The sequence below is a fragment of the Acipenser ruthenus genome, chromosome 11 (genome assembly GCF_902713425.1).
Source record: "Acipenser ruthenus chromosome 11, fAciRut3.2 maternal haplotype, whole genome shotgun sequence".
Taxonomy (NCBI): domain Eukaryota; kingdom Metazoa; phylum Chordata; class Actinopteri; order Acipenseriformes; family Acipenseridae; genus Acipenser; species Acipenser ruthenus.
The window spans coordinates 42,277,946-42,350,034 of record NC_081199.1 but is presented as its reverse complement, the minus strand read 5'-3'; the positions used below and the strand labels follow the sequence as shown (position 1 = coordinate 42,350,034).

At 37.9% G+C, this 72,089-nt stretch overlaps 1 protein-coding gene across 6 annotated transcripts; it reads left to right on the top strand.

Annotated features, from left to right (window-relative positions):
• The first annotated feature begins 14,992 nt into the window (after positions 1-14,992).
• LOC117426342 (zinc finger protein Helios-like) lies at positions 14,993-61,623 on the top strand. Of its 6 annotated transcripts, none has more exons than XM_059034041.1 (8): positions 14,993-15,163; positions 26,666-26,714; positions 34,997-35,086; positions 41,336-41,605; positions 45,048-45,215; positions 52,611-52,748; positions 54,900-55,040; positions 58,280-61,623. In XM_059034041.1, exons 2-8 carry the CDS (start codon positions 26,681-26,683, stop codon positions 59,050-59,052), a joined length of 1,614 nt encoding a protein of 537 aa, XP_058890024.1. In that variant the 5' UTR covers positions 14,993-15,163; positions 26,666-26,680; the 3' UTR covers positions 59,053-61,623. The 6 variants fall into 6 exon arrangements, with proteins under 6 accessions (XP_058890024.1, XP_058890027.1, XP_058890025.1 ...); XM_059034044.1 differs by lacking the exon at positions 14,993-15,163 and adding an exon at positions 15,891-15,997; XM_059034040.1 differs by lacking the exon at positions 14,993-15,163 and adding an exon at positions 16,019-16,663.
• The last annotated feature ends 10,466 nt before the right edge of the window (positions 61,624-72,089 follow it).

Here is a 72,089-nt window from a genome sequence, read left to right as displayed (position 1 = left end):
AAAGAGAAGGAGATGTGATCCCTTTTATTGGACAAACTAAACAATAATTAATCGCAAGCTTTCAACACCTCAAACATCTCTTCTTCCTGTGAAACTAGGAAAGAGAGATTCGTGTTTACATTCAAAGGTGGCATCAGAGCTTTAAGAAAAATAACCCATTACGAATCAATACAATTCTAATGCAAGGGGGAAAAAAAACTGTTGGAAAAAAAAAAGAATTATTGTTTAGTTAGTCCAATAAAAGGTATCACATTTCCTTCTCTTTGTCTATCATCTCTGGACTGATACGGCTACCGTTTGATCTGTCAGAGAATAGTGTATGAAAAAAAAGGGTGTCACACAATGTAATTAACATTAGCGATGAAATCATGTAGATTGCAATATGTATCGTGGTTTAATATTGCAACACATGTTTGAATACTAAAGAAATGCAGACATAGTGGTGGAAGCAACAGCACGGTGTCTTCAGCTACTGTGCAGTACATCCCGCATCAGATAATATTAAACAACGCCACTGTAATGCACGGGATGGTAATCAGCAGACACCGTTTACCTAAACATTGGAAAGAAAGAAAAAAAAAAAAGCATTTGAGATGAATGATATTGTATAGACTACAGCAATGCAATATGTAGGAACAGACATAGCAATATGCATTTTATTATTTTAAGTATATGAAATGTTTTGTTTTTTTGAATGTAAAAAAAGGTTTAAATGATTAGAAAATCGTTTATATCTGTACGTTTCTCACAAAAGCCCGTCTTCAGCTATGTACAGGAAAGTATATTTATTTGATCTGGTATATGAGAACCAAATCTTGAATAATACAGCAGTATAATCCACTTTCCAGTATTTATGTCATATACAATACCAAAGCTTTCTTGGAATTTGACCAAAAGAATGTGTTTGGAAAATACCAAAACTTTGGAAGCGATCGTTCCTCCGTCAGTCAGCCTTGGGGAATTCCTCATGAAAACTTTTTTCCAGTGATGTACATTTTTAGATTTTCAGTTTCAGTTTTGAGCACACGGTGGCAGCGTGTGAACACAGTTCAACCAGTGAAAGGGATTAAACACACGATCACACACACACGTCAGTCACCTCGTGGGCATCTTATTTTATTCCAAAACTTAGTATGATTCTATTCAGTCAGTACCACCTGGAGCACCCTCAGAAAACAAGATGTTTAACCAAGGATCTCTTACTGCGTGTGAGAATCTAAATTATCACAAAAATACATACCGGTATATTAACAATCACCCAAACTAGCCAGAATATATATATATATATATATATATATATATATATATATATATATATATATATATATATATATATATATTTTTTCATTTAAAGCGAGGAGACGAGGCACCTTCAATTGCCAGATCTTAAGCTGCCACAAATGTTAATTTGCATTAGTGGCTAATTCAGGTTTCATTGTACAGCTGGCAAGGCACCTGCCCCACACTACTTAATGGGAGTTGATGCTTATTTAATGCCCAATCATAATGCAACCTCATTAAGGATTTATTTATACAAGTGTGCCTTAATGTGAACAGTTGAAGGCTTGTGCTGTTAGTAAATACGTGTTTCAGAAACGAGACGAGCACCAGTCATCTGAAAGCATTCAGCCTCAGCGACCTCAGGGCATGGTCCGTCAATATCTGCCAGTTAAGGACTGACATGATCTGCTTCAGCTCATCTGCGGGGCTGGTATTCTGCATTTCAATGGGGTTTTTTTGTGTACTGTGCTTTTTGCAATCACTGGATTGTATTTAAATCAGTTACATCTGTATGCCTACTTGTCTCTCTGGCATGGGAATCACAGCAGACATCCTTGCTAAGTGAATTTTGGTTTAAAAAAATCAGTTTCACTTCAGATGTGCCTATCCGGTATTGTACAGCTTCCCAATTGCATCCCATGATCTGCTGAATACCGTAGGATCAGTGGCGACTGGTGGCCAAAAAAACCAGGGAGGCCCTTAAGACCCCAACAGCAGTAGAATCTTGTTATTGTATTCTGACTGACAACACTTTTCATATTATTATTATTATTATTATTTGGCAGACACCTGTATCCAAGGTGACTTACAGGTGTTACAGGGCAGCACTGTACAGAGTTACAATGCAAGATTAATATTTACATACAGTATAGTTACAGTAAGTGCCAATAATACTACTAAAATACAATATGAGCTAGGATGCAACAAGTTAGGATTACAACAAGCTCTATCTACAGTGACACATTAGCAGTGCAATAGTGAAAGGACAGTGCATCAGCTGAGGATCCAGCAACATGGTACTTAGGTCAGTTAAGTCCAGTGCATCGGGATAGATGAAGAGATCTACAAGTGCAGTCTAAACAGGTTTTACTCCAATTCAGCTGTTAAATGCATTTTCCAACAAAGAAAAGAAAACAGTTACACACGCCAACGTGTGTTTAAAAAGGCACTGTATACAGCATGAATATATAGATTTCAAGACCACGTCACTAACCTACTTTGCATACAATACTTTCTAAACAAAGTTGTTAAGGCATGAGAAAGACAGAAAAAAAATCAAGCACATCCTATCGACTTAATTTGCTAAACTTAAATAAATGACCAACAAAATAATTATATACCGTACACATGAAAAGAGAGTGAACAAATACTGCAGGGGAAGGGCTAAAATAATATAAATACGACTTCCAACAAACACTAACAGAGAAAAAAAACTAAATCAACAACTAGATGTGTTCCCAGAGGAAGGAAGTGGCATCATAATATGAAACTTAGAAAATAGAGGCTATCTCACTTCACTGAAGCTACCGTTGTCACAGTGCGACGAGCATACAGGCGCGCAGTGTCTTCTGGGAATAATAGTTTATCTGGCACACGCTAAAAGGTGTTTCCAATCAGCAGAAATGCAGAGGAAAACTACAAGCGTTAGCAATAATAAGTATGTCTGCGAGCGTACAGTACGTGAATTCTTTTTTAAATCCCACAATATTGCGATATGGAAATTATTATCCATATCGAACGATATCGATATCATATCAAAATATCGATATTGGTGCCCATCACTAACATACATTATATTATTTTCTTTTTTTTCACTGAAATTTGAGGAGGCTCTGCCACCATTGCCTATTACCCATTAGTCTTGAGTTTGTAACTGAAATGGAAAAAAAGGAATTTCACAACAACTGTATAGCCAACCTTAGTCCCTGTCTGAGTTAGCTGCTACCCTGTCAGCCAACACTACCAGTGTGTGTTTGCCCCCCAAGTATGGAGTTCTGTACCTGCTGCTATCTCTTTGATTTAGCTTTAGTACAGAGCTGCTACATGGAGGCAAAGGACACTTGAAACAAAAAAGACAAATGTAGGTAACTTCAGCCTTTATAAATATAGGAAATAGATGCAAGGCTTTGTTTAGTGTACCAATGTATTCTTCCGAATAGTTCTGGCAGGAAACAGCCTTCTCCTGTGAAATGTTTCAGGTGATTTCCACCTTCAGAGCTTGCTTCCTGTCTGAAGAAGTTTGCACAGCTTTGAGGCTCGCTTGGGCTTTCATATTTCTCTATCCTTTAATCCACAACAGGAAGTTTCAATCATTTCCAGACCGATTCTTCGATGCACAGCCCCTGATTTTATTACACTTGCGTGGGTGTTTGAAGCGTTCATTTATTTTTGAGGTTTTTTTCTACCAAAACTAATGGCCTCACATAAGTTGTGCTTTTGTAAAAAAAAAAAACGACTGAAACAGAAGATAAGGACTTTGAGGGTTTGGGCTGTCGCTTGTCTGCTACTATGTTTTGTAACATTTAAGATGTATTTTAGGAGGAACATTTTAAACAGATTCTTGTATCAAAACTAAAGACTTGTCACTGTACGTTAGGTCCCAATTTGACAGCTGATGTTCATACATACATATAGAATTAAAAGTTATGTTTGATAACGGTTATGTTTTTTTTTTTAGTTAAAGGAAATACAAAAGGTGAGGAACCATGGCACACGTGACATGTTGTGTGTTTTTGCTTAATACACACGTGTACAGTCTTGCGTCTCTGAAGCATGCAGAATCCCCTGAGACTTTTATAACATTTTCAATGTATTGATGAACATTGTTTTTGTTATTGTTATCCACGTAGTATATCATTAATTAACCAAAATCATTAATTACTAGGGGGTGTAACAATACACTAATCACAATGTGATATGTATCACAATATGGTTATGCAGGGTTTCACCATTTGGAGAGCTACAATGAGCTATGCTGTGTTTTTAGTCTTATATCATGATACAGACGATACATACCTCTATTACGATATGATATATCATGCAAAGAAAGTGTCACGGTTGATGGATACATGATGAATTGTTACACCCCTATTGATTACAGGGTCATTAATCAAGAATTTAGAAATACTAAAAAAAATCTTAAATTCAATGACAAACGTTTAGTTTCTTTTTCAATGCCTTGTTTTTCCTTCAGTGCAAAGTTTGCCCCACTTTCCAAAGAGTGTAATGATCATGCAGTTTGTTTTGGAGTGTATAGTCATGGATCAAGTAATTTGGTTGAAGGGCCATAGGGCCAGCTGCTATATTTATGACCCTTCACCTTGGGCATTTTAATACACATAAAGCCAATAAAGCCCTTTTTATAGTCCTATTGCTAGTTTGTTTGTCTGTTTGTTTGAACAGTAATTGTGCAGAATTCCATACTGTAGAAGTTGTGTTTGAACTGATTCAAATTCCTTTACAATATTAACATTTCTACTGAGATATTAAGATGTTGAAATAGTCCTGCTCTGATTCCTTTGTACATTTAGAAATACTAAAGCGATATTACATTTTAGCATGACTGTCTTACACTAGACACAGCTTCTGTGGTACCACAAGAACAAACATCATAGGCACTGCATGGAAAAACTTACTTTTCAACGTCTTAAAACAAATGTGAAGAAAACCAGTAAAACAGAAACAGGGCAGGCTGTTTTTATCTTATTTATTTTTAGTGAAACTCAGCTGAGGTGTGACCTTTTCAACCTTGCAGGGATTCGAATTGGAATTGGAAAAATGTAAATAAAAAAGTGTCTGTTGATAATGCAATGTTTTTTTTGTTTTTTTTTAAAGTAATTATTCTGTTCTTGACAGCTTTATATCGACGGCACATCGGTCCTGACCTTTAAAACACAAAAGGTTACAAACAGAGCAATGCATGTGCTACTTTCATGGAAAATGCTTCTTTTAGTAGCTGCAAGACGTCTGTAGCGTGCACGTTTCAGCAATTCTACTTTCCACTATCGGATAACAAGGTGGTTGTGTCCAACTAATAAGTGTGAAATTTAACAGTGGTTTAACAGTTTAATTAGGACATGTGATGTGGAAAGTGTGTTGAATTTGGTACTGTTTGCGATTACTATACCTTTGAATCAATGAGGATTTTTAAATCAAACCTTGAAGAAGCCTGGTAATTGATCAATAACATTTAGTGCAAAAGTTAAAATAAATATGGGGGTACAGTACACACTGCACACTAGTAATGTGATGTCTGTCCACCCCAGTGTCAATCAGGTTGAAAGTTCCTCACGAGAAGAAAAGCCTACCCTTTTGAGCACCTCTGCAGTATTTTTGCAGATGTGCAGAATTCAAATATTTTTTACTGAAGCCAAATGCAGTAAATGCACAAGCCCTCTGTCGATGTAAAGGAATGGTTACTGTACATGTCTCTGCATTACAAACGCCACATAACACATGCTGAGCTATTCTGCTTTACTGAAATTGTGGGACAGGGCAGTGACACAGAGTTAATTTTTTTTGTTTTTCAAAGGGACATTCTCTCCATCCCATAGAATTGGGGGACTCTATAACACTGCTGGTAGACAGGGGGGCTATTCCCAAGATTGAGATGGAATGACATACTGCTGCCCCTTACATGCCTGGTGGCACCAATCACTATGTAGTCACTAAGTAATTATAAAATAGTTACCATGTAGTTAGTAAGTAATTACTATATAAGATGTACTGATATTGATAAAACTGCAACTTTTACAAATAAGGGAAAATAAAAAATAACAAAAATATGTTTTTTTGTTTATCCATCAATTAACATATGTTGACCCAAGTGATTATATAATATTACAACTTGATCCAGAGCTACTGAACCAGATGCAGGGTGATTTCAACATCCATCATTTCCGTTTGCAAATCTGTTACATACGTTTCATACACATTACTAATGGAAAGCACATTTGCTATCAAAGGACCTCTCTGAGACGCAGGGTAGGGGAGAGGCAGGCTTGCATCACAAAGTTAGGTTAACATGGCCTCTGCCCAGGTGGCTGCCTTTGTGTACAGCTGTATGGAAAAACCCTAAACAAATGAAACCACAGACACACACACACACTCGCAGAGATGTGCTCCCTATAGAGTGGTGGTGGTGGGGAGGGGGCTTATAACGGTTTTCCTCCAACATCAAACCCTCCACACCATGCAACTAGCAGCAGAGAGTGGAAACTTCTCAGCTTAAGAGTAAACCTTCTGCAAACGACAAGTTACAACAAGAGTTGCTGTGCACATCCAGAAGAATAGGCTTGAGAAGTGCTGCACATCCCATTGTCCTTTCGTAAGTACAGTGTAGGGCCCTCAGTTCAATGCTCCTAGCACAGGAGCCAGAAGTTTCAATCCCTGGTCAGCCGGCTGACATGTTATCTCGAGCACAGGGACTGAATAATATATAGCCTATAAAACTTCTGTCAAAGAAGGTTCTTTTAATATGGCTACATCTGTCATAGTTTGTCATGCTTTTCTCCATACGGCAGGCACCCTTAATAAAAGTTTACCACAATCAATTTGCAATGCAATTTCGCAGTTTTCTCATGCTTTTATCATAGTTTACCATGGTTTGCCATGTTTAAATTTTTCACATGCTTTACCTTGCCTCTATGGGATTTAAATGCTAACCTATGTTTTAGCGTGGTTTATGCTTTTTACTATGGTGAACTTTTATAGGGTACTATAGAGTTAATAATATAGCATGTTGAAATAATGGGATTTAATAAGTGATTGTTAAAACCAAAGCAGGATGAACAACTCAGACGGTTAAATTATTTGTAGTTTAAGTTGACATCCTGTTTTTATTTACGTATGTCTCACTCAGTTTCATTTCTTGATCTGATGATGTGTACTATGCATATCAGGGTTATGGCTGGATGCACACACGAGCAAACAAACAAACCAACAAGTAAAGCTGTATTAATGTGCCTCAGTGTTAATATGTTGATCAGAAGTTATACCTGCCCCTGAGCTGTAATGTTTGTAAGAAATAGCTGATAAAAAAAGAAAAGAAAAGATTTTTAACTTTCATTGAGCAGGGTACCGTTTCCTAATAAAAGCAGTACTGAATTAATTCCAGTAAGGTGCAGCTGCTCCTGACCTTCACATGCTATTGTCACTTGTATTTGTTTGGTTTTCAATGATCACTTAAGGGTGTGCAGTAAAAAAAGTTTTAAAAAGAGTTAAAGTCTCTCCTATAATGACAATAAGGCACTAATGGGTTTGCCGCCTCAGAGCACATTATTATTATTATTATTTATTTCTTAGCAGACGCCCTTATCCAGGGCGACTTACAATTGTTACAAGATATCACATTATACATTATTCAGATATCACATTATTTTTACATACAATTACCCATTTATACAGTTGGGTTTTTACTGGAGCAATCTAGGTCCAGAGCCCTAACCACTACTCCACACTGCTGCCCATATAGTGTGCACATCCTCAGTCTTCGCTTTCTCAACTGATCTTAATCCAGTTCCTAAAATGAAAATGCAAAAAGGTTTCGTGGTTAACCCAAAAAAAGAAAAGTGGAAATGGGACTTCAATTCTGGGATTGTTAATAGCTAGGAACATTGCCAAACAGACCGAGAATAAAGGCCTTGTGGCTGATTGAACAAACATATTTGAGATCCTCATGTATGGTACAGTGTAGAACTGTGGACAGTGTGGAAATATCTGTCTTGTCAATACTGCAGTCGTACAGCCATAGTCGTCTCACAGACAGAAAGAGATTGCTTTTATACAGAGGTGTCCATGAGTGGCTAAATGTTGAAATGTTTTTTAAAGGGCATCAGGCTTTTTTTTTTACATTTTTTACTTGTTATTGTAAATCTGTTACAACAGTTTTTAAGATTTCCTTTGTGGTATCTGAAACATAACTCTGTATTTATCTCAGCACAACCACAATACTACTGCAGGTCATGTTATAGGCCAATATGTACTCCTGTTTTGGGAGGTTGTGATGCAATTTATAAAACACATGCAAACATTTCCAGTAGGAATCTAGTTTATATTGTATATTACTTTCCTGGGATATTATGTTGACTTCCCAGGGAGGTACGGGAGCACAAAAGATTTGATTCAAGCTAATTGCAGAATGCAACAGACATTAAAAAAATAATATAATGTAATATACATTTACAGTATAGTTAGTCATCTGTGATTTATTTATCACTTAAATAATCCAATGAACTCTGGAACCCTGGTAGTGAAGAATGTAGTTTTCATAATCTTATTTATATCACTTGAACCAAAATGTTTTATATTGCTGTTAAATCTGAACATATTTCTGAAAATATAGGGACATGCTGTACGATAATAACATATTTATATTTACAAAATAATGTTTTTTTTTTTTGTTTTTTTTTATCGTAAACTCAGAAGAAGCTTGAGTAACAGAATGTTGTTGCATTTTTTTCACCCAGAGAAAGCATTAACACAAAGGATTATTGTCAATAGTCAAATTATTAAATGAAACACCAGCTGTGTTTTGCACTGTGAGTAATTATGCTTCCTTTTCTCTAACACTTAATCAAATCAATTTACCATTACCTGCATGCTTTTCTTGCTAAGTTAGGGGAAACTCATTGTGTAGCATTTGGGTATAGTTATAAATTGGAATAGTAAGAAAGTAAGCAATTTTAGCTTACTCTGAAACCATACTTCCTTTGATGTGACAAATGATGTACCGTAATTCACACCAAACATGTATTTTAATGTAGTGGCTAACCAAAGACTTGTTAGTCATTTTCACACAACTGATTATATTGTCCCAGAACAATGAATAGTTTGAAGCGCAATTTACATTCACCCGTTTATCCTTCTTAAACAGGCCAGATTCTAAACTCCTTGCTCACTGTTCTGGTCGATACAGTGTGCTCACACCCTGAATGCAGTGCTCGGGTTACTGTGAGCATTAACTGCAGATTCTAAACTCCTTGCTCACTGTTCTGGTCGATACAGCGTGCTCACACCCTGAATGCAGTGCTCGGGTTACTGTGAGCATTAACTGCAGATTCTAAACTCCTTGCTCACTGTTCTGGTCGATACAGTGTGCTCACACCTTGAATGCAGTGCTTGGGTTACTGTGAGCATTAACTGCAGATTCTAAACTCCTTGCTCACTGTTCTGGTCGATACAGTGTGCTCACACCCTGAATGCAGTGCTCGGGTTACTGTGAGCATTAACTGCAGATTCTAAACTCCTTGCTCACTGTTCTGGTCGATACAGTGTGCTCACACCCTGAATGCAGTGCTCGGGTTACTGTGAGCATTAACTGCAGATTCTAAACTCCTTGCTCACTGTTCTGGTCGATACAGTGTGCTCACACCCTGAATGCAGTGCTCGGGTTACTGTGAGCATTAACTGCAGATTCTAAACTCCTTGCTCACTGTTCTGGTCGATACAGCGTGCTCACATCCTTTACTGTATGGGAAAATATGCACAATACATAAATATAATTATGTAAAAAAAAAGTATATATTTGTTGGTGTGTAAAAAATGAAATCTTGGCTAATACTAGGTAAGGATTGAGGCTAGGGCTGGGGTAATAGAAATGAAATCATGCAAACTGACTTGGTAATGCTGTGTCTTAATAAAATGGCTGGTAATGCTGGTAATGGTTTCCTGGGTAATGCTTTAGTGATACAAAGTTCACGTGCAGACACACACACATACACTGCAACAGCTCAATGCTTCACTAATCTGGAGCTTTGTTTATTTGAACTCTTTCAGATCTGAAACACTACCCTTGTGTCCCAGAGGTACAAGACAGCATTCTGCCAGCATGTCACCAAAATATGCACCTGCTCTGTAAAACAAACTGATCTACACTCTGAAATTGTACAACATTGCATTGTTCAGAACCACAAAAACAAAACTAAAACAAGCGCTGTCCCTTTTTATACAACCAGTTAAGTAAAAGTGGAAAAAAAAAAAATCATGTTTCATAAATATTATTTAATTTCTTTTCCATGTAAATGTTCTTTAAGAAAACCTGGTTGTTGTGCATGTGGTGTATTGTTCAGTACCCTGCATTTTGTAGTCTCCATTTGAATTTTAATGAAGAGGTGTAATGAACAATTCTTATTTTCTTATTTTTTTTTCTCTTCAGGGGTGGCCACAGTTGGCTCTTCCACTCCTAGTTTTTGTTCCAACCCTATTCTAAATTTTTTAATTAAACCATTTAAACCTCAACCCAGACCCTGAAGTACTAGTTATAATTGTATCTGTTAAACCTGGAGTGGAGTCATCCTCTAGGCCTGGGACTGGACACCTGTGCATCATTTATCATATACTTTGCTTGTTTTTTTTCTTTCTTTATTTTTGCATATCTCCTAAGTAGTTTTTTTCTTTCTATACATTCTTTGAAAAAAAAAATTGCGTAGTGAAAGAACATTTTCCATTATATTGCTAGAATATTTCCATTTACATATATATGAAAACCTTTGAATGAACTTTAATCTTGCTCGCTGCATGTGATAAACATGTTTATCTATGTGGGAGTGGTTTATTTTTGTTCCGTTCAGACAATATGAATAGGTTTCTTTATAACTTTCATATAATATTACCTAAACTATTCTTATTATATACAGCAGCAAATAATTAAAAAAAACAGCGGCTCAGAAAATTCCAAAAGTTATCGGAACTTTCAATATAAATAGTACTAAACTTGACATCAAGGTTTGATTGTGTAAAAAGCACATATCCCAGTAAAGAGAAGTACAGTACCAAACCTTTATTCCTACAGTTCTGCTTTTAACCTGGTGCCATGACCCCTCATCCATTTCTGATTTACTTGCAACTTCATGAGGTTTCCATGCAAGTTTTTTTTTTAGCTCAAGACATTTACACAAGTGTCTTGTGTAAAATGTTTTTTTGTGTTTCCATTCGCTCAGTTTATTTTACTCGAGTAAACAGGGCTTTTCACCCGACGTCATGCAAATGAATGGGAAAGGTGGAGGTTGATATGTAAATTAACTATGCGTAAAGTACTCTTGCTGTTTTTGAAGATTACTAGTGAAATTTTGTGAAAATGTGGTTTCCATGCGCAGACAACTGGTACACGAGTGAATCTAAGCTGCTGTAATAAAGCAAGTTAGTACTCGTTAGTAGTGAATACTGTTTCAACTAATTTATCTTATGAGTCATTAATTAAAAATGAACTCAGAGGTATAAAATGAAACTGACCAACAGGTTTTGCAGATCACATTTATTTATAACTGATTTTAACAAAAACATCCAGTCTTTTAATAGTTAATATCACTAGAAGCAGTCATTGACAGACTGGTAATGTCCTACTTGATATGTTAAACCCCCTGGTCTTGCCTCAAGAAATTTAACTGCACAAGGTGACATTACCAGCATAACTAAGTAAGATAGGAACAACTTTTAGGTCAGCATTGCTAGAGGGATTGGCCAAAGCTGAATACAGCATACAATATGTGGGTTGGCTTTATTTTGTCAACAAGAGATTGGAACATTTCTTTAATATCATGCTAAAATCTTACAAAGTTATTGTAAACACCATTTTAAAAGTAATGTGCAATCCAGGCCCGGTATTTTTTCCAACCTTTTTCTTTTGTAATTGTTTAATTTAAACTCTATCCCACTCCTAAAGCAGTTAATGATCTCATTGTCCCTGATAAACCAGGAGTAGAATGGCCACCCAGGGCTGTAGTTGTCTTACCCCTGGCCTATGAGGATTAGTACCTGGGTCTCTTGCTGTTTCACCTCCACCAGGAATATGTAATCACAGGACAATAGCACTGTCATGATAGGAATCCCATGCTCACACTTTAACTCATGAGTTATTTCACAATTCAAACAGATCTTCAAGGAACTGAGGTTTCTTTAGCAGTTTTGGAATGAGTTCCATGGATATTAAACTTTATTGTCAAAGTCGTGAATAGTGTCCTAGATTGCATTGGATTCTTTAAATGTATCTTTACAGGGCAAGACCAAAGTATGGTGGGTGGGGGATATATACAATTGATTGAAACAAACTACCATTGTTCCTATTGGTCTTAACAACATTGCCATTTTTTAAATAATTAGCCTACATTAAGAACCTTCCTGAGTTTTACACATTACAGACAGAGATGCACTACAGAGACTCAAATACCTGATTGTATTTACTGTGCATCGATCTCTGTTTAGATTCAATTCAACAGACTTCCATACTATGCTTGCGATAACTTATTTGCATGGTGTCAGGATTAAACTGTAGTAGGATTATCGTGTTTGTAAATTAAACATCTAAACTAATAACAATTATGTTTCCAAAGCATGATGATCACACATCATTTAGGTAGTGTGAACAGGGTCCAAGAACAGGCATGTCCTCAAATGACTACCATTTCCATGCTTAGGACAAGGGTCTAGCACCACAGGACTTTATGTGCTGTAGTGTCCTGTGTCCCCTTAAAAAAAAAGAAAGTCTGGGAATTGGCATCTGTGTCCGGGTAGGAGGAATCAACAAGCCTGGAGGCTCTAATGAAATGCATAAGAAACACCAGCTCCTTTAATATTTTCTTTGACATACATTAGTTTCTTAAAGGATTTCCACTATCTTATTAGAAATGTACTGCTTAATACATTCTACTTTGTCCCCAGCATTTGAATAATGGGGGTAACGAACATATCCTCATGATGTAAACAATCCAATACAGTACTGAGCTGATGTGGGATTCAGGACTCGCAGGATTTTAGGTCTGAGGATCCTTTACCCTGAACTTGAAAATCAAAGTGAATATGGTGGTATCATGTCACCTCCTTACCAAATTTCACCGCCGCTGTAGTATTAAACAAGTAATGTGACAATTAAGTTTTGCGATTAAGAGTCAACAGAGTAAAAACAAAAACATATTTTTGCATTTTTTATTGGTATTTAATCTTAATGTTTATACTTGTATTGCTTTTGTTATTTATAATCTCTGGATACTTTACATTACATTGATCTGTGTGTGATTAAATACACAACCTTTACAGTAAATACAAAAATACATAATTACGATATATAATGGTAATTAAAGCATATCTATGCTTGTGTGTATGTATAATATGCTTTACATATTTAGCCGTAGCCATTTGTAACAATTAAAAACCCAAACCAAATCTGAGTACATGTTGACTCATGTTGTCTCTTTTTACCGACACTGCCTATACTGCATGATTATTGATTTGCACTGAGATCTGGTGGTATTGTGTTAAACTGTATTACAGTATACTGCAGTTCAGAATGATTACTGATTTGCACTGAGATCTGGTGGTATTGTGTTAAACTGTATTACAGTATACTGCAGTTCTGAATGATTATTGATTTGCACTGAGATCTGGTGGTATTGTGTTAAACTGTATTACAGTATACTGCAGTTCAGAATGATTACTGATTTGCACTGAGATCTGGTGGTATTGTGTTAAACTGTATTACAGTATACTGCAGTTCAGAATGATTACTGATTTGCACTGAGATCTGGTGGTATTGTGTTAAACTGTATTACAGTATACTGCAGTTCTGAATGATTACTGATTTGCACTGAGATCTGGTGGTATTGTGTTAAACTGTATTACAGTATACTGCAGTTCTGAATGATTATTGATTTGCACTGAGATCTGGTGGTATTGTGTTAAACTGTATTACAGTATACTGCAGTTCTGAATGATTATTGATTTGCACTGAGATCTGGTGGTATTGTGTTAAAATGTATTACAGTATACTGCAGTTCAGAATGATTACTGATTTGCACTGAGATCTGGTGGTATTGTGTTAAACTGTATTACAGTATACTGCAGTTCAGAATGATTATTGATTTGCACTGAGATCTGGTGGTATTGTGTTAAACTGTATTACAGTATACTGCAGTTCTGAATGATTATTGATTTGCACTGAGATCTGGTGGTATTGTGTTAAACTGTATTACAGTATACTGCAGTTTTGAATGATTACTGATTTGCACTGAGATCTGGTGGTATTGTGTTAAACTGTATTACAGTATACTGCAGTTCTGAATGATTATTGATTTGCACTGAGATCTGGTGGTATTGTGTTAAACTGTATTACAGTATACTGCAGTTCAGAATGATTACTGATTTGCACTGAGATCTGGTGGTATTGTGTTAAAATGTATTACAGTATACTGTAGTTCTGATAGACCTAGGCTGACTGAGAAAAATGTCTGGGTTTGGTCTGTGGAAAAGGTGACAACCCTATTGGTGATAAATTGACCCACTGTTAGCATTATGAATATTGCGGAGAATACCACAGCAGGAGTAGATTTTGCATAACAAACATCTGGGAAAAGGTTAACCTGCTAGTAAGGTATTTTCTTGTAATAATAATAATAATAATAATAATAATAATAATAATAATAAAGCCTGGTTAACACCTGCACTAAATAGTACGCACATTCAAAGCATAGGGGGCGTGCTTTCCCACAAACCATCCCGAATTTAATGCAAGAATGAAACCTTTGTTTGTTTGTTTGTTTTTGTGCAAGCTATATAGTACCTACCTAGAAATGTCACTGTACTGTGGTGGTCACTAGTATAGTACAATGCTGTACACTGGCTCTGAAATACTGTAATCGATTACCGAGTGTTTGAAGGTTGCTCACTGTGGTGGTCGATCCGTTTCTCTGAGTTTGACCAAGTTCCCAGACTAACCCCACTGCTTGCCTGTCTGCCTGCTTTGACGTCGAAGATGGAGGAAGTAAGAGCAGGATTAACTAAAGCAACACAAATTACCTTAAGAGTCCTTGTGTATATAAAATAAACTACCTTGCCGCAATGCATAAATTCAAAGAAAAGGCGATTGGACTGTTGTATCTCCTGCCTTGCTAAGGTAAAAGGATGTTTTCTGTTTTAACAATACTCAAGTCTAACGACATTACATAATTATATTACATTATATAATTATTAGGATGCTATCAGTCTGCTTCCCCTAAACGCATCACAAAGGGAGACGCGTGTTAATAAATGAAAGGTAGCACCTGTACAATACCGTACCTTTTATTGCGTTGTACCTGCCCAGCAGTACAGTGTGATTTTTGACATTCTTATTAAAAACTATTACATGCAACGACGTATTAGTAACTAGTATCATTATCAAACGAAGCATTGCGCGTGACTGGTGATACTATAGTGATGAATGGCAAGCCACTGTATAAGTAATTGAATAATAAATCAGTACTTTTGTACTGTAAATATATACTTGCACAGATGAATCCCAGCTACATAGTAGCTACATAGTTGTGGAGAGGTATTCTGAATCTTTTTTTTTTTTTTTTTTTTTTTTTAATGTTTTGCTTCAGGCCAAAACAATCCAAAGACGCTGGCTTCAGTTTGAAATGTGGATTGATTCATTTTTTTGTTTTAAATGTATTTTATTTTTCTTGCTCAGATTCCATAGGAACTGGTGGAGCAAGTTTTTTTTTTTTTTTTAAATTTTTTTTAAAAAATGTATTCTTTTTAGTTAATCGTCTTGTTCCTATAGCTGCCACTGACCTTCCGCTTCCCTCTACGTGACATTCCTTATTAGAACTTTATCCTTGTTTTTTTAACTACTTGATCTCTCTCTCTCTCTCTCTCTCTCTCTCTCTCTCTCTCTCTCTCTCTCTCTCTCTACCTCTCTACTGCGGTGTACCATAAGGTGCAAAATCAAAAAGAAAAATTTCATGTAGGTATTCATTTTTATCAATTATTCAAATTTGTGTGTACCTACATTACCTTTTTCTTTTTTATATATCTCGGATAAAGGAGACGCGAAATTTGCAGGTGTGCGACTAGTCCTGTGTCTGGCAAGTTACTAAAGGGGTGGTTAAGCTGAATGGAAATGTTGACAACCTTTAATTTATCTGATCAGAGGAAGTAACCAATACTTTCTGGAGAGGTATTTTCTCTCCGCTGTTAACCATTTAGCTGGTTGAAGAGCGCGTTTGTTCCTGTTCCTTCTGACGCACGCTTTAGCAGTTATTTTAAGATACTTTTTTTTGTTTGTTTGACAAAGTTTTTGAGGAAACAGAAAATGAAGAACAGACCAACTTTTAGAAGATAGCTTATGACAGTCTGCGCGTGATAGCGATCTTTCAAATTCATGTTTTGGTATTGTTGAGGGGGCGTTCTGTCATCGTTACATTTGGTGACTGTTCTACTAAAAAGCGCTTTGCTTTGGAATCACTTCGGATCCTGAAACCTGTTCGTTTATAAAGCTGGAAGGGAACCCGACCCGACTACTTTAAATAAACACAAAACGGGACACGTACAGTAAGAGGAAAAACTGAGAGAAAACTGTCGCTTTAACCAGGGAAGTGTTATTTCTGAATTGAAGAACTGAAGCTGTCTTGTAAGTAAAACCGAAATCGCTTTCTAGCTATTGAGTCAGGTGCAACACATTGTCAAGCACAAGTCAAAGCTGAATTGAGTTTGCTCGCTATAACAAAACTAAAATGTGCACAGTATATGTATCAATTGATAGATTTATATAAGTATATTGCTGTCACCAACGGTGGTCTATATATTTTTTATTATCAATATTTACTGTTTTTACGATTTTATTTATTTATTTATGTATTTATTTATTTATACTTTTTTAAGTAAAATGCCATTGCCATACATATTGTATTATGTATTTAATGACATTGAATACATGTTACAATAGTTTTTTTATTTTTTTATTTTTGTCATTCAATTAGCAATGATGTATTTCAACTATAAACTTTAAAAATGCAAGAATGGAGATGGTGACAACTATTGAGTCTTAAGTATGTATTTATGGAATGTCATTTTGACTTGAATATTTACAGTGGAGAACAGTACAGTAGTGTATGATAGTAAACACCACAGTGTATACAAGTAAACAGTATGTTGTAATATTTACATAGGAACCCCCCCCCCAAGTTAACAAACCAGAATTTCTGTTTTTAAGCCAGCACATGTAGGCTAGTTATAACAGATATTGGTCTTTTGCAAGGGGAAAAAACAAACCATGGTTTACCATCGATTGAGTTGTCTTTGGCAATTAATACTAGTGCATACTGTACAGGTATTGTGTGTGTTTGTAAAAACTGATGCCTAGTGACAAGTATGGCAGTGGCAACACCTCAACAGCAGCCCCCAACTAAAGTTCTTGACTTCTCCAAACTCAGTTATCCTGAGTTTTATGGGAATCCCCTCGTTTTCTGACCCGTGCCTGTGGAGTTTAGGGAACCCCCATGAAATTATTTTTCTCATACAAAGAAATAGATGAGTTCAACAACTCATCTAGGTTCAACAATCCTGTGCTACTCTTAGAAAAATCAGTTCTCCACAAAGTTGTGCACTTTTAAGTCTGATTTTATGGATTAAATAAAGTTTTGCATGTGTCATGACATTTTTCTACACATTTGTAAAATACTTTTTTTTTTTTTTTTTTTTTTGGTAGTTTTGTGAGTAGGGGACATCTTTCGAACTGGGCCCATCGTCCAGATTTTATTTATGAAAAGTTGTGTTTGTAAATTAGAGAGAAATGAAAAATGATTGCAGATTAACAGTGTGAATGTTGTGAAGCTGTATTTAATTGACGACTGGGTAATGTAATATTCTCATTCGATTGCATGGACTTGTTTACCATTGATTCATGTAGGCCCTTCTGTGACTCCTTTTTTAAAAATTCTGTTTTAAAGCTGCTTTGAGTTCTAATCAGATTGGTTTCCAGTATTATTTTGTTGCTTTGGCTTGTGTTACTGTATCTGACATGCTGTAGCCTACACGTTGATGCAACCATATTACTGTAGATGTCATATTGCAGTTGTAATACATTGATTCCGTTTGTCTGTTTGTCATTTTGTCTGTAAAACTAACACATTTCCTGTGTGCTTACTAAAGTTATTGGTATGAGACATGCATATTTTTAGCCACAGTTAGAATGACCTCAGTTGAGATGGACATTTTATGAGTTTTACATTTTGCTTTTATTTATTTATTAGTCATACATGTTTATTCATACAGTGGGGCTTTTGATTTTCAGTGTTTTACCCCAACTTTTATACCTCCTTTAGGAATTCAATTGATACCTGTTAAGCCATTCGTGTCTCTCAATCACAACTGAGAAGCATGGTCATAGAAAAATTGATTTAATTCATGTTTTTTATTTTTTTATTTATTTATTTTTTTTGCTGTGAAACAACTCAGTGGGCTTTTAAATTAACCAAGCCTTATTTTTTTCATTTGCAAGCAGAACATATGAACGAGATATGTTAATAAGCGACTAATATTTATTAAAGCTATAATGAAACATAAAGTATTTGATGTCGGACACACTTTATTACAATCGCTATGCGTAACTGAATTTACATTCATAAAGATGAGACTCTTCTGCTTTGAAATCAAAAAGTAAGACTTAAGATTTAAAAGCCAATTTAGTTGTTTCACAGAAAAAAAAGTAAATTAAATCAATTTTACTATTACCACGCTTCTCAGTTGTGATTGAGAGACACAAATGGCTAATAGGTATCAATTGAATTTTTAAGGAGAGTAGAAAAGTCGGGGTAAAGCACAGAAACTCAGAAGCCCCACTTATATAGTACCTCTTTTATATGGCTGTGTTGCAACTGCAGCGATATCACTTATTAATAAATGAAATTAGATTTCACATTACTGAGTGTTGGAAGTTGCATTAGAAAAGTTCAGTTCAGTTCAAATTACTCTTGAATTTGTGGCTTCATGAACTTGTATAGACATCCATGTGTCATCACCAGAAAAGAAACAGGCCTTCATAACGTAATTGTGTCCTGATCGAAGCAGACGTTCGTTTTTCATTGTTCAGAATGTGGTGATTTTACATGACGGGGGGGAAAGGGGGGGGTTTGGGAAGGGGGAAATGGGGTTTCTGGGCCTGGTTTTAAAAGCTTAAACTGACTTTGGGTATCTTTTGCCAAAACAAAAAGTATTGTAAAAATCTGATGTTTTACTTAACATTGAAACAACACATACCAAAATGATCCTCACTGTGGCATAAACTAATTTAAATCAAAAATCCCATCCGTCCCGTTAACAGTTGGATATTGACAACCAACCATTCTAGCCAGTTTCTGAAGGCGTCAAAAACACATTACGGTGATTAAGGGGAGTATTTGTCTTGTCTTTTGAATTGTCTGACATCTAGTAGTCTAACTAATATAAACGTATTGAACGCACGTCAATAAATGAATGAATGAATGAATGAATTACATTTTGATGTTTGTACGTCATATTTTTTAATGAAAAAGTTTAATTTAATTTGAAAAACAGTGATGCTTTCAAAATCCTTCTTTTTTCCCCTCTGTGCCGTTTGCATCTTGTTTATGATCAATGCAGTGGGATTATAGGAGTGATAACCAGGAGATAAGCTTGTGAGAACTTTTTGTACACTGCAATCATAACAACCCCCGACAATGATTGCGTGCAGCAATTTGTCTTGCCCAAGTTAGACTGTTAGCAAGCAGTATCTACCAAAAGCTTTCTACAATTATATTGTGTTATTTTTTAAACTACAACTATTAGATGCTTTGTAGTTCAATTCCATTCACACTACTGTAGCTATATTGAAAGGTTGATGGTAAAAGTCACATCAAGGGTTACATCCTGATATACTTGCACCATGTGCCTTTTTAATCACCCTATGTATGTGTGTGTATATATATATATATATATATATATATATATATATATATATATATATATATATATATATATATATATATATATATATATATTTATATATATATATATATACACTGTATATATATATATATATATATATATATATATATATATATATATAAATATGTTAATGCTGTGACAAATATCCGACTATTTGAACGAATATTTTTTGACATGTATTCGGATACAAAAATCAGATCATATTCGCTAGAAATGACAAAAATACCTTGCACTTATTTACCACCTCACCAGAAGTTGTGCGACAGTTTCAAAAATGGCAAATAAAAGAGCTTAATATATATAAAACCAAAAAAACCAGGATTAACACAGCAGCTCGAGTCTCTCTTTAGAAGTTTTAGACAGTAAAAAGTAAATAAACCAGATTATGCATGCGCATGCATAGTGATCTCTATGGAAGAACATCAGTGTCAAACACACATTGTGCTTCTAGAGCGACTCAGAATCTCATGGGACAGTTAGCCAAATAGCAGTTCAAGTTAAACATTGTTTTGTTTATTACCAAAATAAATAGTACATAAACTTGACACCACATTTTATTTATAAAAAAAAAAAAAAATGAATTCCTTGCCATTGCAGTTTCTTCACAGTAAATAGTGGCCATATACTTGCCAACATTTGGAAACTGTTCAGCGGGATGCTCATCTTCAGGGGGTGAGGGGTGTCATGCGCATCATACATATGGGAGGAGTCATACGCATCATACATATGGGAGGAGTCATACGCATCATACATATGGGAGGAGTCATACGCATCATACATATGGGAGGAGTCATACGCATCATACATATGGGAGGAGTCATACGCAACAAACACTCACTATCATGTAATAGACGTATCCACCCAACTCAACACCACACGACCATCATGACAGTAAAAATAGACTTAATGAAGCGTTCTTACCTTTGTATAAGTAGGTGATCAACAGATGTGTCAGCTGCATGAAGAGCACAGCATGTGGTTTTCACCAACTCTACCTTGCAGAATAAATTCATTTTTTTCTATGGGTAAATATCGGGACTTTCTTATGCATCGGGACGCGGGGCATTTGCTAGGAAATCAGGACTGTCCTGACCATATAGGAACTGTTGGCATGTATGATGTACACGTTTTCATAAAGTAATAACATGAGGTTTACTCGTGCCTTTTTGGAGCTGAACAAGCAAACAAAACCTGAAATTATAGTTTAAACACTTCAACTAAAACAAACGTGGAAATGGCGTGGTAAAATGAAGGCCGGAAAAAAACTCACCATTTTGGTTCTCGTTTATTACATTCCACTAGGGGTGAGACGATTCATCGTGTATTGCTGCATCGCGATACTTTACAACACAATACACCTTTGTGTATCGCGATACAAGCATGAAATGAGTAGCTAATATGCCACATTTATTAAACTGTATATCATGAAAGAAACGGTCTTGGTTGTTTGAATGTAAACTTTTTTTGATCCTCGACATATCCCATTGTGCAATGAGCCGGCCAGACGCTTCCGCTATTGGCGAGTTCTTCATTTTAATTTAATTTAATTTAATTTAATTTAATTTAATTTAGGGTTACAATCGTTAATGAAAACTGATACGTTCAAAAAACATGAAATAAATGACTTAACAAGAATAAAAAGTTAAACAAAATTTTGAGAAACAAATGAAACTTAGATAAAAAAAAAATTCATAATAATAATAATAATAATAATAATAATAATAATAATTATAGGCCCAAATAACAAGAATGTTTTTTTCTGTATTCCATTGCTAGCAAGCAGGGAAAACTGACACTACTAAAGGCTTCAGAACAGGCAGCAGAAACGCTGCTTGGCCAACGGGAGTTGAGACAGCGACCATTCACACTACAGTAGTGTGAATGGAATTGAACTACAAAGCATCTAATAGTTATAGTTTAAAAAATAACACAATATAATTGTAGAAAGCTTTTGGTAGATACTGCTTGCTAACAGTCTAACTTGGGCAAGACAAATTGCTGCACGCAATCATCGTCGGGGGTTATGATTGCAGTGTACAGAAAGTTCTCACAAGCTTGTCTCCTGGTTATCACTCCTATAATCCCACTGCATTGATCATAAACAAGATGCAAACGGCACAGAGGGGAAAAAAGAAGGATTTTGAAAGCATCACTGTTTTTCAAATTAAATTAAACTTTTTCATTAAAAATATGACGTACAAACTTCAAAATGTAATTCATTCATTCATTCATTCATTCATTCATTTATTGACGTGCGTTCAATACGTTTATATTAGTTAGACTACTAGATGTCAGACAATTCAAAAGACAAGACAAATACTCCCCTTAATCACCGTAATGTGTTTTTGACGCCTTCAGAAACTGGCTAGAATGGTTGGTTGTCAATATCCAACTGTTAACGTGATTTAAATTAGTTTATGCCACAGTGAGGATCATTTTGGTATGTGTTGTTTCAATGTTAAGTAAAACATCAGATTTTTACAATACTTTTTGTTTTGGCAAAAGATACCCAAAGTCAGTTTAAGCTTTTAAAACCAGTGGGAGTGTAGAAGAGGCGGAGACAGCCAGTTGACCAAACATATCGAATTTTCACATTTCTTATGAGTTTTATTTGATATTTGCTTACCTTTCAGTGCGCCCTAATAATGTTTTTATTTGGTTGAATAATCCTTACTTTCTTTAAAGAAATGTGTTAATCCTGATGAAAATTACTTATTTAATACTAAGTTGATCATGAATTTGAATGTAATAATTACAGCACAATGTAGAATAGTATACAACATAAAATAATATACCCAACCTTAAATTCATAAATGTAAATACTTAGTAATAATAATAATAATAATAATAATAATAATAATAATAATAATAATAATAATAAAGAAAAGTCTTATAATAATCTATTGAGTTAAAGTTATGTATGATGCAAGCAAAAACACTGATGTACTTTTTAAAAATATTTTAATTGTTATTGATTAGACAGCACAACTTAATGCTGAAAAACTTTAATGTGTGCTTTAATAGTTATCAAACACATTGCTTGGTATTTTATTCCTTTCTCAAAATGTGGTAAGGAGATTTGGTAAATTAAGTTAAATCCGATATCCCAGGAACTCTAGCTGACATACTGCAGTATGAAATAGTTTCAAGTCCGTCAAGCAGAGATGAGTTTTTCATAAGTATCGTGATACGAATTGTATCATGGATTGTGTATCGTGATTCATATCGTATTGTGACCTTGGTGTATCGTCTCACCCCTACGTTCCGAATGACAGAAAGTCCCAACAAAAAATATATAATATATAAAATCTATATAAAAATCACTACTTAACATTTCCAGCAAGTTGGGCACTGTTTAAGCGAGGCATTTCAGAATGACGTGCTTGCCTTTTTTCTGTCCCATGAGATTATGACTCGCTGTAAAGCAGCACAACGCATTTTTGTCCCAGATGGCCTTCCATAGAGACCACTAAGCGTGCGCACGCATAGTCTGGTTTATTTACTTTTTGCTATCAAAAACTTTTAAATAGAGGCTCCAAGAGCTGCTGTGTTGATCCTGTGTTTTTTTTATATATTAATGTGACATATCACACAGAGCTCTTTTTCATTTGCCATTTTTTTAAACTGTAGCGCAAATTCTGGTGAGACGGTAAGTTAAGTTCGATTTTTGTAACTCCAAAAACCAAATTAACATAATTAAGAAAAAAAAAAAAAAAAATACATGTGTTATTGGGACCAGGCGGTGTTCCATTTAACTTACTTATAGACTGGATAATCAGAAGTGAACTGTAATCGAAATGGAATCCTGCTTCCTACTCACCAAGTGAGGTGGCCAGGCGTGAAGTAAATATTGTTTTGTCTTCCGGTTTGGAAGTTGACGCACTAACGGAATATAAGCTTAACCTGTCTCTGACTTTAGGTGGAAACTGCCCACTAAACCTAGCAACTTGTGGAAAGAATGGTTTCTTTACCACTCAAAGCAGTGTTTTCGGAGCCTTTCGTTTGTGCAATATTTGTTTGTCTGTTGACATGCTTTTTCTTGCAGTGACACCATTTACTGTATGTTACTCAAAGGAAGCCTTGGAAATATATCATTTGTGCTGATATCATACTTTTGCTTCTTTCTGCAGTCTTTACACTTGCTGTAACCCTTATCCGGTCCACACTGTGTTAAATACAGCTGTATATGAAATGAAAGTATTTATATTTTAAAGAACATACATGGAGTCAGCCCCCTTGCAATTTCAACATTCACCAGCCATATCACACCTCACAACAAAATTCATTTTTTTAAAACTGGGATTGCCAACAAAAGCAGTGAGCCAGCAAGCAGACCCAACAATAAAGCTAAAACTAGATATACCAGTTTGAAACAGGGGTACTTGTTGTACGAATCTTATGTGCATTTTAACCCTTTATAAATATATGTATTTTAGACATCTTACAGTGTTTACAAGGAGCTGCTTTAGCTCAAACCGTACATTCCTTGATGAAAAATCTAGCGACTGCTGATAAGGAGCTAGGATTGTGAGCACCACATTTACCAGTTTCCCAGCTGCTGTATTTAACATCAGGACACGTTTATAGCAATTAGATACATATAGAAGTGTATACTGTACAGCTATCACTTGACATAAGCATTTTTCAATAGGGGGACATATATTTTTTTTTTAGTTTTTTTCTTGAACCAGCATAACTAGATCTTCAACAGCTATTACTCAACTTGCATGACCAGCTGATAACCAGACAACTACCAGATAAATCATGGCTGGAATTTCCAACAGCTTGGATATGTATGAGAAAAAGATAAACAAATTTCACCAGGTCACTGCATAAAAACACACATCAACTAGAGTGTCTTGGCAAATCTATGGATGTCAGGAATGCCAATAATAATAGTAAGGAAATGTATTAAAACAAACACTGGTTAATGATTGATTTTTGTAGCTGAGCAGATGCGAAAAGATGAAACCAAACTGTATTGCCTTTACAGTCTAATAGTGGTGATTGTTCTCTGCCCTCTGAGATGTATCAAGTTATGGATTATGTGAAATCTACTGTTGTAATCTCCAAAACTGCAAAAAAGACTTATTAACTGCCATTATCATTGGCTATGGATTTTTTTTGTTTTATCTGGCTTTTGCTACAGTGTATGTTTATCGTTATAAAGTGGCCACGCCCCGAGTACATGTAAAACTCATCTTGCATAACACCCTGTACTGTTCTGGTTCATAGAACGGGTCATTTGCAGACACAAAAGTCTAATACTACTTTTTTCCCCCCATTTTGCAGCCAATTAACAGTTCATTATGGCTTGTTAACATTGTGGGACACAGATTTTAAGCAGAACATGCTGTAAATAATTTAAAGTGTTTTTTAAGCATTGGGTCACAGGTGTGAAATGCAAAGTGTTCAAAGGTTTGCACTAGTTTTGTTATTTAAGCCACCTTGGAAACTGAGGATTTTAATACAAACCTGATTGAATTGATTAATCAATTGAAATTGGCAGCATGAGCTCACCAGAAATATGCCAGAATTCTGCTCTTTATATCTTTCTAAAGGAACCTATGAAATGTCATGCTCGAACATGTCTTCTTTCAGTCATTTATAGGGAATACGTTTGCTGCCAAGTGAGTTGTCTGACAGTAAGTGACAGGTTTGGATAGCAGTGACATCTCAGGTACAGTCTTACTGTCCCCTACTAGTACAGTAAGTGCTTTAATACTTCAACAACATGGCAAAGTTGTTAGTACAGACATCTTTTTTGCCTGCAGCCAACCTCCTTGAATTTGTATTCCATCGTGTATCAAGTAAAGAGTAAAGTGGAGTTATGTCAGTATTTTTCTGGGAAATGTACTTGGAAAGTAACTGTTGAATAAGGTGTTGGTTGGAATCAGAAGGCGCCACCATCTAAAGCAATGTGCAGCAAACACCACTTGAATTAGGTTAATATTACACGATTTGGCAATAACTGTACCAGCATTGCGTACAGGGTTCTATTGTGGTGAACTCTGTCGTCAGCAGCCTTTCACAGTGCCAGAAAAAAAGAAAAATAGCGTGCACATCTCGTTTGTGACGTGATTTGGGTGTTATGCATTTGTAGATGACGGTTATTTCTGAAATCATGAAAAGGTGAGAAGGACTGTGAGATTCTACTTGTGAGGGAGATGGTTGTCCTTGCAGGAAAACAGGATTTGGAAACCTAATGCAACTCCGTGAGGCAGTGGGTTCCATGTTTTTGATACTTCTCCTAAAGCAAAACAACATCAATACACTGCAGCAAGCTGCACAAGCACAGGCACATGTTTACAAGCATGGATTACATCAGCATGCAATTCTTTAACAATATTGGGAATAGATGTTGTTGAAATGCTTTGTAACTGTTCGGATCCCGTTTATGGAAATGGGCTGTAGTTTTTAAAGCATGTATGTCTTAAGGTGCTGTCTGAGATGCTCTCATGGCGCACTGGTTGGGAGACTCTTTCCTAGAGTTACTGTACAGTATGTCATTGGGGTACCATTATTAATACCAGTGTACATCCCTAATAAAACCATAGCAGAACTACTAACAAAGACCTCATCACCACTCAAATCAGCACAACTTTAGAATAGCAAGAAATGAAAAAAAAGAATTTACTAATCAGGTGTTTCGCTTTGATTTTTACAGCCCTGCCCCCTGACTATGGAAACAGAGGCTACAGATGGCTATCTTGCTAGTAAGTTTTAATTTTAAGAATGTATTACAGTAAAACCTTCTTACAAGCCAGTCAACCTTTTTCATTTTTTACTTAGTGAGATATGTATCGTGAAAAAGTTTAGCAACCAAATGTCCAATACCTTTGACTACCAGTTAATTCAGGTTGATCTGCATTATTATTATTATTATTATTATTATTATTATTATTATTATCATCTGTAGTAGTATTAGTCGTTTCTTATACAGTAGTTTCTCCTCACTTTTTTCCCCCCCAACACATTACTAAAAGCGCACCTCATTTTAAAACAGCATTGTTTCAGTATAAAGCACAGTTGCTCACTTGTTAAGGCAACTGAGCTGGTAAAACAGTATCTGTGATTATGATTTAGAAAGTAAATATGTCACGAGGTTCAGCATATCATTTTAGAGTTGGAAGGGCAAAACTCACATTAAATTTGTGATTGGATTTCAAATTGAGAGAATAAAAATATGCCAGTATTATACTTTTAATCTTATAATTCAGATTGTATGCAAGTAATTCTTAATTCTGATTAACAAATATATATATATATATATATATATATATATATATATATATTTTTTTTTTTTTTTGATAGACATGTAAAACCATTACTCTATATTAATGAAAAGTAGTGCGCCAAGTGCCAAATAATATTCAGATATTTTTCATTTCCTGTGTGCACTGTATAGTTTTACTTCATAGCAGGGCATAACACCTCTTTTTGGTACACATCTATTTTTTTGATGTTCAGAATAAGATGTTTTTCAGAGTGGGTGTCAGATAACTCCAGTCTTAAAAAAATGTATATAAAATATTTTTAAAAAGTACATTATTAGAGGTTTGGTGCTATTTATTTAAAATAGATTGTTAGTGTACCTAAACCTCACATATCATGGTAAGCACCATCTTAGTATTTAGCTGTCATTAGCTTGCATGGACTGAAACCTAATTTTCTGGTTTCTGTCCTACATAATCCACTATACACTGACTTGTCTTTGTGGGTTGTCAGCAAGTCTGCAGTTCGGAGCACAAACAGACTAAGAAAACTTTGTCTTCAATTACTCTTGCAAATTATACTATATTTCACAGATTATTACCTAAGTGTTCTTATGTCTGTTCTCAACATATACATACACAGTGCATGGTGACTATTGATGAATCCCAGTTTAATATGTTTCAGTCAGTAAGGTCTGCGCCTTGCTTGCCATTGCTGTTTATCTTTGCTAAGGTATAAACAAAACTTGTTTAATCAGATAATGAATGGCCCTTGGCCTTGATGCATAAAACAACAAATAAATAAATTCATGTGAGGCTTTCCAATTTGGTATTTTAAACATCTATAATGCTTTTTTATCGGAGCAGCGGTTGGAAGGGAAATTGACCAGTAACACAGCAAGGTTGTTAAGCGCAGGTGGCTTTCACAATGAGAAGCCGTGGGTGCTGCCCCCCGGCAGGGCTGACTCAGCCTGGTCAAGGGTGAGTGATTAAGGAAGGACAGGCGCTGAGTGGAGGGGAATCCTCGTGGCAAGGAAATAACCCCTGGAGAGAAGCCAGGCATAAATGACCAGCTGCTTGAACCCACTGAATCAAGGGATGTACTGTATCAGGGAGAGAATAAGACTCTGTTTTATAGTGGTTTTAGCCATTACAGGTTTTACTATGAGCTTGATTAGCCACATCATATAGGTAACAAGCTTGAGTGTGTCATTAAACTCATAGTAAAACTAGGAATGGTTCAAGCTGCTTTGCAATGGGAGCTGCCATGTTGCTGTTAAAGTGTATTAACACAATCGTGCATACAACATATTGTTAGAATAGACTAGCTTTTGCCTGCAGCCAAACCACCATGTTCTAAATAGGGTTGGGCCAGGCCAGTACTGTATTTGGGTGGGACATCACCAAGGAACACCTTTGTGTTGGTTGGTTGTCTTTGGTAGGAAGCTCATTTGTTTACTCTTCTGGGCCAGAATGTGCTGAATGCTCCGGCATGAGGCATTAAACCAGCCTTCTATTGATTGAGGTTGTGAAGGATCCCATTGCAGTGATGCAGTGATGAAGACCCTGGTTGTCAAAGGCCAAGTCTGAATATACAGTGCCTTGAATAAGTATTCACCCCCTTGGACTTTTCCACATTTTGTAGTGTTACAACCTGGAATTAAAATGGATTTAATTAGGATTTTTTGTCACTGATCTACACAAAATAGTCCAGAATGTCGAAGTGGGGAAAAAAATCTATATATTTTTCAAAATTATTTACAAATAAAAAACTGAAGTGTGTTGATTGCATAAGTATTCACCCCCTTTGCTGTGACACCCCTAAATAAGCTCTGGTGCAACCAATTGCCTTCAGAAGTCACATAATTAGTTGAATGGAGTCCACCTGTGTGCAATTAAAGTGTCACATGATCTCAGATTAAATACACCTGTTTCTGGAAGGCCCCAGAGTTTGTTAGAGAGCATATCTAAACAAACAGCATCATGAAGACCAAGGAGCTATCAAAACAAGTCCAGGATAAAGTTCTGGAGAAGTACCAATCAGGGTTGGGTTATAAAAAAATATCCCAAACTTTGAACATGCCCCAGAGCACCGTTAAATCCATTATTAAAAAATTGAAAGAATATGACACAACCGTGACTGCCTAGAGAAGGCCGTCCACCAAAACTCAGTGACCAGGTAAGGAGGGCATTAGTCAGAGAAGCAACCAATAGGCCAGTGGTAACTCTGAAGGAGCTGGAGAGATCCACAGCTGAGATGGGATAAATCGTCCATGGGACAACTATAACCCGGACTCTCCACAAAGCTGGGCTTTATGGAAGATGGCGAGAAGAAAGCCATTGCTTGAAAAAAACCCATATCAAATCCCATTTGGATTTTGCCAAAAGGCATGTGGGAGACACAGCAAACATGTGGAAAAAGGTTCTCTGGTCTTTTGAGACCAAAATTGAACTTTTTGGCCTTAGCGTAAAACGCTAAGTGTGGCGCAAAGCCAACACTGCTCATCACCCTGAGAACACCATCCCCACGGTGAAGCATGGTGGTGGCAGCATCATGTTATGGGGATGCTTTTCATCGGCAAGGACTGGGAAACTGGTCAGGATTGAGGGCAAGTTGGATGGAGCCAAATACAGGGAAATTCTAGAGGAAAACCTGTTTCAGTCTGCAAGAGACCTGGGACTAGGGCGGAGGTTCACCTTCCAGCAGGACAATGACCCCTTTTGTGGCAACAGACGTGCTGCAGTGGCCAAAATCATAGAAGTCAACATTGGACAGACACGTCGGCTGAAGCAAGGTGCTGGGAGTTACGTGGGCCTACTCACTATTAAAGCCATTCTGTATTTTTGTACTTTATAGTTTCACTCATCTAAAAGTGAATTGAACTGGGTCCTGAGTACAGTAAGGCAGCAGAAAGTGTTCTTTTTTTATACATGAAGAGCTACATTTTTGTAAGATGAGATAAAGCCACTCTCTTATAAAGCCTCTGTTATCTAATTTGGCTCCAGTGAGATTTCCTAGTGATACCATAAGACTGGTACGGTACCAGGTGCAGAACGCTGCCTCCTGAATCCACACTGACGTTCTGTTAATGCCAGCAGAGGCAGCACCAGAGCACTGATATGTAGCTGCTGCAAAAACAGTGGTGTTAGTGTTGTAAGAAAAGGAGGAAATATTGAGCCATGTCTAATCCTTGATTACGTTGATACTGCAACACAGTCCACAGAAAACATACAATCGTGTTGCTTTCTATATCTCCGTTTGCTGGTGCTGCTGTGGAGAATAAGAGCAGATTTGAAGGACGCCACATGTTAAGGTGGTGTAGTTCACTGGTGCAGTTCTGTGTTTGTACGGTCTCCATTTGATCATTTCCCTTACTGAAAATTAGAATGTGTTTTTCTCGCTGAGGTATTCCAGTTTCTAATTGTACAATGCATGAAGTAAATAACAGGCCGCATGACGTTACCATCCAAACCATAAAATAGGCATCCCCGCATTGGCCTGTGCTGAGAGCCGTTCAGTAACATCAGGGAAAGAGCCACTTGGCATGACTCAAGCTCAGAGGTTCTGAATCATGGTTTTCATATCACTAATTATGTCCTTTACAAACCCACCTCTCCGACATCTCGAGTTCACAGTTAAAACTCAGAGTTTTACACTCACTGTTAAACAGAGTGGGGCGAATCTTTACTTTTTTTTTTAAGAAGTCAAACTCACAGACAGTAATTCATTTGTTCTGTATTCAGAATTCTGAAATCTGTGCCGAAAACAGCCATAGGGGAGATTACACGGATTACACAGAAAACGTGTCAGTGGCACGGCACATGCACTGTACATGCACATACATACAGTACATTCTACAGCAACAATACAATGACTACAATTTTGCCAGATAAGACATTATCATCATTTCCAATGCTACATATTTTCAGCATTTGTCTGTCAATAAAACTATTTTACCCTTAAGATGAATTACATATTTTAAACACTGCATGAATCTCTGATCGGATACCCTGTATTTAGTGCATTTAAAAAGGTGACAAACCCCAATACGGATTTTTTTAACCAGCATATGTCCTGTTGCTCACATTAGATTTGACTCAAACAATCCTAAAGTTATGTACCTCATATATCTAATGTAAACCATCAGTACAGCACCTACCTGTCAGGCTGAATTACTTGCAAGTACAGTCAGTGTCTTAGATGGTAGGAACAGAACTTAAGTTTCTTGTGTCAAGGTGTAAAACTGGACCATATGAATAAAGTAACTAATGATTTTCAAAACATTTTCGGGTTTATAGCTTTTCAAGTACTGCACTAGTGACTTCAATTAATATTTTGATTGGTGTTCAAATGGTTTATACTATGGTACAGTGCTTGAGTGTGTATGTGTGCTTGTGTTTCTTCTTTCAACAACTACTACATGTTTTAATAATATGATAAAGTGTTTTTTTAGGCCCGTCTTTCACAACCCAGCACATTTCTCTTTTCTTTGTGCTTCACCACAAGGGGAATTTGTTTTTGGGGAATAATTAACACATATTTTAACGAGGATGTAAGATGCAAATGTGTTGGTTGTAGCTGAACAGATAAACTGTGGTGCCGGAAGTTGAAAAAAAAAAAAAAAAAAAAACAAACAAACAGAAAAAGCACATTTGCTATTGATGATGGGTTGAAACTTGAGCACACTCGTACGTGTTGTTTGTGTGGTTGTCTCTTATTGTACGAGCCAACTTGTGAAGTAAAAAAAAGTCTTTAAGAATATCAAGTCAAATTAGTACTCTTGATAAAGATCTCTGTACATATGTGATCCAGCTGATTGGCTGTCTGATTGCGTTTATGGATTAGGGAGTGGTTAACATGTAGCAAACAGAAAGTACTGATTAGAGGAGAAACCTCAAAATGGGGCGAGGTAACCAGTGGAGTACCACAGGGATCAGTATTGGGTCCTCTGCTCTTCCTAATGACTTAGATTCTGGTATAGTAAGCAAACTTGTTAAATTTGCAGACAACACAAAAATAGGAGGAGTGGCAAACACCATTGTAGCAGCAAAGGTCATTCAAAATTATCTAGACAGCATTCAGAACTGGACAGACACATGGCAAATGACATTTAATATAGAAAAGTGTAAGGTACTGCACACAGGCAATAAAAATTTCCATTATAAATACCATGTGGAAGATACTTAAATTGAAGAAGGGATCTATGAAAATGTTGGCTCAGAAATGTCTTCATCTAGACAATCTGGAGAAGCTATAAAAAAGGCCAACAAAATGCTTAGATATATAGTGAAAAGTGTTGAATTTAAATCAAGGAAAATAATGTTAAAACTTCACAATGCATTAGTAAGATCTCATCTAGAATGTTGTGTTCAGTTCTGGTCACCTTGTTACAAAAAGGATATCACTGCTCTAGAAAGAGTGCAAAGAAGAGCAACCAGAATTGTTCCTGGTTTAAAAGGCATGTCATATGCAGACAGGCTCAAAGAATTGAATCTATTCAGTCTTGAACAAAGAAGACTACGCTGCGATCTGATTCAAGCATTCAAAATCCTAAAGTATTGACAATGTCGACCCAGGGGACTTTTTCGACCTGAAAAAAGAAACAAGGCCCAGGGGTCACAAATGGAGATTATATAAAGGGGCATTCAGAACAGAAAATAGGAGGCACTTTTTTACACAGATAATTGTCTGGAACCAACTTTTTTACACAGATAAGAGTCTGGAACCAACTCCCCAGTAATGTTGTTAAAGCTGACACCCTTGGATCCTTCAAGAAGCTGCTTGATGGGATTCTGGGATCAATAAGCTACTAACAACCAACCGAGCAAGATGGGCCGAATGGCCTCTCTCGTTTGTAACCTTTCTTATGTTCTTATAAATGTGTTTATTGGCTGATGGTCTGGTTCTGTGCACCTGAAGGCAAGCCGTATACATTGTAACAGGGTGACATCCAGGAGAATGAAAGACTGCTGCCTCCCTTTGAAACAGGAGTCTGCAGTATGTCAGTTTTCTGGGATACAGCTGCTTGAAGCAGGAATTATACAGGATTTATCAAGTTAGCACAGGCAGGGAGGTTCTGTTATTTGTTTTGTCCACGGCTGTCAATTTTTGCCATGGCGATGAAACCGACTGCACTTATATCTGTCAGGGTCTTCCCCAAGGCTTGAAAGCCACAATTCATAGTAACATGTCCCCTAAGGCAACATACCAAGATCCAACAATATCCACTCCATGATATACTGAGCAGTCTGGAGATTTCCAATGCTACAGCAACCCCAGGAAAGCCTGCATTTATTTCAACAATCATACACAAGTGTTCCCCAAAATCTTGCTTTGAACAATCAAGTTTTATTTACAGAGTTTGACACAATGGGGCTTGTAGGGTGCTCACTGCACAGAAGGCAAAGGCTGAAATCATTGTGCACTCAGCGATAACCCTGCTTAGCATTTTCACCATAGCCTGCATTAGAATTGTAGAGGCTGTGCAGGTCAGGACAACACAGAATCAACCCATGAGCCTGCACGGTTTTACCAGCATACCAGTAATAGTAGTATCTGTAGTAGTATATGTTTTTAATGGAATTGATATCCAAAACTATGGGATTTCCCAGTCATACCTGCTATATTTTTTATGGCAATTTATGGATTACGTCTTGTAATGTCAACCCCAGTGAGGATTAATCTGCAGTCTTATCAATGTGACTGGTCTGGTAATTTGATAAGAGCTCTGGGAATGTAGAAGCCTCTTGTCATGTTCCCAGTGGAAATAGGACACCAGGGATCTAATTCTGTGCTGTGATTTATACACCCTTAATTTCAGGAAAACCTTCAGAGTGTTTATTTACTTTTATAGGAATCATTTTGCTCACAGGGATAATGCTGTACTCTGTTAAAGTCACAGCCATTCTCCTTTACAGGTGTGTTCCATAGGACACTCAGGCTTACTACATCATCCAGGATTTTATATTAAACTTTTTTTTTTTACTCAAGTGTGCAATTTAGACACTGGTACCGTGCGTCCACCTCGGTTGTTTGTTTTTTGTTTTAAAGCAAAATAACGTGTCATGTTTATTTTCCTTTCACAACAATTTATACAGATTGCATACTGAAATAAAAAGCTTTGACAATATGATTTATGTAATCCGGGTTGTTTATAAAGTTAGAGCCCATTGCATCAGGCCTATTGAATGTGACACATTTATTAGGGTGGCAAGGTTTCTTATAAAGTGTCCGCAATGGCCAGCACCTCGCATGCTGCTCTGAGTTTGGATAATAGAGTGTGCTCACGACCTGCATCCAGTGTCTATCTTACTGTGTTTATTGATTATTCCATAGCTAGAAAAACACCCAGTGCTGGCACTTTTATACAGAGATAGTAAAATAAACTTCATAATTTATCTAATAAATTGTAGGTTGAAGTCACAGTGCTTTGCAGCCATCTTCCTGTATCAGTCACTAGTTGTTTCAAGTGACATCTATCTGTCATATATATGTTTGCGTGTGTGACCAATTAAGTATCTTGTAACTACAACAATTATTGATATAGGCTTTTTCCACACACTGCAAAAGTCCCCTTTGTTGGAATTCATCCTGGGACTTTTGCTGGGGAATGTGTGTTTTTCTTGGGAATTTTTTTCCCTCTCCAATTAACTGCACACACAGACACACACAATCTGGTTTGTATATGCAAATGATGCACAATAATAGCAGCTGCTATGGCTAGCCCATGACACACAGCTCCAGTATTGTTGGTAGATTAACTGTGACTCTCGTCTGACTCCAGGTAACGGTGACCACTCTCCCAGAAGAGAACACTCCAGCATGGTGGTGGACCTGTCCTCAAACACTCCCAATGGGCAGCACTTCCCAAGCAGTACGTTCCTTTTCACTTCTTAAATTTCCTTGTCCAGGCTGTTTTGTACTAGGGACTGTTATGCTTGGTTTGACATGTTGTTTTTACTCCTGTACAGTACAGGGGATGGGAATAAGACTCCTATTGCATAGCAGTTACACCCATTCCAGGTTTTAATGCAAGCTTGATGGGCCACAGTGTATAGGTAACAAGCTCAGGTGTGTCTTGTTAAACTCTTAGTAAAACCAGGAATGGATCAGGCTGCTTTGCAATAGAAGAGTTTTTTTTTTTTTTTTTTTTTTTTATCCCTATAGTACGTTGCTGCTTTTTCCAAAGAAGACTTGGTCAACCATAGAACCAACCTGCAATGATTTTTTATGTTTTGTTTTTTCTTTATCTCCCCACAAAAAACCAGTGTTAACTGAAACCATTAGAAACCACTGATAGACCATATCACTTCTCTGGTAACATTGATCTTGATGAGATGGTACTTATTCAGAAAAGCACATTCACTTCCAATCGGTCTAGCAGGAAGGGAGGGCAGATCAATGATCTCTTATGGGATCCCAGATTGAATCAGCATACAGAAGAAGAAAAAAAAAGAATGACAAACTCGTTCACATTTCTGATTTTTCATTTGGAGGCATTTTAATGAATGAAGAAGATGACTGATGTCTCCAGGTCCGAGCAAGTGTTTTTGGGCTAGCATCACAATTAGGTTACGATCACCTTGCTTTTACAGTTTGCAACAGTAATGTTCTTTTTTATTAATCCTCATTTGGATTAAATCCAGATTTGGAACATGGGCATAATAAATATACTGTAGGAGCAAAAACTTTGGTGCCTGAGACCAAACAAAAACCTCCTGTAGTGTTCCAGTGGTGCCTAAAGACTGGAACTGGTTTATTGTAAGGCATCATGTTATACCTTTATTACTTGATGCAATTTCTGCTTTGTATTTCACAAAATGCTCAAGGGATGGATCTGCTTTCCTGGCTTATGTTTTTTTTTTTTTTTTTTCTAAAGATGTATGTGTTGGGAAGGCACTCCCAGATCAGAGGTATGTGCTTGTTACTGGCAGGGGTGCTCAGCTGGGTTTGGCTCCAGGCCACAGGTGTCAGGAGTTGGGATGGGTCAGGTAGGACCGGGAACAGGTTTGTTGAGAACAGGGTGGAGGAAATGAAAAGGCTTAACCAGATTTTAGTCTTTGCCCTCTTTTTTAGATAGTTTTTAAAAATGAACAAAAAAAAAAAATGCTTTTGTGAAAATGCCCAGGGGATGACCAGTCTGTACTGGATGCTATAGAGGCACTAGCATGGCAGTATGATTAGTCTGCAGCTTGCTTCTTTCCGGGAATTGACTTAGTTCTGCATTTCCTTTCATTTGTATTCTTATGGGAAGTTTTTAAAAATACTTTGTACTGGTGTGTGTTATACACATGTACTATACAATACATCATTATTATTTATTTCTTAGCAGACGCCCTTATCCATAACCCGGGCTTCACTCTCCGCGGTTCGTTTGCCCTCTTTTAAAATCAGACCCAGGACACAGAACCTGAATTTTCAGGCGCTTACGCGCTATTTATAATAAAAAAACGAAAACAAAACCTAACTCCGTTTTGGAGCTCTGACTAAACACAGGAACGGAACCTAACTAACAAACAGGACAGCTAAGCTGTTTACCTGTTAAAAACAAACACCAAACAAACAAAACAAAACAAATAAACACACCGTTTTTTAACAAATACAAAAAAAGCTTTACACAGTACCTTTTTACCTTTTTCTACAACTGAGCACACCTTCAAAATCGGGCTCCTTCACACAGCAGCCTCGAGCAGACTGCTTGCTTTCTCTAAATAACCTGCACCTGGCTCAAAGCAGTGAACAGGGGGAGCCCAAGCGATGTCTGGGAGCAGCGCAGCAACGTCTTGGTGCTTGGGGAGAGCGGAGTAGGGAACCAGTGGAGGAACTGTGGCCGATGGTGCAGACTACTGGGCTCCAGGTCTGGGTCAGGGAGGTCTAGGCAGACCGGCAGGGTGTCCAGGAGCAAGGGGCAAGGGACCGTACTTGGCAGCGGCGGACTGGATCACTAGGGTGGTGGTTGGGGCTGTGGTGGAGGTGGGCTCCTCACCTCCTTCCCTTTGTCTGTAGCTGGCGGCGGTATCTCTTGCTCCGTCGGCTCTCCCTCACTCCACCGGCTGCCCATCCTGCTCCTCTGTAGGCAAGATCTCCACCTTTCCTGGGGCTGGAGTCAGCGGTGCTTCGCTGACCTGCTACTATTTTTGGAGCAGCAGCTCCAGCTCAGTTGGCTCCTTGTCCAGCAGCCCTAGCACCAGTCTCCACCTCTTGCTCTGTTCCACCTGAGCAGTGGTATTTTAGTTGATGTTTTTGATCCATTTCTTTTTTTTCCCCTGGGTCTTTAGGGGCGCCCACACTCGCTGCCACCATATGTAATCCGGGCTTCACTCTCCTAGCGGTTTGTTTGCCCCCTTTTAAAATCAGACCCAGGACACAGAACCTGAACCTGAGTTTTTTGAAGTGTTATGATAAGGTTTATAATTTCTAAAATGTTTGCAGGTCCTGTAATGCACAGGTGTGTCCTAAAAGGAAGTTAATCCATGCAGGCACAACACACACAAAAGCTAGATTGGGTAGTTCTACATCTCTTGGTTTATTAATGCAGTACACAGGGTGGATCGTTTGATATAAGTGGCAAAGTCACTGACAAAACAAAACCAGGTTAATCAAGAAGGGTCTACAGATTTGTGGCCACTTAAATATTAATTATTTGGAAAAAGTCACATAATTAACATGACTGTGTTTTTTTTTTTTCATATAGAAGAGTTGTGGTTTATTGTGTAACTGACTAGGCAGTATCTCAGGCCTCGGAACGTGATCTGGGGATGTCTCCGATAATTGTATTATGTTTATGCCTAAGCCATTGTTACGTAATGTTTTAACCCTGATCTGAATATAATTTCAAGTACAATTTTCACTGTATAGACCACGGTCATGTACCGTGAGTCACAATAAAAGAATTGCACCATGGTTTACCGCCTGGCAAAGAGCTAGGAAAGGGTTGACAACATGAAGTGGTTTTACTAATGCACTACACAGCCAACTGGCCAGTGTTAACTGTTAGGGTTGATTTTGGGTGTTAAATTTTCACAAGTTTCATATAAAAACCAAGCTATGTTTCACAGTGTAAAATAATAACACTAATACAGAGTAATAATATCAACATCCAGGATTTCAGTCGGCGGTTTCTATAATGGTGCCGTTTCTGTCCCTGCTGGAGAAGTTCAAGGCAGGCTAATATATTGTAATGGGCACGGCTGGACTGACAGGCATGGCGGATTGTGTTAGCGGCCTCCACAAATATGTTAATGAGCAGGAGAGGACGCTGGGAGTGGGAAATAGGGTAAGGGAAATACTGTTGTTATTGTTGTTCTAAATGTTGTGATTATTTTAAGTGCCCCTATTAGTTATTGTGCCATACCCTGTAACTGTTGAACTCTTCCAGTGTTGTTTTATGTACTATGTGAATGTCACCTTGAGGGGCAGGGTAGTGCTGTGGGGTGGGGAAAGGGCTGTCTGTGTGTGGATGGTGTTGACTTGCTGTTGGCTGCCTAAATAAACCACATTGTACCAGTGAGTCATGGTGTGCATCTCAAATCATTCCCATGCACACTACAATATTTTCATTTATTTTCATGGCAATGAAACAATATTTGACAAATTATGAAGTTATTAGTTAACACTTGTTACGTGTACATAGTTTATATACAGAGAGTACAATTGTCACTACAGCAGTGTTAATGTCGCTCTCTCAGTGTTATTTTTTCCCAACACTTAGGTAGTTAATTCTGTAATAAAGGGGTGCTAGTTATACACTGAAAGAGAAGTCAGTTTAACTCCCATAGTGTTAAACACTATGGAAGTGTTATTTAACTTTTTCAAAAGTGTAACTTTTACACTGTGGAGTATATGTACTCTGGAAAAGTGTTAGATTTGACTTCTACAGAGTTTTTATATAACACTGGCCAATTTGCTGTGTACAAATGCATTAAAATCATTTAAAATAATACACTTTTCAGAATTGCAGAAATGTCACAATTATGAACACCCTCCATTCCCCAAGTGTTTATAACTGTGAGGCTCTACTGCGTTTGTTTCTTTTACATTCCTCTTCAGATGGTATGTGCAGGTATTACTCACAGGCTATTTTAACACAGCTAGATGCCACTTCCCTCTGTGCTCCACTCCCAAAATGCAGCCCTATGGATAAACCAGTTTGTGCCGCTCCTGGCTGTGCCCTGGCAGCCACTGACACTGTTTCATTCCAGAGGATTTCTCCATTCTTTAGTTCTAAGCACCTATTCAGGTGGCTCTCTGATCTGATCTGCAATGTGCACACCCCTCGCTGGCTTTCAGGCTTGCTGTTTGGAGGGGGCCTGCTAGCAATGACAGCTCTTCCCAAACTCTTAAGGCCCATCCTGACTGTGGACCCCCACCTAGTGAATCCATCGCAATTCGATGTTTTGTTCTGCTTGCAAATCGCCCTCTTTTTAGCCCAGGCTTTGAAAATGCTGAATAGAAATGTACGATAGAGCAGCAGTCATGTTAGTAAGTGTTACATTTGAACTGCAGTAGAACCCGAGCTGGGTTCATGGGAATGAATCGATCGGGGTCAGTCAGGATGTGCTCTGGCCCCCCCTAAACACACCTCCCTTCCCCCTGGTTTGGTATTATCTAAAATGCAGATATTCCTTCACGTTCTCTACATCCCTGGTGTTAAAATCCACTCATGCTTCTTTTTTATCATTTAGCTTCTCTGTTGCTCAGTTTTAAACTTCATACATATTTTTGATGCATAACACCGTATGGTAGCCTATATAACAATGCATAGAAAATAGAAGATAGTATGCTTTTTTCTGTTTTTCTTTTTACTGTGCCACACTTCTTATTTTTCAGTTTGTATCTCCAGGAAGTTTGTTTCAGGAATCAGCCTAATTGCTGTGCCCTTTAAGAAACAGGAATGGGCTATTTAAGGACAGGCTGGTTTACATTCAGGATAAAGCCAGTGAGTGCAGGGACTTCATTGAAACTCTCCCACTCCCTGTCCTGTAGACATTGCTGCATGGCTGGGCATTGTATGAATGTGATTAATCATCCCGAATCTAACACTGAACCTGTGCTTTTAAAACAAATTGAGATTTTGTTGTAAACACCTAATATGTTAGGTTTTCTTTGGATTTTTTTTGTGTTCTATGAATTTCTCCCATAATTATTATTATTTTTTTAATCCCTGTATACTGTGTAGGTGTTTTGTCATGTCAAATGAGACGTGCTCTTTGAGGACTAGGTTGTACTGCGTGGACAGAGGTAGCCAGTCACCCATGCTGATATAGATTTAACAAGTGAAGGTTCACAAGTGAATGAGAAATAGTGAGAATGCTGATGATGTATAAAAAATAAAAAAACAGTTCTCATGCATTTCCCATTTGAACAGTTTGTGGCCGTGTTGTTCTTACTCAGCGACTCCCAAGCTCTGAGTAAGGGGAAGGTGCTAAATGAGCAGACACTGTTTTCTACTAAATCTCCTATTTTTGTGAAGATGCAGTCAAGTAGAAACCTTGCAGGCCTGGCACCTGTCAGCTCTCTCCCACATGTGCAAAGTCACTGTAGGCCACTCAAGTGTCACTGGAACAAGATGTTTTTGCCAGACATCTACATTGCATCTACTTATTTCTGCCTTATATAAATGTATAAAAAAAAAACTCACGTTACGGAAGATAGAAAAAACTATGAAAAACGGAGTGAATTGCAAGAGCAAGCTACAATATTAAAATGTTTGCAAACGATTGCAATCTCTTACTAAGCTAACCAGCTTCCCTTACTGTTAAATTAACTAGTAAACTGTGCTATGACGGCACACACACACTGCTCGTCTCATATATTCTGTTTAGGGATATATTGTTGTAGTGATCAGGTGTCTGGAATGTGTGGAGTCCGTACAATTGGTTGAATTGTCAGTTGATAGAAGAAGCTCAGCTGGGCTTCCTGATCCAGACTGCAGAGCTTGCTGGTGTTCCATGAGAACGGTCACAGGTGTAATGTCTCATAGACCATTCTGGAGAACAGTCTCAGCTGCAGAGTTCAACTCTGGAATGTCCCTGGGTTTCTCAGGAGCAGTAGTCATTTAGCACAACTTTTTAATTTTTTTTATTTTCTAAATCTTCGTCGTCTTCTGTTTCTTGCTTTGCAGCAAAACTAATCAAGCTAGAAGCTCAGAGTGATGAGGAGTCAGAGCACAGGGTCCTGGCTCAGGAAGAGGGGGTCCCGAGTGTGGAGGAGGTGGGCGGGATGGAGGAGCCCCTGATGGGTAGCCACAATGGGCTTCACGAACACAGCCAGGAAGCGGAGGGGCCCGGCGACGGAGGAATCCGACTGCCCAACGGTAAACTGAAGTGTGACATCTGTGGGATTGTATGCATTGGGCCCAATGTGCTAATTGTTCATAAGAGGAGCCATACTGGTAAGCAGCCAGGAAACGAAGCCCCCTGATTTCACCTGATCTCAAAACTGCCTGCTTAGGCTGCTCCAGGACTGCAGTCATCCTACTGCTGTCACTCGGCCGAAATGGAAGTCATACGAGACCTCAGGTCCCAGGACAAACTGTCTTCATGTGCTAACTTCATGCTTACTGGGTCTCCATGCAAAGGGGTGTTCTGTGGTTTCTGGGTCTTCTAAACTTCTTAAAGATTTGGGTTTGCATCTGTCTGTTCCCATATAGAGCAACACCTGCGCTGTAACCAAACTAGATTGGTATCTACGCTTCAGTCTTTTTACCTCCCAGTTTGAGTAAAAGAAAACTTGCTTTTTCAAGCTAACTTTTTTAATGTAATATCCTGTTGACCTCTTCTGCGATAACAGCTACCTGACTAGTGAGTGAACAGTCCATGTCAATAGTATTGAATAGTATTGCACAGACCTTTGTAATCATGACAAAAAAATATTGGAATCTTCCAAAACCAGTTATTTATCTGTCCTGCTACTGAAAAGGCTTTTTTTAATGTCAGGATTTTCTATCTAATGTCAGGATGCCTTACGTCATAAGGACACTAACGAAAAGGCAGCAATTAAAACATTGCTTCTGGCTTAAATATGATTTGCTGCTTGCATTTTTAGCTGGGTGGTCTGAAGCAGGAATAAAATATCAGATGTCATGTACACATGCTGGTGTAACCAGTACACAACTCACTTCAAACATTATCATACCTGTGCAGATATGTAAATGCACAGAAGTAACATATACAGTATCAGGTGGTAACTGTCATTGAGTGGCTGCAATAGCTTTACACTAGGGCTGTATTTTAAATAAAATTGTTTAAAATGTATTTATTTATGTATTTATTTAACCAGGAAATTTACCCATTAATACCGTCACCAAAATTTGCTAGTAGAATTACATGTACCTGTTCGTCTCATCTATGCAGTATTCTGCCTTTGCTTTATCCTATTCGTTAAAGAATTAAAAAGCAGTACAAAAAGCAAAAATCCCGAATTGAAGCTGAACTTCTATTCAAAATCAATCTGACATGAATCGTTTCAAAGTGCACCAAATCTTAATCCAACATGCAAGAATCCCAAACTGACCTTTTATTCCAAATCAACCCGACATGAAAAGTTTTCTCCCCAATTTGGAAAGCCCAATTATTTAGTTTCAACCCGGCTCACTGCTGCCACCCCCGCGCTGACTCGGGAGAAATGAAGACGGACACACGTGTCCTCCAAAACATGTGCCGTCAGCCGTGCACTTCTTTTCACTTTGCAGGCCCGCCATGCAGCCGCCTCAGAGCTACAGCGTGTGAGGACCATGCAGCTCCGGGCAGCTTACAGGCAGGCCTGCAGGCAAAAATGAATGTGTTAATCTCACAAGTTAACTCTGATTAATTGACAGCCCTACTTTACACACAATTAAATTGAGACTTTAGTCTTAACTAGCAACATCTGTGTTTGCAATTGTAAAATAAATACATACATAACCAGTGCAATGGGTGCCCTGCAGTTTGTTGTGAATAGCATTAGAGATTCTAGCAGACTTACAAAAAATATTAGAAGGTGGGACATGATTTGAAATCTCAAATATGAAAAATAATTTACTTCTCAAAGTTAAGAGCTTGTGACTGATGTGTGAGGGCTGGGTGAAAGTGGGGATGACCTGGGGCTGAAAAGGACATGGATAGACACAGCGAGGCAGAATGGTGAGGGAGAGCTATGGGGGATGTTTTGCTACTTTAACACTTTCAACCCCCCCCCCCCCACCCCTGTTGTAAACCAAAAGGTACCAACATATATATATATATATACAGAGAATATTCAGGTCACTTGTCTTTAAGTCTTTAAGGGGTTACAAAGGTTACTAAACCACCAACAAAAACATAATGAGTGTTTTTAACCCAGATTATTATTATTTTTTATTTGACTGTTACCAAGTTACCCCCCCCCCCCCCCCCCCCTTTCCCCCTCAGCTTCCTTCCCTGGTTGGGTTTGATTGCATGCCTGTACTCTTTTTAACCACTTTCACCACTGGCTGGGGGTGACGGACTTCCCTTGTCTTGTTTAACTTCTTGTCTGACAGGATCTGCCAAAGGTTCACACAAATCACTATGTACAGTATAGGCATCAGCATCAGCAAAAGCCTACTGAAGCCTAATTTTATAATCCTCTCAGCCTGATAAAGCCTGCAGTTTTTCTGCAATCTAGTACCCTCTGAATCTCTCCCCTTAAGGGAGGAGATACCTTAACCCCTTCCTCATGGGTCTGGGCCTGTTTGGATTGAATGAGGTGGTTCTATGAAAACCTTGCAGTATTTCTGGAGGTAAAAATATTTAGAGAAAGGACATGTAAATGAAAGATCCCCTTTCATGTACAAAAAACCAGCACAACCAGTCGTCCTGGAACACTAACCAGGTCGTAATGATATCAGGTCAGTCAGGGGTTTTGAGAGATTTGAAAACAAAAAATGCTGTTTAAATATGGGAGAGAAGTTTGGTTAGCCAACTTGGGATTCTTGTTTAAACTTTTTTACAGTAGCCTTTTATAGAAAAAATACATTGACTTTACCCAGCTAATATAGACTATGTTTGTGTGTGTGTGTATATATATATATATATATATATATATATATATATATATATATATATATATATATATATATATATATATATATATATATATATATATAATGTACTTATCATTTTTTGTAGATATATCTAAAGATAATGCTAAATCAGCTGATGCTATCAACAGTTTGTTTACGAACGACTATTTAGTAAGGGGATGTCCCTCATCAATCCAAATATCAATTGATTCCATTCAAAGTGACTGACGTGGGTGCTTCAGACCTCTCCGAGTCTGCTGACGTCAGGATTGGTCATTAAATTGGAAGTGATGTCATGTTCCTATTTTAGTGCTGAAATGTTAAATTGCGGTATAGGAAATTGGAAATGCAAACACTAGTATTGTCATATTTACTATTACTACTATGACTGCTAATAATAATAATAATAATAATAATAATAATAATAATAATAATAATAATAATAATAATAATAATCTGCACAAAAGGATTGATAATATTTCTAATTTGGATGAGGTTTAATATGCTGTTACAAGTTCTTTATAATTATATTGACCTGCTTATTTTCAGTTTATAACACATGTACAGTGATTGAACACTTACCCTATGATTACATTTTATGATTTAAGTTCAAGCCTACTGTCAGTTTTCACGACTTATTTCTCTTTCACTCAGGTAAATTAGATTGAGTCAGTAAATGTAAACACCTGGGATTGACCCCTGTATGTTTCTGGGCTCTGTAATGTGGCCCTTGTTGTACATGGTGCAGTGCTGGAGCTCAGCTGGCCCCGCAGTTGCACACAGACTGACCCCCCCGGGTGCCTCCGTGTTTCAGGCGAGCGTCCGTTCCAGTGTAACCAGTGTGGAGCCTCGTTCACTCAGAAGGGGAACCTGCTCCGACACATCAAGCTGCACTCGGGAGAGAAGCCCTTCAAGTGCCCTTTCTGCAGCTACGCCTGCCGCCGCCGCGACGCCCTCGCCGGACACCTCCGGACCCACTCTGGTGAGTCTCCCCTTTAATCTGCCGGCTTCACAGCCACTCCGGACACCTCCGGACCCACTCTGGTGAGTCTCCCCTTTAATCTGCCGGCTTCGCAGCCCCTCGGATAGGTTCACTGTGACATGGGAATGTAGCAAAGCTTGGAAATGCAAGGCATAATCAGAAAAGCATTGTAAAACTTCTGTGTAAATGTACCCCTGGTACAATTTGACTTTATTTTTTTCTCTTTCTAGATAGTCTCTTTTTTATCCATACCGTTCAACACTTAATCATCTTGTAATGTAAAGTACAACGAAAAAGAAATGCATTTGAAGAAACACTTGGATAGTATCATGGGAGGTTTTTATCAATAGCAGGGGTTTTCAACCGGGGGTACAGGGGGACTATAGGGGTACTTCTAAGGGTCAGAGGGGGTAAGCAGAATGGCTTAGAAATGCACAAATAGAAAATGAAAATAAAACAAAATAATGATCTTGATTTTTTAACGGTATTATATATTATGTCTAAACCACTGTGGGAAGAAAAAAACACAGAATCTATTACATCCACACTTTCCACCTGTACGCATGCATGATTTTGATAAAGCTGATTCTCACTCTGATATAGATTTACTGGTGGGTAAAGGAGGTGATTGTGGTGATTGTGCCTATGGGGAGAGCTCTGTGCTGCTCATGATTTTTGCTGTTTTCAACTTGTCGTATATACTTTTTTTAGAAATGTAAATGCTCTGGTAAACATAAATAATAATCACAATACTCATACTTTGACAGTTTTTGTTTCAGTTATTAGGCGCGGCTGCATTTAGAAATAGCATCTGATTGAATTTGTTTTCGGTGCCTGAAATGGATACATTTCTTGTAAACGAAAAACAAAAGAAGAAAACACAAGAGTCTACTGAAAGTGCAAAGCGACAGAAAGTTAATACAGAGTCCCTGTGGATTTTTTTTTTTGATGGCTTTAAGAAAATGTTAATCATTGTTAGTTGTTATAGGTGAATGTTTTTGATATTGTAAACATTGTAAATGGCACACAGAATTATGCTGAGATGGGAAGTAAATGGTAACGTGGCAAACATTTACAGTGCAGACTATTGTGTATTATGCATAATAACTACACCAAAAAGAGTAACAGTGTTTCCAAAGAGATTCCTAAATACTATATTTTAATTCTGTGCATCCAAAGACATGTAGTTAAGTTTTAAGAATGAAGCCTACTGTTTGGTATTCTGTCCAAACCAGCAGTCTGTCAGTCCCAGATCGTTAATCAGATTATTCTGCCTTTTATTTCAACTGTGGTGCCATTCAGTAGAACGAAAATTGTACTTTAGCTGAAACCTCCCGACAGAAGGGGTAGTTTTAAAAAAAGGTTGAAAACCTCTGTTCTATAGTATTACTGAGTTTCTTTTTAGCAGGTTTTATCAACAGTCATTCAAGGCATTGATTCAGTGAGGAGGCAGAGTCAGGTTCACACCAGGCTGTATGACAGGTGATCTACAGTACAGTGTTGGCTGTTTCTTTGCTCGGAATACTTGGCAAAGAAAGTACAGCAATTGCAATTTGTATCAGTTTCGGTGCCCTAGAACTATGGCAAGGAGTTACAGTTTGTACCAGACCCTTGCCGGGAAGAACAGGTGATACAATCGACATTTGAATACCACAGTGAAAAATATTAGCATAGTGGTGCAAAGGTGATTTTTGAGAAATTTCTTAATTTAACAAAAAAAAAATACATTTCCTGTCAGATTTTTTTGACAGTCACAGACTTTCGAATTTCTATTTTTGTAACAGATTTATTATTAAATAATGTTGCATCCGAGAATCAGCATATAAAGATGACACACTACTATAATATCTATAATTAGATTTTATTTTCTAGACCGTTAATACAATTATTTACACCTTAAGTACAATTTAGGATAACAAAAAATGGATGATCTCCATTAATACTATATGTTGCCACTGTAACCCTAAATGCATACTTCATACACGGTGCTGAGTTGCCTTGTGCTGGCTTCTTGTGGTGAAACACCTCATCAGCATGAAGTGTGTAGCATGGGATAAAGCTTCGGGAGTGCTCATTGTAACACAGAACAACTTTCACTCTAGCTGTGTCTCTTACCATTGCACTTAGAAAGCAACTGCAGCCCCAGTGATCTCAATCAATCTCTACAAGAAAATCCAGACAAGATAAACAGACAGAAGATTACAGTTATTGTTGTTGGATTCTGCATATCTCTGCCAGCCATGTGCAAATAGGGAGGTGGTGATGGTTTATGAAGATAATCTCCTAGCCACTCCCTCTGTGACCTGTACGACCCCCGTAACGCAACTGAAGTTTACCATAGGAGTCCTAAAGATACAGAGCATGATGGGTAGACAGGCAGACAGACAGGTAGTTAATCAGATAAAAAGACCCACGTGAAATGTCAATGCTTTGAAAACCTCATGAACATTATCTGTAACCATAAATTCTGAAGTTCATGAACTTTGTCAAAAAATCACTAGAATATTACTGACATTAGATTGACTAACTTACACAAACTTAAGTGTATTGTTTAACCATAAAATGCTTATACTGTATTAACTGTCAACATAGTAAATATGTAAGGGTTATTATGAAAAGAAATGCAATTGGGCTGTCAAATCCTGACAGACGCATGCCCTCCCACCATTCCCTCTCCTCCACTCCCTGCTTGCCTGCCACCTGAGCTGGGAGGATTGGAATGCGAGGCACTCGCTGCCTGCCGGAGAGACTGGTTCTCCCGCCAGCTCCATTACGCAACTCTGTAAACATGTCAGCCGTGGCTTTCCTTCCTCTGGGAGTGCGATGGCACTCGTCCCAGTTTGCAGGTGTAACATTAGAAACAGACATGCTACTGTAGGTGAAAGGTACTTATAGAGACAATGCAGCAGTTTTATAAAAAAAAGGTTGCATGCAAAATGTTTACTGTGGTATACCATGGTAAAAGAATAGTAACATAGCTTAGCAAGGCATGATGAGACATGGGGTAGTAATGATAAAGCATGCACAATCACTAAACATTTCTTCCAGGTAGTGTGCTCATGATGAATACAAACATACAGAAATTCAACTTGTTTTATGATTTGTGTCAGACTGCAAAGTCTGTTGGTATAGATGACACAAACAGCTGATCACTTAATAATATTCATATGAAAAAAAAAAACTTTAGTTCATGTGTATTTATGTATAATATTATTTCTGACACATATATTACAAACTAACCAGAAATGAAGTTGGAATGCCGTGTACACCGCCCATGACTGCCAAGGATAAGTGTGTCATTCCTAATGTTGGTTTGGTTTGTTTTCTGGCTGTGACCCTGGTTGGTGTGCAAGTTGCTTGACTCGCTCAGGCAGGCTGGCCCATGAAATTCCAAAGTATCGTCACTGTTGCATATCAGAAATGCACAAAGCCCTCCCCTCCTCTCCTCTGCTCTCCCCTCCCGTCCCCACCCTGGGGCTGGAAACTAGAGTCAGCTTTCGAAAAGGAGACAACGTGACAAACAGAAAAAAAGCAAAGGGAGCAGCTCATAGTAGCGAGGTGTACTCCGTTTTCATAGGTGTTTCCTCAGCCTCACAACCAAGGCATGTTGTACAGTGCGTGCATTAAACAATTGCACACATGTATCATAGTTTGTCATCATCTTTTATAGTGCTAATGGGGTCAAAAATATCCCCATAAGATAGGAACACCTAACAAAACCAGCCTTATGAGAACACAGGCCCTTTAATGTTTAAGCAGATATTTCAAACACAAAAGTGCAGCAGTATTTCCTTTAGCCCCTGTAACTTTCATTACTGTATTATTGTGTTGTGAAGAGATCACTATAATTATATTATGCAAAAACAGTGTTGTGTCCTGTGCTTCGCTATTAACTCATCTGCATAAATCTTAGTCTTGCTGGCTGGTAATATCAAAACTTTAGTACAAAATCAAGATTGGGAGCATGACTGCCAGCCTGCCGGAGCCAGTCGAGCAACCTGCATGCCAACCAGGGTCACAGCCAGAAAACAAACCAAACCAACATTAGGAATGACACACTCATCTTAGATAAGAGATCTCCGGTGTATGGGAGTCAATGTAAAGTGTGTGTGTGTGTGTGTGTGTGTAGGCAGGGAGAATGCAGGTGCACAAAATGTGTTTACTGGCATAGAGCCTATTTTTGTTTCACTTCCAACATAACGTTTATCAGCTTCATCAGTTTGCCAATAACTACACAGCTAATGCAACGGAGAAACTGCTATAGAGTAGAAGAGGGTGATGTTTGAACTCTGAAAGCTGGAGCTCTCTCTGTGCGTGCGTGCGTGCATGGGTGTGTGCGTGCGTGGGTGTGTGCGTGTGATTGCTACTGCAGATTATCCTCATTCTTTCTAGCTACATCCTGACCCTGGACTCGATGTGATAAGGAAATACTACAGTGTACTTGATCATGTTCTTGGTGATGTACTGTAGTTAAATTACAGAGAAGTAACAACAAAAAAGCCATTATATAACCCAGGCAGAACCAGCTGACTAAAGCATTTTTTTGTAACCCATATTGCACTGTGGTCATGATATTGACTTGATGGACAAATTAATCACTGCATTGAGGGTTTCACGGCCACTAAAATACTCTGAAGCATACACCTCAAGTTTCTTTTAAGTTAAAATCATGTATTTTCAGATATCTTAAATTTTGGTTTTAATTGATTACTTTTTAATTACTCCCCAGAGGGGTCAACCAAGATTCAAAACTAAAACATGCTCAACTCGATATACCGTATTCCTTCGAATTTAAGATGTTCTTTTTTAACAATTTTTTGCTTCTCAAAAATAGCTTGCGTCTTAAATTCGAGTACAGTATAGTGATGCGTGTATTAAAATCACCAACAAAAGACATGATTACCTGAGTACACAAACAGCAAAGTGACTGAGTGCTGAGAAAAGACAACAAAGGCGTCTGCCCGAATACACAAGCAGCAAGGTGACACTGCTGAGAAAAAACAAACCAAGCTTCCTGAAGAATACCAAGAGAAACGTTTACAATTTCAGCATTTCTAACAAACAGTACCAGCTTGGACAGATCGGAAATACTGATCAGACCCCTGTACTTTTCGACATGCCAAGCAATGTTCAATGCTGTTGTGTTTGCTGGGTTACATGTTGCCTGATGCCGTGGAGTGTTGTGTCGTGCTTGCTGTTGCCAGGATGTGTGATGCCATGAGTGGTGGTGTGTGTACGACACAGACGCCATCTTAAGTATTATACAGTATTATAACAACACTGTTTCATGTCAGTTTTGTATGATACAACAGTGTAATTGAGGTTGTATCTTTGTAAATGCATATTTATTTGATATTTTATTTTTTCCTCAAATTGAGGGTGGTAAATTTGGGCTGCGTCTTAAGTTCGAGGGTTTCTTAAATTCGAAAGAATACGGTATTGTTTCTCTATATACTGAAACTAAACTCCAATACTGTCTTTACTGTCTTTAGTCAAACCATACTGGCTTTTTCGTAATTCCTTACCCTTGTCCCAGGTTTATCAGGAATGATTACAGGTTACACAGGGTCAGATAACTTAAGATGCGTGTATTGGTCTCCAGCATTTCACAACACAACACAACAGAAAACTATTGCACAGTTCAGCATGTTAATCTTGGCAGGCATCTGGCGCTGGACAGAAAAACCCTGTCCTTCAGGTCAGGATTGAGTTGCACTGTCACAACACTGCACCGTAACGGGACTCACACAGTGCTCCCAGCCTCTTCCCATTCATTAACACTACAATCGCAAGCAAAATACTACATTTGCATAACGCAAAAAAGTGTGCAAAGCCATTTTCAAGAAATGACAAATGAAAGGTCAAAGGGACTCTGATCCCCAGCTCAGAAGTTCTCACTTTCACTTAATGCTACAAAATGAAAACAGAGTTTGACTTTGAACACCACTCTTAGTCAGTGTGGTTAAAGCTCCGGAGTCATATTTATTATCAGTTAATGTTAACTAATACAGATAATAATCACCTCTTCATGGAACTGGCTACATGATGAGTTCATACATGGTGTATTCTGAGGTCCTCATTACAAAATCAATTAGCAATTACTATAAACCGTCACCTGTTGTAGACAAGACACAGAGGAGGCTTATTGACTGAATGCAGCCATTAGTTTGTTCCTGCTGACAAAAGTGGTTGATTTCAGAATGCTTTCAATTCAATCCTAGGGGCAGGTGGAAACAAGGTGTGAGAGTGGCCATGAATGAGATGGTCTGCTCACCCTCACTTTTCTTGATACGTCGACAGCTGTTTTCCTTTTCAGATTTTCTGAGAGGAATAAACCTAACCTTGTTCCTGTTGCGTATTGCAGACTGAAGCTGCACCCCACCTAGTCCCCTCAAAGTAGCAGTGTGTGGTTAGCTTTGATTTCTCCACTGCAAAACCCCCATTGGAAACAATTGGACACCAGTAGCTTTCGGATTAATTCTTCATTTTTTATGCAATGTTGCCCAAAATCGCTTTGTATGGTACCGAGAGTATGAATCATTGGAAACTGGAAAGGAAATCAGAAAATCTTACAATCACCTAGAAGCACTAAGTTGCGGCCAGAACAGGCGACAGCATTTCTTTTGAATGTTCCTGTTGTGTTTGTCTCAGAGGTTTCATACTGTAATGCTGAACCCTGTGTTGATTCCTGTTGCAGTGGGTTTTCCCTGGGCATGTTGAAAGCCTGTTCCACACCCACTGGGCTTTGTGTGAGTGTGGGTCCACTGAATCACACTGTAGCGTGGAACCAGATGTCGTCATTGTAACGCCTACCATTTTTTTTCTAACTCAACGCAATATTCATGCTCTTCACATTTTTTTTATTTTTATTAAATCATGCTCCCAATCTTGATTTTGTATTACGGTTTTGATATTAGCAACCAGAAATGCTAAGCTTCATGGTTTCACGCAGATGAGTTAATAGCAGAGCCCAGGACGAAATACTGTTTTTCCATTTCATCTCATCCATTGGGTTTTTAATTAGATAACGCAGCTTTATTGCTAAATGAAGGTAAAGTAAAAACATTTAAACAAAGTGAATTTAAAGACAGTCAGTCTTCACTGGGTTTCATCCAGTATTACGGAATATTGTACGCTTGTAAAGTTGTGGAGGAACAACATGCTTTCTCACTTGCTATCTTTCCAGAGCACTTTCTTAAAAAGTTAGAAAGTTAGAAAGTGAATTCCAATTCAGCAGCAGTTAGTGTATTTAAAGTACATATTGAAAATGTCTCAGTTTTAAAGGCTACATTTGCATGCATGTTAAAAACAACAATTTCCAGGTAGTGTTTGAATGTGAAGTGACATAAGTAGTGGAGGAGGCTTAACAACCAGCTTGCATCATTTCTTCCGCAGTGGGCAAGCCGCACAAGTGCAACTGCTGTGGGCGGAGCTACAAGCAGCGCGCGTCCCTGGAGGAGCACAAGGAGCGCTGTCACAACTACGTGCAGAGCAGCCGTCTGGACCCTGCCACACACGCTGGGGCACTGCAAGGTATGGGCTGCTGCGACACAGCGCTGTTCAAATCTAATGAGCAGCATACAAGCAAGGTCTGAGCAGCACAAAGTCATTTCTATCTGTATCTGTGTATGTATGTATGTATATATGTATCTAGCTATATATATATGGTTTAATTTGTGAGGTTCATCAGGTCAATGAGTTCTGAGGGGCCAAGGCAAATGATAAATAAATACAACACAACATTAATGAAATGTTAATTACTGACGTGGAGGTCGTTAACTTGAGACCAAAGGGCATAGAGCCCTCAATAACCTGCAAGTCATTATCTACCAGTTAAGGACATATGCATTAATTAATGTGCACTATGAAGTAATATAGAGCTTTGGGGAGCAGAAGATAACTGAGTAAGAGCTCCACACAACTGAAAAAAGCAGAAGAAAGTTTTAGGTGACAGACTTTCATTGGCGCTTTGTTATTTTTTTGGCATGAAAGGTTATACACATACCAGGCTTTCACTTAGCATACGCGATTTAAAAAACAACCATACAGTCGCTATACAAAACGCTAGCCAAATTAAACTCATTATATTTTACATTTGCATACAGTAAAACTAGGTCATTGTGATCTACTTTTTCATGTTTGTTTGACCTTACTAAATTGTTTAATTTGGTAAGGTCACAAAATGATGCTTTGATGACACTCACTAATTAGTCCTGTTTAATTTTCGAATATTTTACTCTTTAATTGCGTTCACTGTCATATTGCATATCCCTTAAATTGGGATGTGTAACCTAAACGAAGGGGCATGAACACATTCGACACAACTTAATAAGGGAAAGACAGGAACGCAAAGGAAAGGTGTCTGTATCCACTTGTATTCTCCAGCTCCCTGGAATTCTCTTTGAGGAATCAGGGATGCAGATACTGCAAGCTTCCATTCTTTGTGTTCTACTGGAACAATAATTGTTCTGCAGATTATAAAAAAAATACATACAGTATTAGGTTTTGATCAGCCGTTGCATTTCCACTCTGTCCACTCACTACACAGTGAGCAGGAGTACTGCCCAAACTTCATCTGCTACATGTTAACAATTCAAAAGTTTATCCACGCTGCTCGTGACTGCTTTTATAATTCAAGAAGATTCCATATGTTCACTGTCGAATTGAGATCTGGGGACTCAGTAGGCCAGCCCAAATGATGTATTATTCAGTTGTAACACAACAGGGTGCTACACCAGCAAATATATGTGTGTTTCAATATAAACAGCTTATATTGCGTGTTTGTAAATGCCCCTTGTAAATGTTAAGTATTCAGTTTGCATTGCTGCTTTGAGGGTTTTTGTGTGTGTGTGTGTGTGTGTGTGTGTATGTCCATGTGTATGTGTGCGTGTGTGTGTGTGTTTTGTTGTTGTTATTGTCTAGCAAGCGTTTGACCACAGCTGTAAAAGAATGAGTTCTGACTGAGATGTCGATTTTAGTGAACAGAGCGATCACCACAAAAGCCTCTCTCCTGCCCCCACTCATTGTCTATAGCTGTAAGGCTGATTGAGAACCGGAATTCCAAAGCGTCAGAAAATAGAAATGTCAAACGAGAAGCCTTTAAACGGAAACATGACACAACGTCTTGTGTAAAAAAAAAAAAATAATAAAAAAAGGATTTCTATTCTCGTTCCATGATTACAAATAAATATAAAGGGCTATCTGTATGTTCAAGTGGGTTAAAGGTTTTAGTCAGAGGTTTTTGTAAAGTCTAAAGGGTAGACAGCCAACACACAGCGTTTTTTCCCCTTTTTTTGGTCTGAGTAAAATCAGCTCTGATTAGTAATGCTGTATGTTGTAATGAAGCAGGAAGAGGATAAATTGTGGGTAATTCAGAGACTCATCCATAACTCGAAACACACACACACAAGTCATAATATATACAGTGTTAACGAGAAACTTAGTAATACATTCTATTACTATAAACTACGTTCCTCTTAGACTGATGCAGATGGCTGTTTCCCTGTAGCTTCAAGCTTTGCTAGTGTTGGAAGCACATGGAGACAAGAACTTTTTTACTATCCACATAGCAGACCCCATGTGGCAGGGCATTCACAGTATGCACGTCCCCTTGATGCTGCTTTATTGGTGCGTGTTATTTTCCCTTTTTTACGGTGGTATTGAATCAGATTTCTCTCTGCACAGCTCCTACCGTTGAAGAGGGGAAGGAACAGGAGCCCATGATGGAAGGGATGTCGCTAGTGCCTTTTGAAAGACCGCCTGTGATCGAGAGGCTGCACAGCAATGTAGGGAAACGGAAAAGTACCACGCCTCAGAAATTTGTGGGTAAGTGTGCAAGGTGGACAAGAGCTGGAAGATCCTGTTAATCAGCTTCTTGGAAGGGAGTGCAGAGTGTTTAATAGTCACCTCACTCCACTCCATTGGTGAAGAGGAGGGGGTGGGGTGTGATATGAGTTATGATTGGCAGGTCATAGAGCCATTACATAGAAAACTAAAATCATAGTTAACAGTAAGAAAACAATGACATACTGTACGTAGTAGATCAAATGAATCTTCTACATTTTTAAACATTTTGAATCATTCCTTAGTTATGGGTGTGTCTCATAAAGAGACAAAAGGTAATTGGATTGATGTTAGACCAGATAACAGGTGACTGCTTGTGTAATGTACCAGTGTAACCCATGTATTTCTGCCTCAGAATTTCATGTGGTCTGTTTTTCTTTTTTATATAAAATACTGGTTTGCGTTACATACCAAAAGGATGCATTGTGCGACGGTTTGTAAAGTCATACATCTTTAGCACTGTATATATTACACTACCAGTCATTAAGCAGTCACACAAAGGGAACTTTGTTTGAATTTGCAAATTGTCAATATCTCATAAACCTTTTTAAGTTTGCAACTTCATATTTTCAGAGTTATTAAAACTCAGTACACAGATGAATTCTGTGATTTTCCCGGTCAAGTTCGAACGTGGGTATTATGCAAGAAAAATAAATCCTTCTGCGAGTTCTTTTATGAAGCTGCCACCACAGTGTTAAAGCCTCAGGCTGTATTTTGGAATACGTTTGAAGCAGTGACTTCATAAATGCAGGGCTATATAAACAATCCATTCTGAATGTGTTGGTTACCCTGACAGTAACCTCTGACCTAACATGGCTGCCGTACTGCCTTGTGTGTAGGCCTAAGTTTCTTACAAACACACTATAACAACTGTTATTCAAACTAATTGGGACGAGGGGGTGTTCATAAAATGTTGTAAAATGTTTGTTTGGAGAATTAAATTATTGTAAAAATTGTTAAAATGACACCCAAACTGTTACAATACCACCCTCTTGTTTAAATTAATTTGGTCCTAACGGATTCACATTCACGTCTGTAACTGAATAAGAACAGCTATGTAGTGAGCTGTCATGTGGTCTGAAGATTTAATTGGCCATTGCGTTAATGCCAGATTCAAACAATTCAATACGATTTTTCAGAAATAAAGTGCAGCAGCAGAATAAAGGCACCTTTTGCCTTTTATTTGTCAGTGTTTGAATTGAGTTTCTGTTTCTGTTGAGTCGAGAGTGATTTAACTACAGTAAACCGTGTTGTGATGGGCCGTTCCTTTCCGATTTGTAGAAACAGGGTTTTTTTATCTTGTTTTACTGTCATGACGTATTGTTATGGAAGGATGTGTGACTTAAATAGTAATAGTAAAAAAAAAAATATGCAAAGGCTTTTGTTAACAATATTCATTATTGTGTTTTTTAAATGAATAACTATTTTGAAGATACTGAAACCTATGCCCCATTTCAGAATGATAATAATACAATTGAAACTTAAAACACTACAAAACAAAAACTCGTCCTTGCTGCTACTGAGTTTTTTCTTGCTAGGTTTGCCATAACAATGCATCAGATCACACATATCAGTTACGCACGGAATATAATTTTGATTAGGCAAGATATTTTTTATTGCAATTAAATACAACATAATGAACTCCTCAAAATGCCACTGTATGGGGGTCGAATTGGAATCTAAAGAATACTTTAATTAGGAAGCCTGATGTTTCTTTTTTGTGAAGTTCCATTAATACACTGCCATTGGTAGCATTTTACACATCTTGTTGTATAGTAACCTCATTGCAACTACATTCTAATTATGCTTTAATCAGTGCCATTTAAAATAATAATTATTTTCAACAACAAACTATATTGTGTAAAATAATTTAAAAAAAAAAAAAAAAAAAACTGGTTTCAATTATTAATAATCCCCCCTCTCTCTCTCTCTTTCTCTCTCTCTCTCTCTCTCTCTCTCTCTCTCTCTCTCTCTCTCTCTCTCTCTTCCTTTTATGTCTTTATTAGATTTTTTTTTGCGTTTCTTATCTTGTAGACACTGAGTTCTTGGTTAAAAAGCAGAGATGATAAAGGGACCTGTTTTTCGCTTTATTGTGGTTAGGCACACCTGTAACACTAACATGCAGTCAGTTACAAGACAAAAGCAAAACAGGTTACCGCATCCCTGTTTTGCAAGGGTTAAACATTTATTTTGGGCTATTATGTTTGCACGGGACTTTCCACCATTAAGAGCCAATCCAATCTTCAAGCTCTTTTCGGCACCATGATCAGTACTTCGTAATATCCTCAGAAGAGAGGGACTTTTTAAAATGAAATAACATGCTACCAATAAAATATGCAGGATTAAATAAGTTAAATAGTTCAAAAGTACTTTAAATAAACCAAATACAGGTAAATTAACTATGTTTAAAACTATATGCATTACATAACATAACAAAAATAGAACTACAGTGTAGTTCATGCAGAGTACCTGTATTCCAAATAAATGTATAGCAGCTCATCTAGATCTGGATATTACTAGCTGGTAATGCACAAGGCAGTTATTTTAGGGATATACTGTCAATCTATTTTTTCTGGTCAAATCATACTTGTGCTTAATTGCACGTTATGAAGATAAAAAAAACATAGAAGAGCAATATTTAAATGAACACAGCATGCCACAGACAATCAGGAGTGCAGGGATATGGGTTACGCTTCTGACTGCCAGATTCATTTCATAATAACGTCATTTCACTGGAACACCTTCTGAAGGTCCTTCTGATGAGATAATATACTGGAAATGGTCGCATCATTTTGGTTGCATTCTTCAGTCATGTTACATTTTCAGTCACGCTTTACATCAACTGGGCAACAGTTACCAGTAATTACAGAATAACAAAGGAGGCAGTTACCTGTAACTCACTCAGTGACACAGGAGTAACTGTTAATAATGTTGGGGTTGAGGCGAGGACTGAGGCAAGGGTTAGGGTGAAAAAGTATAACATGACTTGGTAATGTCTTATAACATGGTGATTTACTGGTAATTATTAATGTTTAATCATTAATGTTGTCTCCTCAATTGTTTTGTGATTTAAATGATTATTAGTGACCAAGTCCTAGAGATTTTCTTCGAATAAACACCTGATGAAATGGTTTTTGTTAGACCGTGTAGGATTTCCTTTATTACAGGGTCTAGGGTCTTTTTAAATGCATTTAAAAAACACTAAATATCCCATGTTTCAGGTGAGAAACTGATCCGGTATGGCTACCCAGATATGCGCTACGACATGGGCCTCAAGGATGCAGAACTGGTGCATGCCCACATGATGGACCAAGCAATCAACAATGCCATCTCCTACCTGGGGGCCGACTCCCTGCGGCCCCTCGTCCACCACCAGCCCGTGTCCATGGCAGACGTGGTGCCCATGATGAACCCGCTGTACTCTCAGGTTTACCACCCGGGCCGCGTGGAGAGGCCCAGCAGCAGGGAGACCCCTCCCGTGAACCTAGACTTCCCAGCAGACAGACCTCTCTCCCTCATCAGACCAAAGAACCCGCCCGCCGAGCACGAGGCCTCGCCCAGCAACAGCTGCCTGGAGTCCATTGACTCGGAGAGCAGCAGCCACGAGGAGCGCACGGGCCATCCCAGCAACCCAGCCTTCAACCCCAAGAGCAGGCGGAGCAGCCCAGCCTACACCAGGGAGGAGCAGAGGGCCCTGGATGCGAGCAAGGCCGCCGCTGCAGAGGCAGCAGCAGCAACAGCAGCAGGAGTGGTCGTCCCCTCCCTGAGCCCTTCCAGAAACCAGTACAGGGTTTACAGCGGGGATGGGGAGCAGGTCAAGGCCTTCAAGTGCAAGCACTGTCGGGTCCTCTTTCTGGACCACGTCATGTACACCATTCACATGGGCTGCCATGGTTACAGAGACCCTCTGGAGTGCAACATCTGTGGGTACCGGAGCCAGGACCGGTACGAATTCTCATCTCATATCGTTCGAGGAGAGCACACATTCCGCTAGGCACTGAGCCAAAGGACACAAATGAAGTACAAAAAATACGTGTATACATATGTATATGTGTGTGTACATATGTCTATGTACATACAATATACAGGTATGTATAAAACAGTCTAGGAAGGTCTGCGCTTAGAAATATGAATTATTTTACTTTTATAATTTCATCTTCCAACAAACAATCTAAAGGAAGATTTTAGAAGTGGGAGAGAGGGCTTAACTGTTGTATGGGATTTTTTTTTTTTTTTTTTTTACATGTGTATTTTCTGTAGTTCATACAGTATGAATCTTCCTCACCGGAGCAGCTATAGACAGATTTGATTCTGTTGCATTAATTTATACCCTCTTAATTCTTTCTGTCATAAGAATTTGCCTTTCCTTTAAGTAAATGTGGTTTTTAGTTCAAACAGGAGAGATCTGTCAGTACTGATCAGACACAAATTAATCGGGTGAGTGCATTTTCTTATTTTTTTAAATCAGAAAAGCGCACGTAATATGTTTTTGCATGGAGGGATTTTTGTAGGTCTCCTGGTATTAGTTTTAATTGAGTTCAGTGGCCACCCTTGAGAGTGAAATGATTATTAATTCAGACTTAAGCTTTGGTGCCACTATTTGCTCTGTCTCTTGTTTGCAGCAGCAAAGGAAGAAGGGAGAAGCACACAGTGGTTATGTAATCCCTAGACATATGTACCTATTTATACTTTGTGTTGCAGTTGTATGTTTGTATCATTATTAACTGTAAGCATTACTGTAAGCAAGTGATGGCTCACTTTGCTTGTGGTACTTTCTGTTTTACTCAAGATGAGGGAATATGAGCCAGTTTGATGTTATACTGGGAGCCGACAGTCATTTCACAATGTGGGCATATCACTCAACTCTGGCACTGGGTAGACGTAGCTAGAAGCAGTTTGAAAGTACATCTTATAAAAGATGGGTGAGATTTCCAGATCTTACTGTAGTGCAGCTTACAGTAACCTCCTTGCATACTTCTTATCAGGCAGTTGAGCTCAGATACAAGCTAACAGTTTCAAACCCTAGTGGTCTAAACGGTGGAGTCTCTGGTGACAAGGCATCAACCGCACCGCAGCTCCTCATTGAAGCATTAGACACCAGTTCATAAATTTCGTTTTAGCCTCTTTTGCCATCATAGACCAAATCAGAATTCATTTTAACTCTTTTACTACACGATTCCTAGGTATCCTCTCATGGCTCCTGTGGATTGTAAAGCATAGTATTTAAAGAGCAAGCGAGAAAGACATGTCCGATTGGGGTTGTTTACTGAAAACAGTACTGTAAGCAGCATTAAACCGTGAAACCCTCCTTACATTTCTAACAATGCCATTCATTATTTTATAAAATAAGAGAAGATTTTAGCTGTTTTATTTTTATACACTGTCATATAAACAGTATTTATCAGCTGAGGTTTTCACAATGCACATCAGCTAGAGTAGAGTATCTGACATTGGTTCATTTCAAATTCAAATCTATCCCAGAAAGAACTCCCTTTCGACACATACTGTACACATACAATGTAGTGTACGCACCTCAATGCTAAAACTACATCTTTCATGCAGGCGGTCATTATAGACAGGTTCGATGGCACTTCAGGGGTTGTTTGTAGGTGCTCTTTAGCGTATTCAAGACTTGAGTGTTATGTTTGCATGTTTCTCGTGCAAAAATGACTGGCATCGAGGTTCTGGCACTTGAAGGTTTTTAATTACCTTACTGGCATCAAATTTAGAAAACTTTTAGATAAGGGAACACGGCTTTACTGTGAAACCTCATTTCTATAAACCATTCAGGTCTTCACTCTCCATATGAAGCGGCTGTATTCTACTTGTCGGGTTTATTGAAGGCAGTCATTAACATGTTCTGTTTGGAAGCACTGAGCTATTGGCTAAACTCATTAGACGCAGGACTTTTCTAAGAGCTTTTCCAAAATAATAACCCAAATCCATGCAGGACCTAAGATAGGTCAAGGTACTGTCTGGCCAACCAGGTGTAAACCAGCCTTTACTTCCTGGTTGGGACCCAACAGGTTCTGGGTTACCTGGTGGCAAGTTTAGCAGAACTAATTGATTATAAATGGGTTGCATTCAGTTTTCCCTTACTTATGCACTTGCCAAAAACAATCAGTAATTAATGTAACTAGGATACATACAGATTTTGTATTTAATAAAATGTTTTTGTTTTAATTTTACATTGGGAGTGAATTACCAGCCCGGTGTTATGCTGCTGTCTATGAATATTGTATAACAACTGTTTTTCAATAACCTTTGCAGGGACTAGAAATAAGTCTCCCGTTGCATAGCACTTTGATCCATTCCAGTTTAATAAGACACACCTGAGCTTGTTACGTATACACTGTGGTTAATCAAGCCCATTGTAAAAGCTGGAATGGGTGAAGCTGCTGTGCAGTCGGAGTCTTATTTCCATCCCTGCTTTGTTGGACTGTACTTAAGGTCCCTGCAGATCTGCACTGGTTAGTGACAAGAGGACCATCATGCAGCACATGTTTATTTCACCTTGAGGATGAACACTTATGTAATTACAACCTCATGACTGGAGAAAGCATGGTGCAAGAAATGAAATTATATATATATATATATATATATATATATATATATATATATATATATATATATATATATATATATATATATATATATATTAACAAAAAAAACACGTCAGGGATTGGAACAGAGTCCTGTAGCCAGTTGTGTGTCGTGTAGCTGAAACTGTAACAGAAGGATTTGTTTGTATGGTTTTCTTTTGTTTAGTTTTTTTTGTTACAAAATTCTTAAACTGTGATAATTTTGACTGATTTATTTTTATTCGTGAAGCACTGTCATTTCTGAAATTGGAGTCACATCATGTAGCTGAGATACATAATACATGCGCGTGCACGCACGCACGCACGCACACACACACACACACACACAAACACACACACACACGCACACATAGAACTATTGATGGCACTACAAGTGCTCATTTGTGTTGATTAAGAGTAAACTCATAAGGTGCAGTAAGCACTACAGCTGCATGTGTAGGTCTTGCTCACTCCCACAGTTACCGAACAGCACCAAGAGGTCTTGTCAATTGTTGATAAAATGTGCATATTTCTATTTGAAACCTCTTGTTACACTTGTCAATCTAGAACAAGTTCATTTACTTTAGTCTTACATTTTATTTAGTCTTTTAGTTTTTGGGGAGGTGTTTTTTCTTGTTGATAATGCATTAGATTTATAAGCAGTTTACATATTTTTGTACTAAAAATGTAGTTTTATATATTGGACATAAATATATGTAAACGCTTGAAAAAAAGATCAAATGGTGCCGCTGTGTAACACACTCATTTTTTGGACTAGGGTACCTGCCTGTTTCCTTTGCTTATTTAATGATGCAATTGCAGATGTGCTTTTTATTGTTTTCTGTTTTTGGTTTGGTTGTAAATGTTCTTAAAAATGATATAGCCTATTATACATGTCTTTTTTTTCATGAGAGACTGCAAGCTTTGGATAGGTATATGATTAGTAAGTTGTAAAATATGGAGAGATATATATTTTTTTAAATGCTTTTAAAAGACTTCGCAGAGGGTTCTTTTAAAAATGTAGCTTTCTGAAAAATCGTTGGGGTTAGGGGGGGAGTGTGTGAGAGTTTTGAAAACGATAGCATGCTGTATTGCAGTTCAAAATGTTTGACGGGTTAAACAAGACGCTGGTGGAACTTATGTTTGAAAGTTTCTACTGTATGTCTGATGTGTGGGTTAGAAATAAGAAATTAAACTCATTGCATTGCTGTTTGAGATACAGATTTCACAATGAGCCTGTTGTTAATCACACCTGAGCTAGAACAAACCAACCACAGAGGCATACTCTACCAGGCTCAACCATAATTCATGAAGCCCATAATAAAGTGTGGGATGGCTTGAGTCTTGTTTTCATCCCTGCCTGGTGAGCACCATTTCATAGCCTGCCACGATATCTCCTAAATGCTTTACACAAGTCGTGTCAAAATATCCAAAGACACTGATGTCAAAAGGGGTGGACTGTATCTTCCACAGACTGGTCCCTGTCTTAACCCTTTGAATCCCAGCTGAGAACGGGTTCTGTGAGCCTGGTAGAGCAGCAGTCAGGAGGCATTTTTGATGTTAGTTTTATTTTTAGTTCTCAAGATATTTTTGCGGTGTGAAGTGGCCTTATCCCTAGGCCAAGGGTTGGATATTTAATGATTAGGCATGGGCACCAGTGCCTTTTGGGTCTGTGATGTTTACAGAGCAGATGGGTTCTTGGTTGTGCACAAGGCAGAGCGGTAACGCTGTGCTCACATGTTGCTTTATCAAATGCAAGGTGGGCTCACTGTCTCCAGGCATGCATGTTATCACATGCAAGGTGGGCTCACTGTCTACAAGTTTGTTTAGCTGGTATAAGCAAGCTTGTTCGCATCACTTGTACCTAAACATGTTACATTAGTAAAAAAAAAATAATAATGTCCTGACAATTTATTCCAGGCTCAAAGGGAGATTGTATTATCTTTATATATATATATATATATATATATATATATATATATATAAGAACACTTTTAAGAGAAATACACAATTAATACATTCTCCACAGAATCAATTTCAAGCACACATTTCGTGTTTTATTTTTGTGATTTGTGATATGAGATATTTCAGGTCTTTTTTTCTAAAATAAATTCTGTCCCCGAGGTGTCTATTAAGGGGACCAGTTTGCTTTGGAAGATAACTGCCATTTACAGAACCCGGGTTCAAATGTTTTAAAAGCACTGCTTTAACACCTGCATTGCTTCCCTGTGGCAATAATCAGTCAGACTTTCCAGGTGATGTTTGTCAGTTAAGAATATTATTAGCACAGGGTTATTTTTGTATGTCCTCCTGTGTCTAGAGGTTTCAGAATCATACATCAGTGCTGTGTGTCTTTTATCCAGTCCCTCCACAGTGTGTTTCTATATCCTCATTGTTTCTGAATTGTTACAGATGGTACTGCATATAAGAGTCTGTACAGTTATTTTATGTCAATATTATTTACAGGTTAAAGCACTGTTTATATTCAGTATACTTGTACCATACGAGAGCTGCATAAACAACACCTTTAAACCATATTAGTTTCATGTTTTAAGTACATTTGAAAACAATATAAGTACATTTATTTAAAACTGCATGATATTTTGAAGAACAAAAAAGAAAACTGTGCCCATCATATGTACAGTTGCAGCTAATTAAGAATGAATGGATATTGGTGGCAAGGGGCTTGTTATAGGAATTTAAATAATGGATGTTTTTGTTTCACACATTTGAAACTGATACCCTCATACAGAACTAAAGAAGTGCATTTTTTCATTAAAGTGCAATAGTGTTTTTTTTTTTTTTCTCTTTCTGAATCGTTCTAATGTGTAAATAGTTTTGTGAAAATGGAAGTATATGAGAACCGATTTTGGAATCTGTTCAATACTGCAAACTAATTGGACTGGAAGAAATGGTTGCAGAATGGTACTCATTTGAATATGGGTTTTGCTGTAACTGTTTTGTATTGAGTGCATACTGGAATAAATGTAGGGAATCTCAGGTACATTCACCTGCAGTGTGTGGTTGTGAGTTATTCCCTTTGCTGTTTATGTTTTAAACAGACATGTGAACTGACGCTGAATTTGTGCATAAAAAAGCACTATATCATAATTAATCCAGTAATAAACAAATTCCACTGAGAATGACTGCACATATCACAAAAGACTAAGATAAGGGCAGTAGTGTGGAGTAGTAGTTAGGGCTCTGGACTCTTGACCGGAGGGTTGTGGGTTGAATCCCAGGTGGGGGACACTGCTGCTGTACCCTTGAGCAAGGTACTTTACCTAAATTGTTCCAGTTATGTTGGAAGTTATGTACTTACTCTTTAAATAACAATACATACTATTAGTCCAACAAAACACAAAAACAGCAAAAACAATACTACTAATAAAGAGACCCTGTATTGAAGGTTTACACACCATCACCCCTAACAGTGTACAGAGTTTATCTCTTTTAAGTGTTATTCTTTAAACTGGGTAGTAGAGAGAGTATTATTTAAATTGTTTAAAATCCTGCAGTATCCTCCTCGGTTCAGGTAAATCGAGTAGCCTTTAAGAGTGTTGTAAAAAAAAGAGGCAGTTTTAAGTGGTGGGAGTTTAAACTGAGCACATACATCTTCTTTCCTGTCTACGTCGGGGCACAGAATGCCCTAATTATTACAAGCACTGACTTTCTCAGAATGTCCTAGTAATTTGCAGAGTGGTGTTCCTTCTGCGGTACCGCAAACACTTAAGAGGGTGCGCTCTCAAAAACGCAGATTGTGCAATTTGTCATGGAAATAGAAGCACGACGTTCAGTGAAAAACACCTCTTGTTTGTGTTCTTCTAAATATAAACGTTACAGAAAGGTGAGGTTGCTTCGGTTCCCCATTAGAATTTGACACCTTGGCCTTATGCACATGAGAAAACAGGCGTCTGTGATGAAGTGTTAAACTTCCAGCTCACTGTATTGTCATGGTATGTTTCGCATGAACGGCAAATCTGTCCCTTCTCAAGTAATAAGAAAAACTCCTTACTGGAAAAAAAAAAAAAAAAAAGGTCAAGCATACAATGCTTGAGCTTGTGTTTTCATCTGTGTCAAAACCATAGTTTCCCACGGTTAGTTACATTATATTGATTGTTAGCTGATCCAAAAACAGCAGAGAGGAGGAGGGGGACTTGGACTGCAATGACTCCCTTTCCCAAAGTCACGAGTCAAAAAGCAACAGAAGGCAAGTGGTTTCAATCGGGGCTGCAGTTATCATGTAATGTAAACTGCTACAGTACAAACAGTGAAGGTTTCAATCAGGGCTGCAGTTATCATGTAATGTAAACTGCTACATTACAAACAGTGAAGGTTTCAATCGGGGCTGCAGTTATCATGTAATGTAAACTGCTACAGTACAAACAGTGAAGGTTTCAATCGGGGCTGCAGTTATCATGTAATGTAAACTGCTACAGTACAAACAGTGAAGGTTTCAATCAGGGCTGCAGTTATCATGTAATGTAAACTGCTACAGTACAAACAGTGAAGGGCTATTCATCCTGTGTTGAAATAATGCCCAGCACCCCGCTATAGTATATTTTATTGTGAAAGGGCGATGGTAATATCCAACACTATAGACTCTTTTGGAAAAGGGAGACAGCGTTCTGTTAAGAAATACAATCCAGTTCCTTTTAATGACAGGCTTTATATTGTTCTGTTGCCTGTACTCCATTGAGAGCATTCATTTGGATGGAGCAGAAGTACCAGATTCCGCGTTTCAGTGGCGTATACAAAATAACATGGATTCAGTACAAATATATATATATATATATATATATATATATATATATATATATATATATATATATATATATATATATATATATATATATATATAGCAAGATCATTCACATTTAAAATGATGCTCATTGGTTCCTGTCCACTGGAACTTGATGCTACAACCAGAACAAAGAGCAACAACACAGTCATTTTACAATGTTGATTATTACAATTAATCAACAGTAAACCCAGAGACACCACAATAAAAGCATGGGTAAAGACAAAGTAAAACCTGTGCTAAATCATGTGAAAACAAAGCAGTAAATCTGTAGTAAACTGGAAGACAAGAGTGGCAATTACTTGGGAATTGTTTACACGGTACTCTGAAAGAATCAGGCCCAGGTGCTTGCTAATCTAAATGCCTGCTAACCCCTCCGCTTTCTAAAACCAACCACCCATGGTCTGCACATATTCACGTTATTAAGAAGAAAGAGGAAGAAAAGATTGCACAGCCATGATGTATAACTACCACAGGTGCATCTGAATAGTGTAGGCTGGAACACAAAACCCCACATACAAAAGATAACTAGTGTAAAAAAAAAGGCCAATGAAGGATAAAGTTAAAAAATAACCATTATTATTATTATTATTATTATTATTATTAATATTACAGCATCCCACAGCCACACACTGTCACTTTATAGATCCACACTTCATAACACAACAGTAACAATGATGCACTGCATGGGAGTAGTTTTGTTAACACCTGTGCATGTCAGGGCTATTACATTAGACCCAGTGCTGAGCACAGAAAGTATGGAGATCATATCTAGATGCATTACAAAAGAGTCAGAAGATAAGCAGGCTTCCTTCATTGTGAAATTCTGGTCATCTGAACATTTGCAAGAATAACGTTTCTACAGAGCTCTGCACAAAACCATTTTCTTGGAGCTGGTATTTGTTTTCAGTGAAGATCTCTTAACCAGCCGATATGCTATGGGTACATGTAGTGAAGGCGTGTGGTTTTATCAACAGTGAAGACCCAAGTTGTTTAGTTTTTTCTTTTTGTCCAAAGCTTGCTAAGGTGAGCCCTTGCTCTTTTCAAAGTCCTTTCCTAAAGCAGCCCATGGATACCCTCCTGACTCAATCCAGAGCCTCGCTTTGCAAATTCACAATGATCATGAAACTGCTCAGACCTGTTTGGTTTTTGGCCTTTGGAAAATGTGATTTTGGTTTAAAGTGACAAGTTTTAACTCCATGTCCATTATAGAAAAAATGAATGAACCCTTTGAGATCCCATTGAGCCAGTTATTACCTTGAAGAAACTGTTGGCATACTACACCCCCACAGCATTACCAGCTATGACAACACAACACGATTTGGAACAAATATTGCACATTGGTCATGATATGATAGTTCAATCTAAATTCAATTCTTTCTGATTGTCTTCAAATCACTGCAGTGTAGCAGTTCACTCGATTATTATACTGTACAGTGGTGTGCCATTTTCATAACGGATGCTTGTGATCAGGGCCGGATTAACCTAGATGCAAATTACACTATAGCCCAGGGCCCCCAGCAGAACTGGGGCCCCGCGAGGTGGCTGTTTGTTTGGGACATTTTACAAAAACTGCATGCCGGTCGGCGGGCCCACACACGCAGGAAGAGAGGCGCACAGAAACTTGCTTTCGGTTAATTTTGTTTTGTATGACGGCTACGCATTCCTTCTTGATTACAGCATACCTGGTCTCTGAGTCTCTCACGCAAGCAGCTTCCTGCTAATGTACAATACCAAATGCTCCGCGCCCTCTACCTCCTGGGAGAGATCCGTCATTAGTCCCACTACGTCAGAGGTGTCAGTCTGCAGGATGAAATGTATGAATCATGCTCAATTTACGTATTCATTTATTTCAGCCAATTTAAAAACCTGTCCTGTCTCAAATGTGCACAGTATGCCTCTTTAAATTTTAGAACTGTTCCTTTTTTATTTGGGGGTTGAAATTTTTGAAAAAAAGGCGAGTAAAGGTAAACGTGTACAATGCGGGAGGCTGAAGGAAATTCAAATGTGGATGTCTGCAGCTGGCAAGAATGGTTTAAGTCCATAGTGTTTGTTTCTCTCGCTACAAAAAAACCCCCAAAAGAAGTAAAGGACAGAAAAGTTATTCCCTTTTTTTGTTAAACTACGTTGTTTTGTTCTATAAAACTGGGACTTCCTGCGAGGGCCAGCCACACTGTACCACATATCCCCCGGTGGCTGGGAGATTGATGGCACTGTGGGATCTATTTTAAACCCAGAACAGCCACTTTCATCTCCTGCTGTGGTCACACCTGGCACTGAAGCCCCTCTGGAATTGTGAAGGGAGCAAAGTGGCCATGTTGGCGTGTGCGTGACAGTGCGAGTCTGAGAGTGTGTGTGTGCGTGACAGTGCAAGTGTGTGTGTGTGTGTATGTGTGCGCATGACAGTGCAAGTGTGTGTGTGTGTGTGTGACAGTGTGTGTGCGTGCCAGTGTGTGTGTGTGGGGTGGGGGGGGGCACAGCGGCCCACTTCTCCAATCCCAGGCCTTTATCAAGATGGAAATGAAGCCAGGACCTGCACCGCTAGATTAAGCGGAGTTTCACTTCCAACAGCCTGCTGCCTTATCTCTGCCCTCGCAGCTTTCACCAAAATCCCTGTTTAAAGATGTACTCGATTTAGCACCACCACTAAACAGGCACTTTGAAAATAGCACACAAAAGGGATAATAAATTGCCATAATAAATTAGTAGCAGCAATCGTAGTAATATTTAATGCATTCCCTCCAGCAACAATGAAATGAATAGCATGTAGGAACAGAAGATGAGCATTTGTTGAAGGAAGCCTGATTTGAATACATCCTGGTGATCACACCCCAATAGAAGTGGAGTAAAGAAGCAAGAGCTGCATCATGAAATAATCTCAAGGTTTCTTATACATGCCTCTGTTACATTTGATTTGATTTGTAAAACTTTAGTTTGGAGGTGGTATATATATATCATGCCATACTAATTATAACAATATTACAACAGAAATGGCTTCAAAGCTCAATTGGCCTTCAGTTTTATATATTTTTTAATCATGCTCTGGCACTGTACATTGCATATTTAGGAGGTTATGGTTAGGTGCAAACAATCAGGCAGAACAGCAGGAAATCAGGCAGCCGTTAATATAGTGATGCCACTAAGCACTTTAATTTAACAAAAATAAAGAAAAACAAATTATTTTTAAACGAAGCAAAACACTATGTCCCACTTTTTGGCAGCAGCCAACTGGCTCTCCTTCCTAAGCCCCAGCCCCTACAGGCTACTTGAAGCCTTTTATACACACCTGCCTCATAAATTAAACTGAACAATTCATGAATTGGACTGCCAATCATGGCTCACAGTTTACTCCATTTTATCCACATTCATACATGGTCTGTAAGTATTTTAAAAAAGGCATAAACTTAACTCTTTCCTGGCTTTAGAACACACATTTCACCCAAACTATTGAACATTTATATAAAAAATAAACACATTTGAAGTTAAAGATAACGCTTTTATTGATGTAGTTTGTGGAATTATGCGCATTTATACAAAATAAGTTAACACAAAATATATCACAAAAAATGTTTGTGTAAATGTTGGACTCATTGATTATTTGGGCAGCAGTGTGGAGTAGTGGTTAGGGCTCTGGACTCCTGACCGGAGGGTTGTGGGTTCAATCGATAGTAAAAACCCAACTGTATAAATGTGTAATTGTATGTAGAAATAATGTATAATGTGATATCTTGTAACAATTGTAAGTCGCCCTGGATAAGGGCATCTGCTAATAAATAAATAATAATAATTTCACTCATTTCACAGTGTGGAAATAGGTATTTCAAGATAAGTCAAAATGTATAATTTTCTCTGGAGTTATTATTCAACAAATGTTCCTAAATATTTCAATGCTTACCTGATAAACAGTAAATGCTAAACTTTAGAATATTTTGTTTTTTATGTCCACCTTTTAAAGACATACTAAACAAACAAAATAAAACCATTAATAGATGTAAAAATAAAGGCACATGAAATGTTCCCTTTGTACTAGACAGAGTGATCTTTAGCAGAAATATGTTTGATGTTGCTGGCGTCCTTTTCGTTAAAGACATTTTTAAAGAAATCGTGCAGCTCAATGCAGTCTGTGTTCAATAATTCATCTGAAGCAAACACCGAAGTATAAAAGGGTAACATGGGGGAAAACGCCCCCCTTATGGGAAAATTTTATTTTATGCACACACATGATGGAAATCTGAAATGAAATAAGTTGAAAGATAAAGTCCATAGATGAATGTACAAATACCACGTAAAAAAATCATTAAATACATTAACTTTTTTGTAATTGAACAAAATATTTTTTGTTTCTAAGGGGAAACACCGCCCCCCCCCCAAAAAAAAAACAATACAAATCACCTACAAAATAAGGTGAACTTTGTAAAAATTTAAAAGAACAAAATACACTAGGATGAAAAATAGAGAACTATTTAAATTACAAATGTTCTTAAAAACGTTTTAACATTTTAAGCATTTAAGAATTAGAGTGGTATCCTAAGTCTCAACATGAACTGTATTTAAATCACAAATGTTTTTAAAACATTTAAAACATTTTAACATTTTAAACAACTAGGTGTGTCTTCCCCTATATGGGAATGGTTTTGAAGCTCAAGCTTCAACGTGCTGCTTCTGGTTTAGATATACGTTGAAGAGGAACACTAGGATGCAAGGATTGTGTTTACAAGGGATTTGGAGCCATTAAGTGTTAGGCATCACTGCTTCAGTGTGATTTTGTGAAATATTTCAGTATTTGATTGTTCACAATGATAAGTGCGAAGGGAGCTGTGGCTGTCTAGCACTGTGGTCTGTTATTTCCATCAGCTCAACAATTCTTGACCTCAGAATTTAAATGTGTAACCTACCTTTGTTGAAAAACATTATATGTTACATGAGTTTACAATTTATAAGGGAACTCATATGTTTTGCCTTGTAAGAACTTTTAATAATTATTATTTATTTCTTAGCAGAACTAAGAACAATTGTTACAAGATATCACATTATTTTTACATACAATTACATTATTTTTTTACACATTATTATTTTTACATACAATTACTCATTTATACAGATGGGTTTTTACTTGAGCAATCTAGGTAAAGTACCTTGCTCAAGGGTACAGCAGTAGTGTCCCCCACCTAGGGGGGGCAAAGACGCTTGTGTAGCACACAATGTTTAGTTGCAGTTATACTCTGCATCCTACATAAAAGTGGGGCTAATTATATCATATTAGAACCGGCCTTACTATCCCAATGTCTAATGCGACTGCTGAGCACAGCTTTTCATGCCTTCGACAGCTGAAAACATACCTACGATCAGCCATGACTAAGCCTGTATGTTTGGAATTCCTCTTACAATCTGAGCTGCAGAGGGCATTGTGAGCATTATCTCTCAAGACTGCGTCACGTGTAAAAGACATGTGGACCCCGCCTGGATATGATCACATGGGTTGTTCCAGCGTTCGATTGGCTGAGGCTGTCTGGCTCTGGTCTGTGTCTGTGCAGCAATCAGGGATCAATGTTATCTCACCATCACTGTCAACCACAAGGAAAACATTTCAAAATTCAGGAACCCAGAGTGGAGAAATGCCAGTGACCATTGAGCGATGTAGCAACAGCA

What these genes read in the sequence shown, in the direction of transcription:
- LOC117426342 (XM_059034041.1), top strand. Translation starts at nt 26,681, where the DNA reads ATGGAAACAGAGGCTACAGATGGCTATCTTGCTA. An exon ending in TCATAAGAGGAGCCATACTG is followed by an intron (nt 41,606 to 45,047) that starts GTAAGCAGCCAG and finishes TCCGTGTTTCAG; the next exon opens with GCGAGCGTCCGTTCCAGTGT. An exon ending in CACGCCTCAGAAATTTGTGG is followed by an intron (nt 55,041 to 58,279) that starts GTAAGTGTGCAA and finishes CCCATGTTTCAG; the next exon opens with GTGAGAAACTGATCCGGTAT.